Source organism: Mauremys mutica, chromosome 3 (assembly GCF_020497125.1).
Source record: "Mauremys mutica isolate MM-2020 ecotype Southern chromosome 3, ASM2049712v1, whole genome shotgun sequence".
NCBI classification, from domain to species: Eukaryota; Metazoa; Chordata; order Testudines; family Geoemydidae; genus Mauremys; species Mauremys mutica.
The window spans coordinates 209,202,176-209,269,571 of NC_059074.1; the positions used below are offsets into that span (position 1 = coordinate 209,202,176).

General features: G+C 44.6%; 1 protein-coding gene across 11 annotated transcripts; it reads right to left on the minus strand.

The window, feature by feature from the left end:
- Window positions 1-3,946: 3,946 nt before the first annotated feature.
- BCL2L11 (BCL2 like 11) lies at window positions 3,947-51,578 on the minus strand. Of its 11 annotated transcripts, none has more exons than XM_045010796.1 (5): window positions 50,343-50,865; window positions 50,081-50,239; window positions 49,799-49,903; window positions 26,662-26,774; window positions 3,947-9,016 (listed from the first exon to the last, which is right to left on the minus strand). In XM_045010796.1, the coding sequence occupies exons 2-5, from the start codon at window positions 50,223-50,225 to the stop codon at window positions 8,930-8,932; spliced, it is 450 nt and encodes a 149-aa protein (XP_044866731.1). In that variant the 5' UTR covers window positions 50,226-50,239; window positions 50,343-50,865; the 3' UTR covers window positions 3,947-8,929. The 11 variants fall into 11 exon arrangements, with proteins under 11 accessions (XP_044866731.1, XP_044866732.1, XP_044866733.1 ...); XM_045010797.1 differs by having other exon boundaries at window positions 50,093-50,239; window positions 50,343-50,863; XM_045010798.1 differs by having other exon boundaries at window positions 49,814-49,903; window positions 50,093-50,239; window positions 50,343-50,862.
- Window positions 51,579-67,396: the final 15,818 nt, after the last annotated feature.

A 67,396-nucleotide genomic window follows, 5' to 3' on the forward strand; every position in this document is an offset into this window, starting at 1 on the left:
CCCCTGGGTCTAGTCCCCGCTGTGGAAGCCTGCACCTGTTAGCAGCACCTTTTACCAGCAATGGTGCTGTTTCCTGAGTCCTGGGGCTTGAGCCCATGTGATTTTTCACATGCTACCGCCGGCCTCCCCTATGACATTCATCCCATTGCTCATACTTCTAATGTTACTTCTCTTGAGACGTGACAGCAAAGAACTCCCTTCGCCTCCTCCGGGCGAGCTCTGCTGCATCAGACAGGTGATCAGTTTCTCCTCCTACGCACTTCACACTGGACTTTTAACTAAGGGGAGACGGGGGGTGGGGGTTATTAAGTGTCACATTTATCCTTATCAGGATGATTGGCAGCCGAGGGCCTCGGGAGCAGCTCTAGGTATTTCGTATCTTACTAAAGCTTTGTCATCAACCAACCCAGGCTTGGTGCAGCTCAGTGAGTGAGGTGTCTGGGAGCTCGCCAGGACTCTGTGCAGTCGTCCCAGCACAGAAAATGCAGGAAAAGGCCATCAAGCTCCTGAAGCAGCCCCAAGAGATACAGCCCCATCAGCTGGTCAACTGTCCCAGCTAGCGGAAGCCATGACCTCCCTGACACAACTGTTGCCAATCATGTTTTTGAGTCATTTCTCTCTCTCTCTCTCTCACACACGCAGGTACACGTTTCACCTCTGTACTTCTCAGCAGGCCTGCTGCTGGTGGTGGGGACAGCTCTCCAGGGAATTCATTGCAAGAGTCACTCTGCACAGCCATCACATCAGGCTCACGCTGGGGAGCAGCTCTCCTATTCAGCAACACCCAAGACCTGTAGCCCAGACAGGACAGCAATGTCCTTGACGTCTGAGCAGGGCCTCTGCCTGGATCTGTAACCATGGGGGAGAACTTTAGCCAGAGCAGAGCGTGTTCAGTGGGGTGGAGGATGGCAGAATGTAACAGCCCTTGACGTACAGGGGGCCAGGTGAGTCACCAAACCATCAGCCCCAGGGGGGAGGCCCTGACCGGGACCGACATCCACTCAAGCAGCTGAGTCTGGGAACAGGACCTGCCTGGCTCTCTCTGCCTCCTGCCAGAACCAGCTTTCAACCTTCTGCCCCAGACTGAGGGATGTCCCAGGCTGGACAGTGGTTGCGTTTTCCAGCAACAGGTCCGACTCGCTCCCCTGTGCCTTCCCCCCACCCCCCACCGATCCCCAGGACTTCCCCGAGGCTTGCAGGACAGGGGATTCAGGTCTGATGTCCAAGCAGGAGCCTGTTCACCCCACAGCCAGGTTTGTGAGGAGCAAACCTTGAAATAACTAGGGCTCTTGGCAGGTGGCTGATGCTGCTCAGGGCCAGAAAGCACTCTGCCGCCAGGGCCTGCACTGCTCCCCGGGGATACGTTTTCAGCTTTGTGTAGTGCTCTGGCGTACAAGGGCAAACTCTGCTCCTTTGTACCAGGTCTTGCAGCTTCGGTGGCTAGTGCTAGAGCCGTGTTTCTGCCACAGGCGGCCTGGCTCGGCTCGGCTCAGCAGTAAGAGCTTAGGGGGACGTTGCTTTCCCACCACCATACAGCCATTACAACCAATTTTGGCAAACTGTGTGTGGACTATCCCTCCTTGGACCCGCGCTGAGGTGCTGCCTAGGCCATTCAGCTCATAACCCCCTGCCAGCTGTAGTGTCCAGGGACCATTACCTGGCCAGGGAGAGTGAGCTAGCTGCTGCCTCTCCTGCTAGTCCCTTTTGTCTCGGTTTTAGCTTGACTCTTAGATTGATTTCACAGGACCCTGGCCAGTAGCCTCCCTTCCTTTCGCCCTCAGCCAGGCTCAGACACAGCAAGAGCTTGGCATCCCTCAGTTGGTAGAGCCCTGACGCCTGACCTTCATGGCCTGCAGACTGCAGAGAAGGGCAGGCTTGTCCCTCCGGGCTTTGCCAAGTGTCTCAGGCATCGCAGCCTCCGCCTGGCCCAACAGCAAATCGGCTTTTGGCCAGGAAATCTGTTGTGTGGCCCCCCCTGGGGCTCCAGCTGTTCCTCATGTACCATTGGCATGTGGACAGTGGCGCTTCCCATGCCTGAAAGCTGCACAGGTGGGGCTTGAGTACGACAGTCCAAAAATCACCCAGCTAGTGCTCGTGGGTCTGACCCCCACACTGGCAGGGCACCGCTAGCCAAAACCTACTCAGAGCCCGTCACAGAACCAATTGAGTTCCGATCAACGTTCACTTTACATTGTTTTTACTCTCCTCATTCAGCTGATTCTCCCATGACTTCAGTCCCTCATCGCATCTCCCCCGCCCCGGGTCCCTTTGCACAGTCTATGCTGAGGCCCCCCACCCTGTACCTCCTTTACACATTGTCTCTGGCTGACTGCCTCTGTGCAAGCGACTTCCAAACCTACCAGCTCACTCCTGCCCTCGGCCCATCAGTGCCTGCTTGCTGCTCTGTGCTCACAGCCTGAATGACCCCCCACTCAATTCTCATTTTTCATCCACAATCCACCCCAGCCCTTCCTTCCGGATCTGACTTCTTCCTGTCATCCCACATGCTGGCTGTTGCCAACTCCTGTTCTTCCTGTGCACCATCTTCCACATCTACCCCACGATTCCTATTGCTGGAACACTTTGCCATGCGGCATCTTCTCTGCCGCGGGGCTTGCTCCCTTCCTGCCTCTGCATGTTACCTACCTCCATCCTGCCACTTTCTGACACCTGTCCCTGACCACTTCACATTCCCCAGCAAGGCCACGCTCAGCATCATCCTTTCAAGATCTTCCTTCACCCGTATGGCTCAGGACTCGCATCACCCTCATGCCCATCCCTTCAAAGGCTCCCACATAACCACGGTTTCCTTCTCCCACTTTTGGCTTTGGACTTTCGTACCTGAAACCCCTCAGGGCACCTCTGACATTCCTATTCCTCCCTACAATCCACTGCTGAAAACCAAACACTGACTCTTCCTTTGTTGTATAAAATCCTTGTCGTGGTCACTTGCAGTATAAAAAATTCGAGACTCTAGTACTGCCTCTCTGCAAGACGCTGGGACCCACAGTGTTGCAGCCCCATCCTTTCTTCACCTTCGTCCAGCAGACAGGATCTGGAATTACTCCTGGAGCTAAATTCAGGCTTTGGCTTGGTCAGGAGACGCACCTGGGTGGAGCTCTGAGCCCTTGTAGTGCTCAGCAGGGACTTGGGCTGTGTCTATCTTTGCTGTACAGGCCATGCCTACCTAGGCTGCATTTGATCATTTCCCCCCCCGTGTATGAACTTGCAGATTTCCAAGTTGATGCTTAGTCTCATTTTCTGCCCATCTTGCTCATCACAAGAGCCCATTTCTATTAACTGTGTCCTCTATGGCATTCACAACGTCTGTAAAACGAGTGTCATGTACAAACAGTAGTGATGCACTCTAGTCCCTCCCCTAGCTCATTCTGAGCCTACTCCAAACCCCACTGGACTATCCTCCCACCCCCCAACCAGCTATTTAATTCCATGCCAGTCCACGGGCGAGAACGAGGGTGTTTGATACTCCATGTGCGTGGGTGCAAGAGCAACGGCTGAATGCAAACCCACATGACTTTGAGAGAGGCAGCGCCACTCGTTCCTCAGGTGAGGTTCTCGTCCACAGTGACGGTAGCAGTGTGCGTACAGAGAAGCGTGTGGGAATTCAGGATGCACCATGGAAACATTTAACAAAGACATTCCAAGGGTATGGCTGAAATGTAGTATGAAAAGTGTGCTCTTCCAAACTCCATCCCCAATAAGGACATGGAAACTGCTTAAATTACGCAAGGTTAAAATGCCTGGGTAAGTGAGTGGTACTTGCACAGGTCCATGTATTTGCAAGTATCAGCGACAGATAATTAAAGCCCCATCTACAATTCCATACACCTTATCTCAGAAGAGCATAAAATTTTGAATTTGAGCAAAATAATACTCATCACAAATAGATGAAAGTTTTATTTATATAAAATTCATTAACATAAAAGATTGCATCTTAAAAAAAGATCTGTAGCTATGTACAGCAGTATTGCACAAGTAACGTGGCAATTACCCTGTCAAAAATTCATCAGTGCAAACCACAAGTAAGCCAGGGAAATTGCAATAAAAATGCTACATATGCTACATATGCTGGGTCCTATGAAACAAGTTAGTGATTAATCAGTACATGATCAGTGCTATGTTTGTACCTGATAAGGAGCTTTGTTACAGTAATGAGTGGTCTTGAAACCAGGATGCAGAAGTTTACTCTAAAAATCCAAGTAGAAAATAGTTCTATAAATAACTTGCAGGGGCTTCTTCTTTACGAGGTAACAGCCATGTCCTGCACTATGTAAACTGAGGATAAGGTGTTTAATATCCCAAAATAGGGTTATTATTGAGTTACCAGGAAGCACTATCAAGTTATCGAACTGAAATCTACAGCATAATTTTTAATTCTGGCAACTGGCTGAAGCAATGAAGTGAGGCAGCCAGATTCAGTAGGAGCACAGGGAGGGTGAAATCTGAAAGGCAGTGGAGAACGAGAAGGTGGGGGATTGGCACATTGTCTAGGTCTTGAAAAAGTGATTAACTGAGATTACTGCACTTCAGTTTAATAATATGTTTGAATAAGTTGCCCTTGGCCCCTTGGGATGATAATGTTTTGCTTAGACCGATAAAGTTATTTGTAACAAATTAATGCTTTGAGCTACAAAGAGATTCTGGATGTGGCTTTGGTGTTTGGCCGAGTTTGCATCTCCATATCATATTTTACTTCAAATCTCTGCCTCTATCTACGGTGCTGAATCATTGAGTCCAGAAAGTTAAACGTGGCCGAAATGAGGGATTAAATTCTGGATACAATTTTCAAGAGAGACTTTAGGCACACAGAAACCCAAGTCCCCTGGACTTTGTGAGATTTTAACTGAGGTACTTCACAGCCTCTTTTGAAAATGGGACTTAGGAGCCTAAGTCACTTAGGCACTTTTACTCAGTAACTAAACATTATTGATTGCACCGAATTAGAAGACAGTGCTCTAAACTGATCAATCACTAATTCCATATATACCAGTAAAAATTCATTAAAAACTTTACAGGACTTAAATAAGCAGAAAATAAATATACAACATTTCTACAAGTTACAGCATTATGGAACAGTAGAGTGCATTAATTACACAGAAAAAAGAATCTACAGTATTTACCAAGTTCAATTCTAAAAAAGACTTAGAAAAACAGTAATTTACTTTATATGCTGTACAAAACTTTACATGACATGGTAAGAAAAGAAAAAACATTGCACACAGACATTTGGCTCAGATTATAAGAATAATATGATGCCCTAATCTAATAAATACTCAAATATTTACAGTTATTGAAGGAGAAAAAGCATAATACCGTATCATACAAGTTTTGTAGGAAAAATTTGAATCTGGTTTCTCCACAACCAAAGAAAATTCTTCATAAAGCAGTTTTGGCAGGGCAGAGTGTGGATTGTATGGAATTAAAAGAAATCCCTCCACTAACAAAGTATTATAACTGTTTTTAATGTTATGTTGAGATTTAAGAAATAAATTCAATAACCACCCACAAATCTAACCTGGGCAGACAGGTTGCCAAGGCACAAAACCAGTTTTAAATTGTCAAAGACAATGGGATTAGTTTTAGTTATTATTTTAAAATACATACTGTAAAAACATCTGCAGGAAACTTCTTGATAAACAAGAGCGCAGAGAAGTCCAAGTCACATGGTGCCAATATCTTGTTCTTTAATGTTCATATAATTCACAGAATTGTTTTTTAAATCATTTATTACGCTTACAGTAAGCTAGTCTGAAGCCATGGTGTGGTGGCAAACCTGTTGCACTACCATGCTAGAGGTAAATGTACAAAGAGAGCACCCAAGTCTCCAGGCACTGGGCCAGCAGAGCCTTATTAAGAGGTGGGATGGAGAGGGAGAAAATATGTAGTACTGATGCCAACTCTCCCAAGGGCACTAGATTTAAAAGAACTGGAATAAAGTGCTCCACTTGTAGAAGCGTGCGCGCGCGTGTGTGTGTGGGGGGGTGGGGGTGGGGGGGTACTGTAAACAGAAATGTCTTTGGTGCGTTCAGAAAGGTGCATATCGCAATTCCAAATGTCAGAACTGCTCTACTCTGTTCATCATGACAACTAGTGGACAATGTGGCTTTATGAGGAGGTTTCGAGATTCTTGCACCTGATCAACTCTAATGTCGTTCCAGGAAGTGGCTAGGGTCCAATTCTGTTCAAAAGATGACTGCAACGTCTAGTGTTGGAAAATCTGATTTTTGTCTAAGCTATTTAATGGCTGTGTGACTCTGACGTGTGAGGAATGTTCAAAATGGAACAAAAGTAATGGTGTCATAGGCCCCTCCAGTCTTATTCTCACTTCTAGCATCCGGTAGCAGTGAGAACTCTTTACCGAACATACATTTATACCCGCCCAATTCACTACATGCTGGATGTTCGGAATTCTCCACTCCGCTTTACACCTAGTACTTTGGTATGATCCAAAACCATGCTGTTATGGAAGTGACTATCTGCCATCAGCACTACTGAATTTCTGCTTGAAACTCCAGATACAATTTAAGTCACAAATATTGCTCTACAAAAGTAAAAAAAAAAAAAAAAAGACACCCACTGCTTTGATAATTGAGGCCAACTCCTAGGACAAAGGTTTAGCCTACAGAGCCAACATGTGCTTTTGTCCTCCGGATTCACTGCTCACGGGGTGGATTAATGCAACTGGGGAATTGAGCCCTGTTTAGAGGAGCCCTCCCACCTGCCCCAGAGGCACCAGTGGTCAGTGCATAGAGTACATAGTATACAAATTTACTTGTCAAAACTAAAAAAAAAAAAAAAATACAATGGCACTCAGCATACGCGGGTGAACACATTGCAACGTTTTGGAAGAAAAGCTATCATATTTTTCTATGGTGCTGGTGAAACCAGAAATAAAATGCAGCATTTTGAAGTAGACTGTAGCAAATGGAAAACTGAATCATGCAAGCTCTCTGCATCACATACAAAAGGAAGCCAGATTCTGAAGCCAGACTGGGGTAAATTCTGGATTAATACACCACACCATCTGAAGGAACTGTGTGCTCCCAAAGCACCTGTCATGCAGTTTCCCATGGTGTAAAGGTGGACTATAAAAACCAATATTAAAATTCAGTTTAAACCTAGATCTGTGGTTACAGTGCCCATGCAACAGGCTTGGGGGGCATTCAATATACACACTTCAAAATTAAAAATAAAGTTTTTCTTTCTGTGAAGTCCTCTTGGCACTTCTTGAGTCACTGAAGTTGTTACAGAATGCATCATTCTGTTATGTTCTAAAGACCAGAAGTTTACAAGTCATGCAATCCATGGTATTTGTGGTTTCACAGAATGATGCCTTCTGGAATAACTTCAGTGAACCAAGAAGCGGTAAAGGGAGTTCTGTAGAAGGAAGATTAATTAAAGAAAAGGTAAGTTAAAACTTTTCCTGTGCTGGATGCCTCCTGCAACCTAGTTAGCGAGTCACTCCAGTATAGGAATCTTGATTTAACTTAGTTCTGTTTTTGGTTAATCTTTGAACAAATCACAGAATGTCTGATGTACAAATACAGTGAGTGCCCTTATAATCTTTTAAAATAATACAATTTTATGGAAGTTTTGCTAGAACTTTCAAAATGGCCTAACTTTTGCTTCCAATGCATATTTATTCATTCACTTGTGGGATTTTTTGAACCACCACAATCAATTCAAATATTGTACTGTTGCCCTCAAGACAGATGTAACTCAGTCAGCAGTCCACATGTTCAACTGTTAATGTCTGTTAGTTCCTTGCATCTCTCAGAATAGATCTTAAGTACAAAGCCAGCTCTAGCAAAAATCCAACACATTAAAAAACCAGCAATACCAACTGGGTTTATCAACAGTCACAGTAAAATATTAAGTGAAGTTTAAAATAGTTTCTGAAGTTATGCAACCCTCCAACTTTGGACAAGATTGCAGTGTCTCAGGAACGCTTTTACCCCACAAATATTTCATTATTCTATTATCCCCAACCTTCAACATTCTATGTTATATAATACACAAATGTATCCAGACTCATTAGAAATAAAGAACTTTTAGAAAGGCAACTTGGTATGGATTTTGAAGCATAATATTTTCACAGTTAAGCTGCAAAATTCAGGTCAACTTTGAGATTCCTGCTGGTAGGGTGGAAGAGGCGGAAGTTTCAGGGGGAGCGCGCCAGTTGCACTTAGCTGCAGTTTGAAATCAGTCAGCAGGAAGTATGCTGTTTGTGTGACACACATACAGTTGAATTTAGGGGGGCAGTAGAGATTTGCAGGGTAACTGAAGTTTGATGCAAATCCTTCTACCATTCTTCAACTAGCTTCAATTCATGAGTTAGGAATGGAGGGAAAGCGTGAATCTGACCCCTCCTTGCTGGGGGGGTGGAGAGGGGGGGAAGAGACATCTGTACATAGTTATTTTATAACAAACTAAGGCAGCTCTGCAAGTTAGCTGGCTCAGTTAACTCCATTGCAGAATATATCAGAGATCAGTCTACAGGTTTCCAGAAAATGGAGTATGAAAATCATTCAATAATGTTTGATCATTTTCTTTCCAAATCAGTCTTTTAAAAGTTCAAGAAAAGCCAGCGTAAACACCACTCTCACATAAAGTCCTGCTTCACAAAGCTTTTATATATCCATTTCCAAAATCCATCGTGACGTGTTCACAGTGAATTCCCATTTAAAAAACCTCTGTCTTCTGATAGACAAAATGAGACAGTCTATGTTCATATTTTTCACAAACACGGAGTCCTACTGCTCCTCCCAATGTCTCCTATGTCCTTTAGGAAAAGGAGGATTTGTTAATTGCATACACAAGGTATGGAAAGGATACTATTGCTGCTTGTTTTTGCTGGATTCTGGTGACAACTGGACAATCTCAGAATGTCTCTCTCTGTACATATCCATTACTGCAGTCTCCAAATGAGGCGGATGATATAACGTAACAGGCGCAAAACAATTTGGTGGTTTACTGCTGGATTATCCAAGAAACCCTGCAACAGAGAAGATGTTTATTTTTTCGTTCCTGACGTCTCCTTTCCAGAAGACCCTATGACCAGCTTACACCCTAACCGATTGTGATAGAACATTTTGGAATTAACAGAATGATGCTGGATAATACCAACAACAAGAGAATAATTTTTATTTTTTTTTTTTTAAAGAGGAGCAAGCTAGTCATTTGACAGGTCATTGTTTCCTTTGGTAATTCAATACGTTCTTCCCAAACCATTGTAGGGATTTCAAAAGCGAGTTAATCATGGTTTAATAGAGAACTTAAAGAGGATATTGAGGAGTAAACAAGATAATTCGGCATTTTTGTTTTAAAACTGTGGTCAGATATCACTTCCACTTTGCTAAGTGGGATATAGTGAAAGGTTAACTTTGCACCTGCAGTACCTATCACCAGATGAAAGGGGGGACTCCTCACTATTTCAGAAACACAGTAAGAATGCATACATGCATTTAGAACAGTGGCCCCCAAACTGGGGGGCAGAGAGGAACATTTGGGAGGGTGGGGTGCAGCAGGGCCTGGGGCAGCACTGCTCCAGCCCTGGCTCTCGGCCCCCGGCGCTGCTCTGGTGGGGTGCAGACAGATTTCATTAAGGGTAAGGGGAATGCAACATAAAAAGTTGGGGACCACTGATTTTAGAACTATAGCAACGATCACTGTATTTAAACTTGGTACATGTTTAATACACTGACACCGAGTTGATTCTAAGATTGGCTACATATAAAAAAATAGCATGTAATTTATGCAATTTGGTACAGATGAAAACAAAGAAATTGGGTAAAACCAACAACAAGGTATTCACAGAGCATAATTGTGTCATAGTCCAAACTGTTGACTCTGAAAAATGTTTCAGATTCCCAACGGGTAAAATCTGGTAGCTGTAATTTATTTAAGAAAACCAGTGATTTGGTGTAATTCATGCTAAGAAGCTAAATAAAGCTAAGGGCAATCTGTGCCAGAACTAATGAACTAGTGAACCTCCAATTGTTCTCAAGTGACTCCACCTGTGTAAACACTATTTAGCCTATAACACATGTGTAGAGACATCTGAAAAGAACTCTGCTCTTTTCAGCTGAAAGGGGAAAATGTAAAATGGGGGGGGGGGGAGAGATGATAAAAACCTGCACGTTTGTTATACAGTAGAACCTGAGAGTTACAAACAGGAATGGAGGTTGGTTGTAACTCTGAAATGTTTGTAATTCTGAACAAAACATTATGGTTGTTCTTTCAGAAGTTGACATTGACTTAATACAGCTTTGAACCTTAACTATGCAGAAGAAAAATGTTCCTTTTCACCATCTTAATTTAAACGAAACAAGCACAGAAACAGTTTTCTTGTCAATCATTTTTTTTTAAACTTTCCCTTTATGTTTTAGTAGTTTACGTTTAACACAGTACTGTGCGGATTTGTGTGTGTCTCCGTTGCTGCGCCTGATTGCGTACTTCTGGTTCCAAATGAGGTGCGTGGTTGATGGGCCAGTTTGTAATTCTGAGATTCTACTGTATTATGTTTTGACTATATTGAACTATTGGCAAGTTTTAGATGTGGCAAATCAGGAAAGTAAGCAGCTGATGGGACAGGAATGAAATAGCTGGCATGGGACATGAATACAAACACACCGAGCCTGATTTGTTTTTCACTTCTATTACATATGACCACAACTTGGAAGACATTGTTCCAGGGTGACTAAACATATATAAAAATAAAGCACACAAACCAACTCTCTCAATAAAATCAGATTAATTGCTTCATTGTTAGGAACTGAAAACTGTGCTAGTGATTTCCTTAATAATAATAATAATAATATCTGCCCATGAAGCCAAAAATGCTGTGAAATGACACAGGCACTGCCTTTTAAAATGAACACTTCCCCCTCTCTCTGCCTGACAGGCAGGGTAAGTAATTGTTTGGCTGGAAGCCTCCGGCCAGTTACAATCAGCACTGGTTTGAGACAGGTTAACGGTAATTAGTCACACAAGGCAGTCAGCAGCTCCCCAGACAGAGAAGAAACTCCACAGCAGCCGGTGCAGTTTTCTGCAAGCTGCTCCCCTGGCTCTTGAGAACTTGCTTGACAGAATGGAATTGCGATAAGGCCAGGGCATTTCCTCTCTGTATCTCCGTAACAAGATGGGAGGAAATCAGTTCTCTGTATGCAATGCCTGCAGAGACACTTAACCACAGCTTGCGATGATCTTTTACACACAACTGATTTTGCTCCAGTTTCAATATTGACTTGTCATACGTTTACTGAAATAAACTTAAGGTTTTATTTTCATTTGGGGCAATAAATACCAGTGAGTTTTTTAACATCTGCTCAAAAGAAAGAGTAAGTTTCCTAGAGTACAGCCTAGTGAATAGACCTCAATGGAACAGGAAGTTGAATATCTGGACCGTTAACTAGAACTGGCAAATGCCAAACAGGGCTTGTGTGTGTCCGTTATTAACAGAGGATATGTTTGAAGTTTATCTGTAGAGGAAAAACTCTTAGATCTGTGTCCTTCCTTCGTATGATTTATAAAGAAGGCTGTTGGTGAAACCTGCTTAATTCGGAGAGGAAATAAGTTTTGTTCAAACTGTTCAGCTTTGTTCTTCATTTGAGTGAAACAGATTCAACTTTTAGTTAAGTTTTGATACCTAACTATCTAGCTCTCCCCACCCTCAATACCATGTCTCTTAAAGTAAGGGCTGAATAAGCTTTCAATCTACATTTCTACGCCCTCAAAACACGAGCAAGACAAAACCCAATTTTTGTAGTATTTCAAAGGCAAAACAAAACATTTTTTAAAATAAGTCTGTAATGTGTAAAGATGTCATGAAATAAAATTTTTAAAAAGGCACAAATCTATTTTATTTCCTTCTCTTCAGGCCACCCGTAAGGACAAGATTACATAAAGCCACAGGGATCATTTGTGCTGCAACTATGGAGTCTCAGCTATGGGAGAGACCTTAGGCCTCTGTAGACAGGCTGAGGTGATGCATTCAGGTTCATTTGGTTAGTGGTGGCAGAAAACTTTTAGATGTAGGGATCACCCAACACTCCCTGCCAGAGGAATTAATGGTTTTGAAAGCCAGAATGTGGAAAGACTTAAAAAGGAAAATAAAAGCATCAGGAAATGAGGAAGCAGGCACACAGGAGGAAATAGGACCGGGGTGTCTGACAGACAACTTGCTCTTTACTACAGGTTTTTTGTCACCAGGGATAACTGTACCCTTGGCCTCTTCTGCCAACCCCAATGTTAGAAAATAAGTTCCAGCACCAACAGCAGAAACATGAGACACACCCGGAATACAAGTAAATTGTAGCGGACTGCAGAATAATTAAAGTGTATCAAGTAATAAGGCTGAGTAAGATGAAAATATTGTGAATTAAAGAAAGTTATAGTTCAGTCAAGGGAAATGTGTGTAAGCAAAGAAGAAACACCTGCTAGCTATGACCACATCCCCCAGAGAGGAGAAACAGGGGACCCTCTTCTCTTTAACCAGGTTACTTTGGCCAGATGCCAACTACAGAAGCCACTACCAGTGAGCTGTTTTAGGAGAGAACTCGCTCGGATGGCTCTCTCAGTTGGCTAATATTGCTATAGGGTCAGGTTTCGAACATTAAACCCAAATAGGAATGGCCAAAAAGCAGACATTTTACCGAAAGCCTTTATCAGGGTGGGGGAGATCACCGAATGCAGTTTTAATTTGAAATGACATTGGGAGAGGGAGTTCCACAGACTTAAAAGTTAGTTGGGTGCAAAGGAAGGGGGCGGGGGCTGGAGAAGGAAGGGAACCATAGGGGGGTTGGCATGTTCAAGGGAATAAGAATGATGGAGAAGAGGCTGGCAGCAGAGGGACTGTGATGGATGGGGCGAGGAGGTCAGAGGCAGTAACCCAGCAGTGAAAGGGTTCAATCCCACTTACATGCGTATACACTCGATCAGCACAACTAACCAGAATAATAACCCTTAGAAAATGCAGTTTTCCAAGGATTCACTTCCCCACCTTAATCTAACAGACATGAAAGAATTATCCAGGCAAGAGTCTGGAATTTCATTCCACTTATGCCAAAATACCCAAATGAAAACAATCCACAGGAGTTCAATCCAGGGAAGCGGGTGTGTAGGAAACACAGACCTTGACAGCAAGCTGCTCCTTCAAAGACCTGTTGTGAGTTCCCGTTGTTACAACTTTTAGCTATGCATTCTGCTCAGTTTCCAGGTCTGAATGATGAAGTGAACCATCTCCACATCCCCTGTTGGTAACTGCATTCGCAGACACTGCTGAGCTTCTGGCACTCTCTCAGATGCTCTACAAGCAATCAGACCACATGAGCAGCAATACCTAGCCATAGGAACAGTGGCTGCTGTAAGAGGATTCCTAATGAGGGAAGTGACCTGTCACTTTTTAAAGTTATTATGCCAATGCCTTTCATTTCTTGTTCTGTTCTTTAACATGCAGTCATTTGCAACTGGTCAAATCACAATATATTGCTCTCCTAGGCTAAGCAAAGTAACATGCTGGCAAACAGGACATCACGCTGAAGCTGACATCACTGCAGGATTCCCAACCTCCGTTCATGAGCTCATTCAACAGAACGTTTAGGGTGGCAGATATCCAACTATTGGGGGGAGGGGATGGGGGAGAAAAGTTAACATAGATGGAAAAACATCAGGAGCACGGATAGTCGGAAATTTAAGCACAGGCCTGTAGCCAAGAGGAGGCATTGGGAGGGGTTTCCTTTCTACTGGGTCGAGCCATATTAACAGCAATGATCAGGTCATACTGAAGTGACCCTGCTGGCTCATCGCTGGATACTTCCTCCCACCCCAGATGAGATGGTGGAAATGGAACTAGCCAGCAGAGGCCACTGTGTTATCCAGTCCAACGACAGCTAGTGCAGAGCTCCAAATCCCTAGAGACCAGGAAAAGGAAGTACAATCCTGATGTCAGAAGCGATCAGACTTGGGTGGGAAGCCCCAGCTTGTGCAAGAGCAGGAACAGCAGGCTGGAAGCAGTGGCAAGGCCAGACAGCCTGAGAGCTGGGAATGAAAAGCTGAGACACACACAGGGAAGCAGCACGCTGCTGCTGGCTGAGGACACAGAGCAGCAACTTGCAAGTAGAGTCATGGGAGTGGCCAGCGTGGCTGGGCCCCAAGGAGATATGGACAGGAGGGCAGAACTCTGGCTGGGGAATGGTATTTAGTCCTGAGGGCCCAATTACCTTTTATACCCTTCTGCTGGCCTATCCTTAGAGCTTGAGTCTGTTGGGTTGATCTTTTACAGAAACTGTTGACATCACTGTCCTAAACTATTAGCATATTGCTAAGGTTAAAATAATCAGGCTAAATACAGTAAGAAAGGGCAGGGAGAGGGGGCATAAGACTACTTTAAAAAAGTCCAGTCCAGGACATCGTTAAGGGGCTGGCAGGAAATGCATAGACTTGGCAGAGCCATGCTCTATTTTGATCCTATTCTACACTGGATGCTCGCATCTGCTTTTTACGGTCACTGACTTTCCACCTGGCACCCTAAGCTCATGTGACTCAGCTTGTGGGAACCCTTATGTCTTTATATCATGAGCAGTATAGGACCTAACAAAGATGAACAAAAAATATGAGTCAACTATTTCTTTTGAAGCAACTAGGGTTTAATACTATCCTCTTCCCATGGAATTCTGAATTGCTTCGATCGCAAGTCATGATAGAAAAGAGTGAGCGACACACACGGCTGTATTCACCAGATCTCAGCTGTAGTAATAATGTGAATTTTAGCGTAGCCTGCTGGTCTCTTTGCATACGCTGCCTAAGGCAGAACAACTGCATCATTCACAAAAACAAGAGCAGGGCAACAGCAGTGAAGAGACAGACAATGTACTTCAGGAGAGGAGTTATTTGTTCTAAAATGGTCATGCGGAGCCCAAACTATCTTAATAGGCAGGCACAGCCACCTAAAAAAGTGAAGACAACTTATTCTGAACAAAACCAAGCTTCAATCCCTTTCTTTCTCTGTGCTGTACTCTTGTGATAAGATGCACTTTATATTTAGTCAGGAAATTCATGCCTGTACATGCCCTGGAGAATAGCAGAAATTATGCCCTTGACACAAAGATGAGATGTTTTTCTCATGGCTCTATCTAGTCGTATGACATAATGAATAGTCATTAAATGTACATAGTTTCCAACGTAGAGTGCAAGAGGAGACTTTCCCCCTCTTGCCCCGCTGACACTGAAATATACCCGGGTTCTCTAGTCCATCTACTTATCCCCGTGCCACAAGATTAGCACCGTTAGAACGCTGCAGGAAAGGTTGAGAGCCACTTGTCAATCTTGTCTGGCCGAATGCAGCCAGACAAGATTGCCCATTGCAACGGACTGCACAGCAGGATTTGCAGGCCTGCAGCCTGCCTGCTTGCCAGGTCTAGTCTCCTCCCCTTTGTGATAGATGTCCAGCAAATTACACAGTCAGAAGAAATCCTGCACTGAGCCTCTAGCTGAGCAACTTCACGCAGTTCAGCAGCAGATTAGGCAGACAGAAAAAATGGGGTTTGAGACAAAAGAAGAGAAGTGAAGATTTATAATACAGGTATGAGTACATGGGAGAAGACAAACAAGGAAAGACCTTGTCTTGCCAGAAAGAGCACCTCCTGTCAGACAGAGCATTTCACAGGCAGGGATTCACTACAGGATTCCACTGATTAAGGCCCCGGTCTACACTAGATACTTTTGCCTATAGAATAGTGTCAGTTAGGACAGGGATTTTGGGGGTTTTTTGGAGTGCATAACATTTCTGTGCTGGCAAAGCCCTGATGTAGGCGCAGTTATCATAGAAGTGCTTTTGCTAATAAAGCTTATTTTGCCCACCAACCCATTATAAAAGTATTGTTTTGCCTGTATCATCTGCATCTACACTAGCAGGGTTTGCCAGTACCAGTAGACCCGGGTCTCGGCAGCCACCATCCCAATTCTAATCACTCAAATAAGGGAGGTTATTTTCAAGCACCAAAACTGTGCAGAGATGTACAGCTCTTTACCCATTCATTATCAAAGTGTTTGGTCACTACTGATTTAAGGAACCTCTAAAAGTAGGGCCAAAATTTAGTTTTGATATTTTAAGTTTAAAAGACATAAGAACATTCTTCTCCAAGGCTGGAGATGAGAAAGCAGCAGCATTGTGCTTGCAAAGCAGAAAGTGAAACTGACCAGAGTAGTTTCACTCTTCAAGCAGACTGAAGTGCAAACAAGGAACAGCACAAATGGCAAGAATTCTTTCACTTTTAATACTATAATACTTTTAATACTATAAGGCAGGTAGGAATGGTTTTAAAATACAAATTTTCAACTTGGGAAAAGGTGCAACCAGAGCCATCTGATCCATAGGATGGACCAGAACCACCACCCCAGGCCCCGCACTTTGGGACGCGGGGTCCAGGGTGGTCTGAGGGGTTAGCAGGGGAGCCCGGCGCTGGCAGCAGTGAGCGACCCGGCCCTAGCCCGCTCTGCTGGCTCCCGGCATCACTCAGGGGCTTGGGGGAAGGGGTGGAATGGGGTGGGGAGGGCGCAGAGCAGGGAAGGGGCTTGGGGTGGAATGGGGGCAGAAAGAGGCGAGGCGGAGTGAGGGCAGGGCCTGGGGTTGGAGGGGGGGGGGGGGTTTGTCTCAGGCTCTGCACCCCCTAGGGGCTGCCCTGGGTGCAACTCCCAGTTGCCTTACACCAGTGGCTCTCAACCTTTCCTGATTATTGTACCAGGAATCTGATTCATCTTCCCTACCCCCAAGTTACACCTCACTTAAGATCTATTTGCTTATAAAATCAGACATAATACAAGTGTCACTGCACACTATTACTGAAAAATTGCTGACGTTCTCAAATAAATCAATTGGAATATAAATATCGTCCTTACACTTCAGTGTACAGTCTGTCAAGCAGTATCAACAAAGCACTGCCTGTATGGAATTTTAGTTTGTACTGACCTAGCTAAGGCTTTTTATGTAGCTTGTTGTAAAATAGGCAAAAATCTCCAGCTGAGTTGATTCCCCCCCAGGAAGACGTATGACTAACCTCAGGGGTATGCGGACCCCTGGGTGAGAACCACATGCACTCTCTCTCTCTCCTGGAATCACACAAGGCCCCTTCATATTTTTAGCCCCTTGGGGTAGGGACCAGCTTTTTGTTGTGTTTGTACAGCGCTGAACAGTGTGGCTCCAGTCTGTGCCTAGCGCCCCAGGCAATGCAGTAATACAAATTGTTATTTTAATTTCCAGCAGGATAAAAGGTGCCTCTTTAGCACGGAGTACCTGACAGCAATCACCAACACACATATTACCTCCTTTCAGCTGAACCTAACAGAACCTCACCAACAGCCCCCCACAAACCCTATGACAGAACTGCCTACCCCCGCTCCCCACCTCAGTCCCATTCAGGCCCCAGCAGATGGAGAAGCTGCACACAGCACACTGAGGCTATGTCTACACCTGCAGAATTTTTGCGCTGTCAGTTTCACCGGTGATAGGGAACTGGCAAAAGAAAAGCCCTGGTTTGTGTCCTCACTCACTTCCACAGGTGTCAGAGAGTGTTCACATTTGCAGCACTTCCATTGCTGAGCACTGAGGGCAGCTATCCCACAGTGCAGCTCTCTCCATTTGGAGGACAGGTCTTGATCATGGGGTGATCATGGGGCATGCTGGGTCCCTGCACTGCCTCCTGTCCCCAGACACTGATGAGCTCCAGTAGCTCAGCACTGATCCAAGCAGGGGATTGTTTGCTCTGTGGAGCAGCCACTGTCTCCTGGCCAGATAAGTGAGCACTTGCCAAGAAACCAGGAAGAGGAGTTTTAAAGTTCCCAGGGGTTTACAGGGGAGGGGGGGGACGTCTGTTTACCTGGCCAGCAGCTCCACTGCTCTGACACCAGAGTGGTCACCTAGGCCCTGTGGGATATCCTGCGGAGGCTAAAAGTTCTGTAAACAGGAAGAATGTGTCTTCACTTGCACATCACCGCAAAAGGATCAGCGTTAAGAGCTGTACACCTCTTGTGGAGGTGGTTTTCTGTTTGCGGTGCAACTTCTGAATTTCACTGCAGAAAGTCATTGGCCAAGTGTAGACGCTCCCATAGTTTTTGTGCAAAAAAGGGACTTTTTGCGCTTTAAATGGCAAGTGTAGACATGCCCTGAAGGTCAGCACATCCAGACTGTTCTCAGACAGGGATGGGGGGGGATGAGGTTTGGGGAGAGCAAGCTCCAATGAGAACACAAAAAGTGCTTGCCTTTCACTGCAGCACATCACATCAAACTCAAAGAAACACTAGGACTCTGAACACTCACCAGAGGACTAAACCTATTAGCTAGGAGCAAAATACCAAACACATCCCACTTGACCTCACCCAGAGAAGTCCATGGTTTCCCAGCAGTTCTCTGGTGGTCCCCCCACCCCGCCAGCTACGAAGTATAAAAGAATAGCTTGAAACGAAGCTATGGACAGAGGGTAAGGAGGAAACACATGGATGACATGGTACATTTGAAGCTCCAGCCAGGGATAACTGGCATGACATGGAGAGCTGCTCTTTCCTCTCCCCTACATGCCTATCTACTTAGAAGGGGACCTCCTCGCTTCTCTTCCTCCCCCCAACTCTCTCCTCACAGAAGGGGGCACTCACTCTTACTGCCCTTCCCCAACCAAGCAAAGCAAGGCAGTGATCTCACCCACCCATCCATCCCCCAACAGCTTGGGGGGAGGGGGCCCTGCACTTTGCTTCTCCACTGATGGCAATCACAGAGTCAGTGGACAAAAGGGACTGTACACATACAGTCAATGCCAACAGCATTTTGCCTAACAGAAAATGCAAGGAATCAAAAGTGCTGAGCCAGTGCGCATTGCTGCACTCTTACACCTGTCTGACCGAGTGCTATTTTTGCACTGATTGTTCACTCGGTCCCCTCTTTCTAACCTCACGACATAACTTCAGACTTTTTGCACCATTAAGAATGTTTAATATCCCTCAATTTACTTCTCAATTTTATACAAAATAAAAACATTTGATCATCCCTCCAAAACAATTCAATGACAAATTAAACTGCAGTCGAAATCTGTGGTATAGCCATGTCTGGTGGTGGCGTTTTGTTCCCCCCGACCCCGAAGCAACAAAAAAAAGCACATCGATTTTTTTTATTTGAGAGCCAATATTGCAATCAGCCCTGTTCAATGGTTACTGTCAATTTCAGACCCATTTGCTATGGTATTAGAACATATATACAACTTTTAAATCTATAAAACATTCTACGCTGGCTTTCAACTGGCAGTGGAGACTGAGTTGAGCACTTTATGCACAAAATTGCATGTTTAAGTTGTAATTTCCCAGATACTCCTCAAAGAAAACAAAGGGCTTAATGACTCAACCACTGAAAAACAATTACATTTCTTCCTACAGTAACAGAAAAGGCTGCAATATGCAAAACAACAACTGTGGCAATATTTAGGAGGAGATAATCCACTGATGTCAGTACCAGTAAGTTTAGGGAACTATGAGCAGACACATTATTCATATGCTCTGAAAGCCCCCAATTTGATGAGACACAGCACTAAAGTTTATGCAGAGTGCACCACACGCCATCTCCAAGGTTCATAAAGACCACACTTTAAGAATTATAGAAATAAAAACATGAACCAATTTTACTCCTCTCCATTTTAAAATATGACCAAGAAAAATTACTAGCAACTACACTCACACAAACCTGAAGAGCTCTGTGTAGTTTGCAAGCTTGTCCTTTTCATCAGCAAAAGTTGGTTCAATAAGAGATATTACCTCATCCACCTTGTCTCTAAAATCTGAGGACCAGCATGGATACAACACTGCATATACCCACATATCACACAAAAGTTTATACCTAGTGTCTTAAATTTCCTTTAACTTGTATAAAGCATTAAAGTTGGCAACTGTAAGGAACTGACAAGGAGGAAAACAAAACAGAAGTTTTAAAAGAAGTATCTTAAGACAGAAGCAGTATCTAGGCCTTGAAAACAAAAAAGTGCATGAGAATCAACAGCTGCAGAGTGAATATAACTAGACTCTAGTCTCTTCTATGCTCTGAAAACTCCTGTTCAGGGTTGTTAAAATGGGAATTTTGGCCTTGCCTAAAAATTTTGCCTCTAGAAAGGGCTACAATACTTTGGATTCTGGGTTGCTCCTCCTCCATTGCTATAGCAGATGTCTATATCTCTTCAGTTAGCAACCTACCTTTGCTCCCTGCAAGGGAAATTGACTGTTTAGCAATCTCCTAATCACAATCTGAGAACCCCTCAGTTACTTTATCACTGTGGAAGGCAGAGAGGTAGTGGCAGGAGAGGGCTGCCAGCTCACCTGCTCTCCACGCACAGGTAACAGCCCCTAGAAAAGCCGCTTGGGCTGAGAACCAAAATGAAAATGCAGAGGCCAGAGGTTCCTAGTGAAAAATACAGCATTGAGGTTCCAAGGATGGACAACCTATGCAGACTTTACCAAATCAGTTCTGCTAACCTGAAAATTCTGGTCACTAAGGGTCTTTCTACCCGTGGCTGCCCATGTCAGCTCACTGGGGCTTGGGCTATAAAACTGCAGTGTAGACGTCCAGTGCTGGGCTGTAGCCTGGGCTCTGGGACCCCAGACATCTGCACTGCAGTTTTACAGCCTGGTAGCCCAAGCCTGAGTTGGCTGAGAAAGGCCAGCTACAGGAGTTTAACTGCAGTGTAGAGATACCCTAAGGGGCAGAATCCTGCAACATGAGCCCTAGGATCACAGATTGCTAAAACATGCCTTCTCTGCATGCTGAGACTTTTCAGTTTGCGATTCTGTTGACAGGCAAAGGAGATGCACTTCAATCCTACCCCAGATTGAGCAATGTGAGAGGATGGCTGTCCTGTTCAGGGACTGCGCACTATAACGGATGCCTGGGCGACTCACCAGTCTACCTGTACATCTCCTGTAGAGCCTGCTAGCTGCATGGCTGCTAAGTTCTGACATCCTTCTCCACCTCTTCTAAGAGAACCCTCTCCTCTCTGTCTGAAGTTCTCCCCTTTAGTTACAGATCAGGGGCCACCACAGCAGAGTCAGTCAGACACCATGTCCTTGAACTGAAACAAGGCTAGGCTCACTGCTCAGAAGTCAAGGACCTATATGTGGTCCTGTCTGGACCACATTTCCTGGGTTTCTGGATAGGAGAGCTGCTTCCCAGCTTGAGACTGACATCGGTGGTGATGATGATGTGACTCTTGCAAGGGCATATCTTTCAATAAATTCCCTGGACAGCTGCCACCACCAGGAGGACTTCTGAGAAGAACAGACATGAAGCTCTGCTGAGTGGGGGAGAACTGATTCAGGGAAGTTCACAGGAGAGGACAGGAGAACCTCCTGGCCTATGGCAACAGTTCTGTGAGCCAGGTCATGACTTCCATTAACTGGGTCTGCATCTCCCTGAGCCTGATGACAATATCCAAAGGAGCCCCCAGATGAGCATGCTTTTGTCTTGGTTTATCAAGTTTGTCTTGTTGAGATGGAGGAAACACTACTGCTAGAACTGCTAACAAAGCTGACTCACTCATTAAAAGCCCCAAGCTGCCAATTATCCAGGTAAAGAATGGGGAGATTTTGTAATGGATAGCTGCAGGCACCACCATCATGATCTCTGAACAACCTCTCAGTGCTAGTGTTAGGCCAAAGAGAAAAATGGAACACTGAAAATGATGAGGATCTGTTGCAAACTGCAGGAATCCTTGATGAGCACTGAGGAAGTCTCCTAAGGTCAAACAGCAGCTGTGATGGACCAAGTGCTTTCTGTTTTGAGTGAACCTGGATGACCGAAGAATTGAGCCGTTTGCGATCTAACACTAATTGGGCCCCTAGCGACCATGTAGAGCCTATATACTATAGAAAGAAGTAAATTCCTAAAAATGTAGCTGGTATTTTGGAATGAGCTGGATTGTTTGGATCTCCAGTAAGTGCTGCACGAAGCCCTGGTCATGGCTGTCCTTTCATCCTGATGGAAGGAGAAGGTATAAATCTACTAATCAACAGGGAAGGAAGAGAACTCCACAGAGTACCCTGCAGATGACTGGTAACACCTATTTTATCCTCTGTAGTAAAGGCTCCCAAAGGGGAAAAAGAAAAAAGGCAGGAAATTTACTTCTCGTTCTTGGCATAAATGGTCAGAGGTAAAGAGTGGTGTCCCTCAGGGGGCTGTACTGGGACCTGTCCTATTTAACATATTCATAAATGATCTGGAAAAAGGGGTAAACAGTGAGGTGGCAAAATTTGCAGATGATATAAAACTACTCAAGATAGTTAAGTCCCAAGCAGACTGCGAAGAGTTACAAAAGGATCTCTCAAAACTAGGTGACTGGGCAACAAAATGGCTGATGAAATTCGATGTTGATAAATGCAAAGTAATGTACATTGGAAAGCAATCTCAACTATACATATAAAATGATGGGGTCTAAATTAGCTGTTACCACTCAAGAAAAAGATGCTGGAGTCATCGTGGATAATTCTCTGAAAACATCCATTCAATGTGTAGCGGCAGTCAAAAAAGCAAACAGAAGGTTGGGAGTCCTTGAGAAAGGGATATATAATAAGACAAAATATTATATTGCCTTTCTATAAATCCATGGAACGCTCATATCTTGAATACTGCCATTTCATATATTTTGGGAGGGAATGCTTTATCGATTTTTCACTCCTTTTGCCTCAGAATTGGTAATTTTTTCAAACCTTGGATAGAAGCACATCTTAAAACTTGTGATATAATGACCAAACATCTCAATCTCTAAAAGCAGAGTCATCACAGCCATTTCAGTTATCACTTGCAGGTGAATGAGGAAAACAGCAGCAGATAAATTTCAGCGTTAACTAACAGAAGGAATAATTTGAACGGCAAGTACTAACTGTTTATTTAGAATTTAACTAACCAATTTAACTAACCATTCAAGAAAGAGGCCAGAGCATTACTGTGGTCAGCTTAAGAAAAGACACGTGCCCATGGTACAGCAACAGTCAAACGGAGCAAACCGATTGTTTGGATGTATAAATGGGATTAAAAATGAAAATTATATAAATTAATTATATAAATTTCCAGTGCCTATCACAACCTTTTTATTTCAATTCTGATTTTCTCTTGAACAGACTACCAATGGGTATTAAAATGTGCTCAAGTCTATTAAAATCTTGTGACATCACACACATTTGAATACAAACCCCTCTAGGAGAAAAACGTTTGCAACAACCCACACAATATACTACTCTGTTTCTTCAAAATGCAGTTAGCACATGACTGAGAATGGGTCCAGTTGAAATACCACAGGATAATTATACTATCTTTACACAGAGCAATAACACTATCCATTACCCTCTAGAAGCCCTATGGATTAATGTGTTTTATCTTTGGTGTCAGGTGACTTGTCAAACTGTTACCATGTTCAACTTATTACACGAAGAGATTCAGCCAGGGTGGATTTTTGTGTAATAAATTGAACATGGTAACAGTTTGACAAGTTGACAATAATTGCAAATTTAAGTGGGCTTTTTTTTTCAAATTTTTTAAATTTTAAATAAAAAACCATTTTAAAATCAAATTTTAGTATATTTTTTCTTTGAAAACCTATTTCAAATTAAATTTGCAATTATGACAACTTATATCTTAAAACAATTAACAATAAATTGGAACAACATTCAAGCACTACATATTTACCACCAATGTTTTTTTTAAAAACAGTTAACTGGTAGAAATCACTGGCTAAGCAAAGTTTGTTAGTGCTGAACCAACTTTTGTCAGAGACTATTTTCATCATTTCAGTCTACTCTTCTAGTTCAGTTCAATGACTAGTTCAAAGTTGAGAAACCAAATGGAAGTTGAAAAAGCAGGAAAGCTTATTTTCCTCATCAAATCTCTGAATAAAAACCAAGATGCGAGAGGATAAGATCTACTAGTTCTGAAACCTCGAAGGACACAGTAACCAGAAACTATCAGTTCCATTCACTCACCACAGATAATACTTAGTTTAATCAGCTAGTTTCAAATGCAAAACATGTTTTGATGAACGTACTCCCCCCCACCTTACATATGCAGCACATTTATTAGCTGTAACTATTTTAGCAATTTTAGAATGCAGAGTTCCGCACAGTTTTAATTTAATTCCAATTTCCATCCAACTGCAATTTGACACAAATTATGCATAAAAATCTAGTAAATTTTTGAACATAAATGTAAAAATTAATAACCTCAATAAATATATGTTAAACTATACAATTGCTTAAATAAATGCACATAGCTGTAGTATATCTCCAAGGCCAGAAGATAGGATGACAAACAATATAGCATGAATGCATCCTGTGAATGTTCTTGTTCAAGATCTGATTCTAACCACAATCAAAGGAGAGATATTATATAATGTAGCACTATATCCAATGAGATGTAGAAAACCTATAGTGGAAAGAAGTCAACAGTAATGACTTCAAAACACATTCTGCCAGTGCATAAACCTCAAAGAAAAAGAAAAATGAGAGAACCAGACCACACATCACAGAATATCCGTTGTGCCAGTGGGTGGAACTAGGACTCCATTACCTCTTTTATGGTGCTACAGCATGTAAAATTGACTTGGTGAAAAGGAATCTCCCTCCCCCCAAAAGGGATAGGATAATCCAGGTAACAAGAAAGAAAGAGTCTTTTCCATCAGCTTGTTCCATTAACAAAACTAAAAGAAAAACAAATTAAAATACTTAGAAAAAGATTTTTCTTCAGATTATGTTAATGTAACTGTGGTATACGCTGCTAAACTCAGTATCTCACACAAAGTACTAGCAACATCGGGAGAGAAATAAGGGTGTACAGAGAACTAGATGACACAGAAGAGAACAGTGAACAGGGCCCAGCGGGTCAAGAGGCAGCCTGGGAGAAGAACAGGTTGCCCTGAGATTGAGACAGTTGAAAGCCTCCAAAATGAAAGTATGGATTCTCTTTTAAAAAAAAATTTTTTTAAATGAATAATCTTGTGTCACTGACTTACCATTCATGGAAGTCAGTTAAAAATCCAAGCAGTTAACATCTCATCTCTCACTTAATCGATAGGGACCTCGGGCACCGGTGCACCTGTCTCCGCTGTTCTCGGCCTGCGGCACACAGCAGGTTAGTCTGCTGAGGGCAGTAACACTTTGGTCTAATTATGCTTGTTGGGTTTAGCATGGGGGTAACTGGGCAGTGTTAGTGACCCGTGATACACAGGTCAGATTAATAAACTGGTCGTCCCTGCTAGCCTTAAACTTTATGACTATGATCTAGTGACACTTGTGCTTAGTGTAGTTCTCCTCTCAAAAGAGTGAAAAGACAAGATAATGGCTAGAAATTGCATGTATAAACATGCAAGCAGTGTAGAATTAATACTGTAAAGCCAAGTTGATCACTTTGACTTAATTCCTTCTAAAAAATAATTGTTAGCTTAGTTTTAGGGTTGATTTGTAATTTCAATTCTATCTACTTTGCCTCATAGACAAAGGCAGAATTGTACAGCATTACAATTGTATGTGCTATTTTTAAAATGGTACCAGTATATTTTAAGATTGAAAAATAAGATGAGAAAAGTTTGAAACACACTGCAGGAGGGGAGCAGAGTTGTGTGCAGGGAAGCACATGTCTGTAGAGGGTGCCTAGGTCAGAGCAGGGCTGTGCTGGAGTGCCAAGGGAGCAGTGGCGAAAGTCCAAGGACTGCCACCTCAGCACTGAGGTAACCGACTGACCCAGAACTATTCCAGCCCAGTTCCTACATCTCCACTCACCACCCATGTCCCCATACCCTGGCTGTTTGCCCTACAGGCATCCCACATATGGCTGCCCACCCCTCATAAGAGCAGAGGAGGAGCAAGAATGTGCCTGGGGAATGAGGAGCAGCGTTTGGGGCGACCTTGGGGGCAACTGGCTGTGAGGTGGGAGGATATGCAGGAGAAGTAACGAGACATATCTTTATATCTTCATCCATTCAGCATCTAAAAAATCTGTCCAACATCACAACACAAACAAAAAATTGTTGCATTATTTTAAAAATATATAAAGCAACCTCTGTCTGAGAGATTCTCAGCCTATGGGTATGTGCATAGTTTGGAGGTTGTGGGAGCAGTGGTGTTTTAGATAAATAAGTAAAAGAAAAGCAAGAGTCACCAGAGCAAGTTTCTTAAAAGGCCCCGTTTTAATGAGTTTTAACTCAAACTAAATTTGCAGGTTTACCTGAAAAACTAAACGTACCCCTCCCCCCCACACACACAATTTTTACTCGCAGATTATGGCCTTGATCCAGCAAAGCACTTAAACATGTTTGAAAGCATTTTGATGGCTCTGGGTACTTTAAATTAGGGAAAGATAGATACACTGTATACATCACAGAGAAGAGGCTGAATCCCAGTTTTAAGTGAAAAATTCAAAATAACTTTCACTATGGAGTCATGACTAGTGCTTCTGTAAGGTAAGTATTACCCACATATACACAAACGTTTGTGTTATGCACATCTCTGTACATTTGGAAACATGAAACATTTGCAACAAGACGTATTTCCAGCAATTATTATAAACCTTTCCCTTTCAAAGTTTGCATGCAAGGAAACAGAAAATTAAAAAATAAAATAAAATAAAGTTACCCTTCTTGGGCAATAGGAAGCATTAAACTCATCTCCAATACGCCGCAGTTCCTGTGCAATCCATATTTCCGGCTGCATGTCTTCACGTATTGAGGGAGATTCCCACCTGGAAGCTGCATTAGAACAAAAATAAAGAGTACTTTGAAATTTCCAAAAGTTACTTGTTGAAATTAAAGTACAATAGGGGAAAAAAAAATCTATTAAACTTATTCTGTCAAAAGTTTGTGGACTAAATTTTTGTGAATGCAGTTTAACAACAAAAACCCTAAGAGTACAATCACTGGAAGCTGCGTAAGACAGCAAGAGAAAATTATTTACCTGCAAGTCTGCTTCTCTGAAGATACCAGGCAATCAGAGTTCTCACTCTTTGGTCTTAGCTTTCTAGTTTGACACAGGTGGATCTACCGCAGCTCTTATAATTTTGATCTGAAGGGCAGCGGTAGTAAGGTAAAACATGAGCCAGACTCATACTAACCTTGCATGCCACCCACAGAGGTAAAACCACTGCCCTCTAAACATTTCAGTCAGTTCCTTTCGTTGAACAGACAGTGAAGCTCACAAAGTAAGAGTTACAAAGGGATCTCACAAAACTGCGTGATCAGGCAACAAAATGGCAGATGAAATTCAGTGTTGATAAAGGCAGAGTAATGCATAATTCCAGCTATACATACAAATGACTGAGGTCTTTATTAGCTGTTACCACTCAAGAAAGATCTTGGAGTCATTATGGACAGTTCTCTGAAAACATCTGTTCTGTATGCAGTGGCAGTCAAAAACACTAACAGAATGTGAGGAATCATTAGGAAAGGTACTAACATGGAAGATATCATAATACCACTGTATATATAGTGATACTGAGACTGAGGCGTGCAAGCCACAAGATACTCTTTAATGTGTCTCCTGCGGCTCTTTGCAGCACAACATTAAAACACTGTGAGATTTAATTATTAACCCATCTAAGTTATTAACTAATCAGAATGCTTTTACTATGTTATTAACCAACTGTAGTTGATAAAATACTTTCAGTCATTTTGCCATGAGAAAAAAAAACACACACACGCTAAATATTTCCCCTCATACTGTTTAAATATGACTATATAGTACTATAGTAAATAAAACAATGAATTCACATTGCTGTGGCTCTTTTGGGTAATGCTGATTACAAATTTGGCTTCTGAACCACTGAGGTCTGAGTATCACTGGTATAAATCCATGGTACCCCCACATCTTGAATACTGCATGCAGTTCTGGTCACCCCATCTCAAAAAGATACATTAGAAATGAGAAAAGTACAGAGAAGGTAAATAAACATTATTAGGGTTAAGGAGCAGCTACCATCCAAGGAGAGAGTAAAAAGGCTGGGACTGATGAGCTTGGAAAAAGAGACAACTAAGGGGGGGGGGAATGATAAAAGTCTATAAAATCATGAATGGTTTAGAGAAAGTGAATAAGGAAGTATATTTACCCCTTCGCACAAGAACCAGGGGTCACCCAATGAAACAAGCAGCAGGGTTTAAAACAAAGAAGCACTTCTTAAATAAATGCAGTTAACCTGTAGAATTCACTGCCAGGGATGTTGTGAAGGCCAAAAGTATAACGGGGTTCAACAAAGAATTAGGTACGTTCATGGATGATAGGTTCATCAATGGCTATTAGCCAGGATGGGCAGGGATCAACCCGATGTTCTGAGGCTCCTTAAACTTCTGATTGCCAGAAGCTGGGACTGGATGACAGGGGATGGCTCACTGGATAACTGGCATGTTCTGTTCGTTCCCTCTGAAGCATCTGGCACCGAACACTGTCAGAAAACAGGTTATTAGGCTACATAGGCCATTGATCTGACCCAGTATGCAGGGCCAGCTCCAGGCACCAGCTCAGCAAGCAGGTGCTTGGGGCGGCCAAGGGGAAGGGGCAGCACGTCGGGCTCTTCGGTGGCAATTCAGCAGCGGGTCCCTCGGTCCCTGTTGGAGGGAGGGACCTACCGCTGAATTGCCGCCGAAGAAGAAAGTGGCGCGGTGGAGCAGGCACTGATCGCGGCTTTTTTTTTTTCCCCCTCCTCCTTCTTCCCACCGCTTGGGGCAGCAAAAACCCTGGAGCCGGCCCTGCCAGTATGGCCATTTTTACATTCTTGTAGTCTTCCAGCTTCAGGCCGGCCAAGCTATAACGGGAAGTCAGACACTAAAATAAAATTTTTTTAAAAAAAGTAAATAATTGGAGATATACCAATCTCCTAGAACTGGAAGGGACCTCGAAAGGTCATTGAGTCCAGCCCCCTGCCTTCACTAACAGGACCAATTTTTGCCCCAGATCCCTAAGTGGCCCCCTCAAGGACTGAACTCCCAGCCCTGAGTTTAGCAGGCCAATGCTCAAACCACTGAGCTATCCCTCCCCCACACTAGAACAGCACTGCCCACACTGATTGGTGTGAAAAACAGCAAGAAGTTGAGTGGACTTCCTAAGGGCTTTAGTCTGCCCCAAATGAAACTCTGAGCCCCACAGACCTTTTGACACTGAGCACATGGAGAAGGGCCTCATGGGGAGGGGAACAGAAGGCATGACAGAAATGTTGGCAGGACGACAAACTCAATGGAGTGGAACTCTCAGACCACTGTGGGGAGGACTCTTCAATGACTCCACAGCACCACCTTAAACCTGGTGTAAACTGGATTGGTCACGACAGCCTGAAGCTCACTCCTGCTGAGAGCTGAAAGGACTCCCAGCAAGAAAGCAACCTTCCATGCAAGATAATTAAGCTCACAGGAACTGAATGGCTCAAAAGAAACTTTCATCAGCTTTGTCAGGGTGACATCATTCTCCCCTAACACTGGGGGCTGTTTAACATGAGGTTTCAAATGTCAAACACTGCCTCAACCTGACCACAAGGATCTCCTAAGCCTCTAATTGGCTTATTTTGAGAGCCTCACCTCCCATATGACAGCACACTGGTCTCCTTTGAATCAGTTCATGATAGGCTAAAATAGCTGCCAAATGTACGTGGATGGAGCTGGCCTTTACATCAGGAGGCAGGCAAGTAGTCTTTCCACATGCATGGAAGGGGAAAAATAAAAAAACAGGAGCTAACTGGGGCCTGAATGCACCACAAACTTCCTTCATTTGTAATTTCAGGGCCTTCTGACAGATGGTTTCCAAGACACCAGAAGGGCCTGAGCCACCTGCTTAGATATCCCATGCCTGCAGAGCTCTACCCTCAGAAGTGCAGCTGCCAGTTTGGGAGAGAGGTACCCTAGTTGTGAGCAATAATCAGAGGTTCTCCCTTCCTGTAAATCATGCATTACATCATATAACAATGCCACTGTTTTAAGAGAGAAACTGGTTTCCCAAAAACATGGTTGGCAGCAGCCTTTTGTTTTAAAACTCAAAACATAAAAAAATTCCTATTATTCTGAACAGCCCAAATGTTTAAGCAATGAAGAAAAATCTTCAAGTGCTCAAAGTGCACTCTCCTCCTAAATTCTAAAAATGTGGTTCAAATCTGACAAAGGGATGCTGTGAAAAAAGCATCACAGGATTATAATTTTTAGTATTTTAATGATTCCCAATCCAAATGTGCTTTGCTTACAAGGAAAAACAAACATTTTACTTACTGATGAGTCCTGCAAATTGAAATGGAATCTCAAAATCAAGTTGGGTTCTTTCTGGCTCAGCCATTAGATACTAGTAAAAGATAGCACAGGACAAATTTTGTTTCCTGACACCTGTGGCAACCCTGTTTTCTGGGAGCAGAATCAAGGTGTATCAGAGGCAGAATTGGCTCTGCAGTTTGTTAGCTGTTCTGTGGGTGTTGTGTGAGACAAAACAAAACCCAACTCACTCTCCCATAGCTGTATTGTTTCTACAAGCTTATCGGTAGTATGAAGCAGCAAAACAAAGCATCACTAAAGTGATCACAAGGAACTCAATGCACACAGAGTGGCGATCTACTGATTACAGTGCCATTTTCCCCAGTCACTTTGCTGAGTAGAACCACATTTAATTAGTTTCTCTGCCTGATGCAGGACACCTCTGCAACTTTCTCTTTTATTCCATCAAGACAACAGTTTTAGGCTTTTAGGTTTCTTGGTCAAATAGTATTGAAATGTCCAATAATAAAGAAAAATCTCATTTTTGTTAACCTAGAAGTTAAAGTACATTGTAGAGATTTGGGGGAGGGATATTTATTTATATCTGCAAATATATTATTATTGTACAAACTAAAGAACTATTCCTCTTAGTTACAGAATTTTAATGTCTTCCTTTTATCAAGAATTTTAACAGAAAAACTAGATCGGGGGAAGGGCGCATTGGCTGCTAAAAGTGTGCTAATACATAATTTTTACATTTTAAAAATATATATGTAGCTGAAAGCTTCGTTACTCATTTTAAGAAACAGAATTTAAAGTGAACATAAAACCGCAATTCTGAAACACATTAGTGAGAGAAATGATCAGCTTTTAACAGAATTTGGTACATGCCACGTTGGAAAACAGATCTATGCTGATTGTCACAATCTGGGTCAAGACATCCTGGGACAGAGAACAGGTGATCTGAACCCCAAAGAATAAGCAACTGAATTAACTGATTGTATACAATATTATTGTACTATAAAAGTGCATTGAGTAAGATAGTACAAAAAATGGTGAGACACTGGTCATGAATATCACTTAGTGATGTAGTACGGGATGTGTATAAAGAGTTATGTGTGCTGGAAATATGTTCTTAAAATATGTTTGGGAGGCAGAGGCTAGATAAGCCTGCCTTAGACAAAGGACTGAATTTACTTATCGGGGGCAAGCTTTGTAAGCCATACCTAATGAAAGTACATTTACATATGAGGTAACCCAAGCAATCAAGCTGTGGAGGAAACAGCTTGGTGAGCTCACCAGGGAGTCTGAACCCCCAGGTGGTTTTCTTGGCTCCTGATGCAAAGACAAAGGACTCTGGGAAATATAAGGGGAGCAAAAAGACATTCTGGTTATCCATCAGGTAGGGGATAAAGGGAACAGCAATCTTTGAGTCTGTGAACATTGGATCCTCTTTCCTCCTAGAGGGCTGGAGATGCTGGTAGCTTGACGTAAGTGAGAAGCTATTTTAGGCAAAGACTACTTGCTAGAATTAAGTTTTAGAAAGCATGTTTTGTTTTTAATGATTTTCTGTTATCTCTGCTTAGTATCACTTAAATCTATGTTCTTTATTAATAAACTTACTCTTAGTTTTGCTATAAATCATCTCAGTGCTGTGTTTTAATGTAGAGTGTGTAGCCTCAGGGAGCCAGGCTAGTGCGTACACCTAATTTCTGAAAGTGTCCAGTGAGGAGGAGTGGATGCTGCACAGAGAAGTCTCTGGAGAACTCTGGAACCGGAGGTTGCTGGTAAGGTAGACAGACTGGTGTGGCAGGGACCTGACACAGTCTAACCTCCAGCACAGCTCTCCCGTTCTGAGGCAGTGTGTTCTGGGTGCCTTGGTTAGAGTGTCACACTGACATAGGATATATTAACTGGAAATATACACAGGGCTTTGGAGCTGTGCTCCAGCTCCACTCCAGCTCCAGACAAAAACCTGCAGCTCCAGCTCCGGGCTCCGCTCCAAAGCCCTGACTATACGCTCAGACAATAAGCAAGCATGACAACACTTTTTTAACCGAGTATTTCACAAACTTGGCTAAAAAAACTAAAAGGAATCACAAGGGAATATACACAGCTTCCAATCTCAAAATATTCAAAGGATTAGTAAGGCAGTAAAAAACGGGGGAGGGGGACAATCATCTAAGTAACTGTCTGGCTCCGGTCTTGCTGGAAAATTTATTTTTGAGCCAAACTAGTATTTGCTTGCTCAGATATATATTTTGTTTTCATGTTGTAGTAGTGACAGACTAGTACCAATCAACCTTCAGCGTGAAGGTTTTATCAGGCACAATTTTATTCATTTTGTTAGCTGCTGAATTTCATTCAGCAAAGTCCTCATGATATTTGATGGGAGCATTTTGGAACTGTGAGAACAACTCAAAGGAGGATGTGGAGGAGAATAAAAACCAACTTACATGAGCCCAACTGGCCTAGGCAATTGCCTTCCCCAGAAGAAGTTACAACTAAACCAATGTAAAAGCAGCAAAGAATCCTGTGGCACCTTATAGACTAACAGACGTTTTGCAGCATGAGCTTTCGTGGGTGAATACCCACTTCGTTGGATGCAAGAACGAACGAAGTGGGCATTCACCCACGAAAGCTCATGCTGCAAAACGTCTGTTAGTCTATAAGGTGCCACAGGATTCTTTGCTGCTTTTACAGAACCAGACTAACACGGCTACCCCTCTGATACTTAAACCAATGTAGTTTCTCAATGCTAAAGAAAAATCAACTTTTCAGCCCAGTGTTAAAACATGTAGTTCAGATACCCTCATGTAACTAAGTTTTTAACCAACTACGTAACAACCACATTAAAAGAAAGTGGAGTGGGAGAAAGGGGTGGGGGGTTAGGGAAAGAAAAAACAAAAACACTGTTTTAGTTCTAGAACCACTTTAAAAGGGGCATTAATGGAATAGTAAAAAGTTAATGGGAGAAAGAATATACATCCCTCTGTTCCAACGTTCTCCCCTAACGGAGGTGTTATGAGCCTTTATATAGGCTTCAAATGATAAAAGCTCAGCAATTCAAGAAATTAGTATCATGGTTAGGTGGCTGAGAGTGAAATCAATCTGAGGTTTTCAGAAAGGACTTTCTGTGGTGCTGCCAAATCACAAAATCAGAAGTGTCAAGTCATAATTAGCCACGCAAGCAGGCAGAGATAAACTCTCAACATTAATTTAACACTTGCTAGCCACCGAATAACTTTCACCATCATCACACAGGAGCAGTACTAGTCATATCATGACACACTGCAGTACTCTAAATCAGAGTGCATCCATGGGGGGGGGGGGGAGAAAAAGGTAACCTATTCGCCCAAGAAACAAGCATCCCAGCAACACAAAAAACAAACAACCCAGACTCATGAAAATATTGTCCCTAATTACAATATCCAGAAATTGGACATTCATCTGATCACCCACCAACACATACAAGATATTCTATTTTCTGCAAAATGTTTTCTGAAGCTGGTAGTGAGCACTTCTACTCTAAGCACTCATCTACACAGGAGATTTTTCCAGTTACTGGATATAACGCAATCGTGTGGGCACTCCTGCTCCAGGATAAGAGTCGCTTTTTTGACTTAGCAGAAACTGCTTCCAAAGCAATATTAAAAAACCCCAAAGGCAGGCATCATCATACTGGAACAACAGTGTCCGCAGGGGAATTAACTGGTGTAACTACATCATTGAAATTCACACCCTCTCTCATGCTGGTAGAGCTTCCCTGCTTAGACAAGCCCTGAGGCCCATAGCTGCAAAGCTACTGGGTCCCTTACTTCCATGTAAGCACTGGCCCAGGACTTGGATAACAATTCTTGTTTTCCAACAGATCTAATGCCAACAGACAACTTATGGAGACACTTGGAGGAACACTGTTCACACTTTTAGGTCTGTTCATTTTTAGTGCCCGTTTAAAAAAAAAAACGATCAAACTTCATGCACACAAATGCAAACAAGACAATCATTTAAGAACTCATATGCTCCTACTTATTCTGCATGTAAGTGATTCTGGACAGGAAAGATCATTGCTGTGATGAGAAAGGATCAGACCAGAAAATGCCTAGGACTTCAGGTGAGGGAATAAGCAGCAGGAAGCACACCAGTTAGAGAAACAGAAATCTTGTTTATTACCAAGTGTACTTATGCAAAAGACAAAAAAATACATAGTCACCTCTACACCGCTATAACGTGACCTGGTATAACACAGGTTCGCATATAGCGCGGTGGCAGCGGGGCTCTGGTGGCACTTTAAAGGGTCCGGGGCTCTGGCTGCTGCGGGGAGCCCCAGGCCCTTTAAGTCACCGCTGGAGCCCTACCGCCGCTACCCCGGGGCTGCAGCAGCGGGACTCAGCTGGCGATTTAAAGGGCCCAGGCTCCCCACAGCGGCCGGAGCCTGGAGCTCTTTAAAATCCCCGCCGGAGCCCTGCCACCACTACCCCGATATAACGGCGTTTCACCTATAACGCAGTAGGGATTTTTGGCTCCCCACGACTGTGTTATATCAGGGTAGAGATGTATTTCTCAGTTTTCCATAAGGCATCAGCTTCGGTTAGAAAGCACAGATGAAACAATATTAACTGTACCACGTCATATCTGTTTACAGTTTACCCTGCGTTCTCCCCACAATCGACACATGCCGTTTTCAGGCTCTTCTTCCTCAATCTTGGTCTTTTTGTTTTGTTTTTACGTAACACTCAGTTTCACTGCAACAGATACAGGCTATTTTCAACTCAGGGGAAAACTATTAGTTAACAAACTAATGTTTTATAGATATTTATTTTTGCAATTTTTAAATAAGCGCCGAGAGAAGGTTAAGAAGGAACCTTAGCTGAGTAAAGAAACCACGTAGTAGGGTTTTCTTCTAACAGCCCCTTCTTCACCCCCATTAATACAGGCCACTCGTCCAGTGATGCTCAACATGTGGCCCTCACAGCTTTACGTTGTTGTGCTGAACGTGGGAACGTTGGTATTTTTAGGATTCCTATGCATGCCTTTGTTTCCCTCAGGGCTTTGCATTACTATGCACTGAGGGCTACTCGCCACAAGGAAATTACATCCATATAGCTTGAAAAATCAACACCCCTGAGAGACATAGCTACACTGACCTAACCCCAGTGTAGATGGTGCTAGGTCAACAGAAGAATTCTTCCATTGACCTAGCAATCGCCTCTTAGGGAGGTGGATGACCTACGCTGATGGGAGAACCCCCTGTCGGCATGGGTAGCATCTATGCTTAACACACAATAGCAGCGTGTAGACATACCTGGTATGCAGCAGGAAGAGATGAGGTGTTTGACTCACATAGCAGACTGTTAATAACTCGCTTCCAACCAAGCTGAACAAAGTGGACATATCTGAATGGAGGATCCGGAAGAGACAATGGAAACCCCAAAGACCAAGACGTTCACACTTAGCAAACAACAGCCAACAGGAAGATTTCCCTCCACCTCTCTGCAGAGAAGCGGAGCAAGTCCTGAGCTGGAGAACGAAGCGGAAAGGTGTCACGTGATGTGGCTGTGTTAAGAATGGAGCTCTCAGAGGAACAGGGGAGCTCTCACAAGGGACTAAAACAAAGAAAGGGAGACAGAGAGGAATCAAAGATGGTGGCTACAGCAGCGTGGCTCATAGCTAGTCTGACCTCTGGCTTAGCCTTTGCTTCTCGATGCTAGCCTCGGCACGGTCAGGTTCTGTATGCCAGGTGACTAATAAATTATTACCTTGTTTTGAGAAGGCTGAAGTGTTGCTGCAAACACTTACTGCGAGCACTGTGCCCTGAAGGGGCAGAACAAATCTCATGCAGGAGTCTGGATCAGCAGGACAGGCTCCAGGGAGAGAAGGAGGGACAGCTTGTGCCCAAATGTCTAGTTTTGGTGTCAGGGAGGCTATGGGCCTGCCATTGCAGAACTGTGTGGTTCCTTGGGGTCCAGCACAATAAAGGGGTCACTCCTAATGGACTGGTTCCCAGGCACAACCCAGATCTTGTGGATCTGGGACAGTTGTGCTCTTGGTGGGGGACCGTGTTACAAAGAAACTATAACATTTGACTAGAATCGGAAACGTGTCCCTTGAGTCATTCCATTTTTAAGTTTTAAATCAGCTCTCACTCAAACACTATAGAGATGCAGTTAGGGGGAGCACCCCAAATGCCTCCCACCACTTCACCAGGAGCATCCTGAGCGGCTGGTTTCCCTTCTTTGCCATAGGTACTCAACAGCTCACCAGCTGACTGGCTGCTACATCACAAGGGGAAGGAGAAAGTAGCTCTGGCTGCTCTTTTCCTTCCTTTAAGCTGTGAGAATTCTGCTAACAGCTCGGCTGCCTCTGCCTGAGCCTCAGCCTAAGGGAGTGCGCCTAGCAAAGGATGGCTCCCTTACCCCACACAACCATCCAGGGCAGCCCAGAAGAGGAAAAACTAAGAACCAATGGCCAGTTACTAGTTCCCAATTCTCTGCTGCAGCCCAAAGTTTGGCTGCTTTAAGTTATGCCAACTCCATGGTCTACTAAGGGATGTACACCGGCTGTGTACAGGTAGCTAGAGTGCAACGTGCTCCAACCAAGGGAAATGTAGGAACTGACTATACCAGCTTTACAGTCACTGGAGACTTCCCACATATGGAGATAATCCCAGCAGGGGAGCTAGTGGGGGCATGAATAGTGCAGTCGGAGCAGAATAGGGAAGAAAACATGCCACAATGTATTGACTGTGGCTCCTTGACCTTTCTGAAATAATGTGTTTGGCCCTCAGGCTGAAGAGGTTTGACACCACTGCTCTAACGTCTGGGAAATTAAATGAAAGTTACCGAGGAAAGGAGAGAAAAGTTTTGCCATTAACATTTTGGAAAATCTATCAACATTCCCTTTGCCTGATGCAACATGTCATTACAATCCCAAGCAGTCACCTTAATTTAGGACAGTGTTTAAGAACAACTGGTAGAACGGAACACTACAAATAATAAATCTTATGAAACACAGCCAGTGCCTTAAATGCTTAAGCTCTCAGAGTATATTGTCCATTCACATTTATCAGATCCCAGGCAACAAAGCTAAAAAAAAGTACTTCAATCAACTTGCTAACTTAACCCTTTGAAAACTCTCTGCCAGATACATGAATATTTAAAAAAAACTCATCTGCAGTCTTGGTAACATTAGTGTTCCTGCTCTTATCTTTTGTTTGTTTGTTTTTGATCTTGTAGCTGTGTTTGCAAACAGAAATATCAGTATGAAACTAGCCTGCGTTATACATGCAATGTGTAGACTAGGAAGTTCTGTTGAACCTGGAAAATGTGTGCCCTTACTTTTTAACCAAAGTGTATTTATTTCAAATTTAATAAATGAGTCAATCTAAACAGCAAGGGGCATGTACAAATACACAAAACAAAAATAGGAAGCAAGTTTCCATTAAAGGCATTCAAAAACACCTAGATAAAACTCATCCCATCCTCCCATCAGTCCTCCCGCCACTTGTGCGTATGCAGTGAATTCAGAGTTAGCCTGGCCTGTGGCTAATGAAAGCAGAATCTAAAAGGCTTTTTAATCTGTTAATAAGGAGTTACCTATCCTAAGTAAGTCCTGCGTCCCAAACACATTCCCTCCACACAACAGCAGCGTTGGAGTTGTGTTCTTAGCCATGCAGCACTGGAAAAAATTTTGAAGCAAGAGTTGGCAGTTCGGGCTCACCCAAGTGTGCTCAGAGCCATACATTTCACCGACTAAAGGGATAAATAATTCACCCTGCATCTATCTATCCTTCAGATCATTCTCTTCAGAAGCCCAATATGCAACTTGGCTCCAAAGTCGTGGAAAGTGTCAGTGTGGCTGGAGGATAAGTAACCCCATTATCTAATTCCTGAAGTCTCCACTGTAGAAGATAGTTAACAATGAGGTCCTTGCCAGCTGAAGAACTCTGCTAAATAAACAGTCAGCAAAATGGTCTACTCTGGCCTAACTAGTACTTAAGAGCTCTTTTCACATACAAGGCATATAACTTGAGTTCCCCAGGATAGCTATAGGCAAAGAGACAGAGTAGGGAGCCATTTGAGATGCAAGGCCAAATTAATACTGGTCAAAAAAACTGCCAAAAAGTACCTTGTCTTCAGAAGAGGGGAAAAGAAGGTATAAGATGAGTTAACCATTACTGTCTGCAACTCCAAAACCCTCATCTCAAAGGGCAGGTCCATGGTTCTATCTCCCAATGAGAGACTAGAGCAGGGGTAGGCAACCTATGGTACGTGTGCCAAAGATGGAACGCGAGCTGATTTTCAGTGGCACTCACACCGCCTGGGTCCTGGGCACCGGTCTGGGGGGCTTGGTATTTTAATTTAATTTTAAATGAAGCTTCTTATACATTTTAAAAACCTTATTTACTTTACATACAACAATGGTTTAGTTATATATTATAGACTTATAGAAAGAGACCTTCTAAAAACGTTAAAATATATTACTGGCACATGAAACCTTAAATTAGAGTGAATAAATGAAGACTCGGCACAGCACTTCTGAAAGGCTGCCGACCCCTGGACTACAGTGACACAAACAGGAATGTCTCCAAAATGAGAAAGACCTTGCTAGGTCTTTGAACCTGAGACAGCCAAGGATGCCCTACTGGAATGCCTAGGTACCTCTTGGATTTCTCTCTCTCGTGTCTTTGGGAATGCATTAAACCACAGGATACACTGAACTGCAGCTGGACAAATGAGCAAAACCATAGACTGTTCTCTCAAAGGGATGGCGGCATGTGACACTATCCACTCTGCAAAGAGTTCACTGGGAGGAAATGTGAAAAACAGCTACTGCAACAAAAAGGTGCTGATCTAAGTATTACATATTTAATCGTTCATACCTGCAATATTTCACAGGGTACAGGTGCTATTTTCTTGGTTTAAAAGAATAGCGCACAAAGAAACAATTGCCCTTTAAAGTGAAAGGATGATCACTGTGGCTCTATATGTACAGATGATATTAAAGCAAATGCCATGAATTACATGAAAATCTGACACTCTTTAAGAGCTGTCAAATTTTAAGCTATACTACAGAATAGCCCATGACAATTCTACCTCTGGAACTCACAGGAGAGTACTGCAGGCTCAGTTCTAAGGACTGGTGCTGAGTCTTTGGAGAGACCCTCCATGAAGAGACTAAGGGTGAGGAACTGTCCAAGGATCTGCTGAAGAATATGGAGCTCACAAGAGACTGCTCCTATGGAAACAGAGCAGCTTGGTGGAGCTGCGAATCAGTCAACAGACTTATATATGGGGAGTTTCTTCTGGCACCAAGGATTATGACCAACTGGCTGCCTCTATGGTCCTGAATAGCCAGTTTGCCCAATAGCACATTCCAGTTCATGACAACTGAACTGCCCACATATGAGAAAATTCACTTCTAATTTGCTTTCCCTCAGTAAGTTCTTCAGACATCCAAACATACCCACTCTCACACCCACTCACAGACACAGACACCCTATAAAACTAATCAAGCTTCTGCTCCTACAGCTGGGAAGGAAGAAAATCTTGTTCCTAATTTTAAGTAGTTGGGAGGTGCTCCGACACTATGGTAAATGGAGACCATGTAAGTGGACAGATACACAAATCGACCCCACAGCTCCTACAGTTCTGGAACTCAGTTAAGCACTCCACACACTTCAAATTTAAAGTACTAACTGCTTAATAATTTAACATTTAATTGCTATGAAGCTGGAGGAAATCCAATCTAATCAGCCAAAGATTGTTAATTTTTATTTCAAAACCAAAATATGAATTTTAAATGCAAAAAGCAACTTATTGTATGTCTGAATTTTGAGTATTCCACTTTGAAGTTTGCAGTGAATAAAAAAAATTTTAAGTAGGGCATTTTGAATGGCTTGCCAGGCAGAAAGTTTTATCTTACACTTCTGAAAAATCTAAATATATCTACAGACATAAAACGTTTCACAGCAATAACTCATTCCTATGAAACACTAGGTTCTGTGCAGCAAAACTATAAAGGGAACAATAACGGATCTCTAAACAGCACATCTATAATAGACTGTCAGCACAGGTAACAGTGCCATTAGGTAAGGTTACCTCACACTTTCCATTATGGGACCCGGTTTTCAGGTGCTTATAGTTTTGCCAATCTAACTGCTCAGGCTGATTTTTTTTTTTTTAAATAAAGTTTCAGCTAAATGGCTCTGCTGTTTCCAAGAATGAGATTAGGGAAATATATGTTGTTTTGCTCATGTTAAAATAATCCTTACAACTGTTTTGCTGAGAAGCTCTAGCACTTTTACACTCTGTAAGAGGGAATTTAAACTTGGTACGGGGAGAGGCTGCCCTGGTATCAGGGATATTCCTTAGGCTATCCCCATGAAATACAATCCAAATTTGGCCAAAGTTATAAACCTTTGAAAAATCTCATGCGCATATGCCCAGTAGAGACTTGTTAGTTGGCAGCTAAATTCTCCAAAGATTCCACCTGCACTGAGTATGCTCCAACCCCTCACAGCTCCTATATGCCAAACAGACAGCCAAGTGCCATCCTCACAAAGCAACGAAGCATGCTCCATGCCAAGGATGTAAGGGCTGACCAGGACTTTCCTGGCTGCTGGGAGCCACAGAACTAAGATCAGGTAGACCCGCTCTGCAGTGCTCGTAATGCTCCCCTTGCTGGTACCCAAGCAGCAAAGAGGAAGCTGCCTGACAAATGCAAAGGGGTGAGAAAATGGGGGGAGGCTGGGAAAAGACAGGAAGAGGCAGCAGAAGAGAGAAATATGGGCAGGAGTTGGGGAGGGGAGTAGCCCAAAGTCCATGATGGGGTGGAGTGGATGGTGCAGAGGAGAGTAGCCACAGCTTTACAAAAAGGTCAGGGAGAAAACAAGGGTATTTAAAGAAACATGGAGGGCGAGCTAGGGGAGCATGTGGTAGGTGAAATACTAAGAGAGTGAGGTGCAGCGAGCTAGGCCATGTGTGATGGCAAAGGGAAGGTAGGGAATTCAGAAGATGGAGAAGAGGTAGAACTGTGACTAGCTGGAGGCCAGGAGCACACAGCATTCCTCCTCCAGCCCCACAAACCAATAAACCTGACTATTTAGGCTAACTGGACTGCACCTCTGCAACTGTCTCTCTACTGGAAAACATGCCATGAATCATAACATGCTGTAACTATGCTGTTTTGTAATGATTTAGTACACACACACACACACACACACACACACACACAACAGAAGCATTAAGGATGAGACAAATACCCAGATAATCTCTCAATCCTCCCATACATAAATACTTTTCACAACTGTGAACCCTTTGATTTAATTAGGGGAGGAGCAGATGTTTGTTTCATGATACACTGGCCCTTTTTTGCTTTTAAGTTTTCTATCACAACTTCAGTTCTCCGTCATGTTGGCTGCATTATACAAAACTCCCTGCCCCCCCCTTCCAACAACAAACGAAATCTAGAGGTTATGCAAGTGTTACAGTATCTGTTTTTCTTATTTTCACATACAGGTTGCTGCGTCCTCTGCTCTCTAGAGAGAGCAAGCAGAACAGTTTCATTCAGGTGTTATCAAGATTCTAGACCTCTTCTGGTTGGGAGGAAAAGATACCGAATTTGAAATAACATGGGAGAAACTAATTTCAAATGCAATATGCACAACACTCATTTATACAATCCACAGGGTTTTAGAGAACACACTAGAAACCCTGTAACTAATCAAAGATTCCCTTGCTTACACAGTCACTTGTTTTTCAAAAACTAGATACCTTTTCATTTAAAAGATAAGCAGAATGATTAGCCCCTTATATGGACTAATATGACCTGAAAACTGGTTTAAAATACTCACGTGAGCACAAAAACAACTTTATGTAATGTCTTGTACTCTCAGGTCATTTTACCCTGTGTGTTCCCTCACGAAACCCACTAGCCATTCTCTTTCCTTATTCTGGAATAAGACCACAGCCTTCTCCATGCTTCTGATCCTGTACAGAGTTACTTTTCTTCAACCTCAAACGTTCCACTTCCTTTAAGAGCGCCAGCATAGAACCTTTCCCAAATCTTAGTCAAAACCCAGTCCAGTTTATATTACACAAAAGAAAAATGCATTCACAATAAGAGGGGGAAAAAAGTAGCTTAAGCATATGCTTTAATAGGACATGAAAAGTCAGACAGCAAAAACTGGCTCTAAGGTTTAAAGTACAGACAGACAGGATTACCTGTACCACATCCCTGTTGAGAATGGTCTGGTCTCTGATAGCATGTCAAGACTGTAGTATCCTTAAGCATGCCATTTCTTCAAAGAAAGTGCATGCAACCATAGCAAATATAGCCCCAAAACAGTGAACATAACAACCATACTGGGTCAGACCAATGGTCCATCTAGCCCAATAGCCTGTCTGCCGACAGTGGCCAATGCCAGATGCTTCAGAGGGAATGAACCGAACAGCTGGTGACACCATTCATCTGAATGTGTCACTTACAAAAAAAAAAATTAATTTCATATCTGTGAAGTCCAAATAAAACCTGATTTCCCTCCTGTTCCCCCATTACCTAAACACTTCATTAAGTTATATAATCCAAGTATTCCTTTCCCCACCCACTCCAGCCTTCTATCATCCTTCTATCATCCTTTCGTTATCCTGACATAGATAGATAAACTCAAGTATCAGAGGGGGAGCCGTGTTAGTCTGGATCTGTAAAAGCAGCAGAGTCCTGTGGCACCTTATAGACTAACAGACGTATTCACCCACGAAAGCTCATGCTCCAATACCTCTGTTAGTCTATAAGGTGCCACAGGACTCTTTGCTGCTAGATAAACTCATGGCTGTTTCTTCATTATTCACTCTCTGGAATACACAACCTTTTTGCATAAAACCCTTATTAACTGTCCTTGTGCCATGACTTGGTTACAGCTTGTAACCTCACAACCGTTTTCCCTCAGAGTCTTTTGCTTCCTAAAGACCATTATAGATCTCTCATTTCAGGAATACTTTTGAAAGTTTTAAATGAAACATAACGTCTTGGTCTTTGTCTTACAATTTTAAGAGTTCATATTACCCTTCACATTGGACATAATGGCAATACTAATCATCTTAAATTTAAGGTTGCAGACATAACCCTCAGAAAAATTTCTTCCCTGTGACGGGTGGGGAGTTTGAGATCCCCTTTGCATTCCTTGTCAAGCTTCTCCATTACACACATACCCTTTAGATCTCGATTCCTCCCCATAAGCTAAGTTGTACGAGTCACTAAAAATGGATAAAGTCATACTGAGACCACCTGTTAAAGAACAGGAAGGTCTGTCCATTTGGGATAACAGGCTGTCTAATCTCCTTTCCCCATTCACAGCAAATCAAGGTGTGGAATGTTTTAGATTGAAGAAATGTTTGGAAGTATTGTGGGACAATCATAAGAATAGAGTAATGTGGCAGCAAACAGGGATGACTGCTGTATTAATAAACTTCAGCCAGGATACAAGCATGTGTTATACCAACTGCACTCTTGGCAGATGTGTTAAAAAGATTTTTTTCCCCCACAACGCAAGGGGCCTGACCTTGCTGTTATTAGATTTAACTGCAATTTTCAACTGTGCACCACAAACTTTTGTTTCATTGCTTGGGCAGTTGGCTAGGCGTTGTACTCTCTACATGTTGAGCCCCTTCTGGCTGTAACAGGTGGAACAGACCCAGTCTATCACTTGAACGCTGTCAGTCTATTAGAATAACACCAGGTAAAGGAGCCCTGCAGGCGCTCCAGAACTGGCTGCTGGAGAATTTCCCAGTTGCATGAACTGAGGAAAATAGCAATAAATAACTTCCTGAGGACAGCCAGCAAGCTCTGGCATAGGAGGGGTGTTGGGGACAGGAGGGGACATATTAGGGGTGGGAGAAGAGCCTGCACCAACTATGGGGATTTTCAGGTGGCATACGCTACGGAGCAGAACATTAGTAGCCTGTGGTGGGTACACTGAAAATTAGAGCGACTCTCAGATCTGTCCCCCTGAAAGTCATTCCAGCCTCTGCAGCAGCCCAGAGTCTAGGAAGTGTAAAGTTGACCTTAAGCCCACCTCAGCCTCACATTCTGCCTGAGTTGCAAGTTCTGATTCACGGCTCTAAGAGACACCACAGAACCTCACCCTTAAAAATATCTGAAGTAAGCCAATGGCAGGAAAAGCTTACTTTCCTTCAACTCATCTCCAAACTGGGTTGGCCTACAAATTCTTAATTTGTTTAATTGGCCTTGCTGAGGAGCAGCACGTTCTAGTCCAGGGGTCAGCAACCTTTCAGAAGAGGTGTGCTGAGTCTTCATTTATTAAGGTTTCGCGTGCCAGTAATACATTTTAACGTTTTTAGAAAGTCTCTTTCTATAAGTCTTTAATATATAACTAAACTACTGTTGTATGTAAAGTAAATAAGGTTTTTTAAATGTTTAAGCAGCCTAGTTTAGAATTAAATTAAAATGCAGAGCTCCCTGGACCAGTGGCCAGGACCTGGGCAGTGAGAGTGCCACTGAAAATCAGCTCGCGTGCCGTGCCATAGGTTGCCTACCCCTGTTCTAGTGTGATTCCTGTTGTTGTTCTGAGTACTTTTATCTTGGTGGAAGAATTACATGACAAACAGCTTTTATAACATAAGTCCCACATTGAACTATACAGGAAAAAGGCACATCTACCCTTAGAAGGGCCCTTGAAAAATATATAGAAACTTCCAAATAAATTGCTAGGAATTATAACCTTTTCTTTCCTATTCCAGGGATCAATTCCCAACAAGCTGCTGCCACCAACACATACACTATAACTCATTGAAGGACAATAACATTGGTGCTGTACACTGCAGTAACAAATATAATTTTAGGTCACAGTCCTCCATGAGTTATGCACATGCTTCATTTTACTCACAGTGAGTAATCCCATTGACTTCAATGGGACTATTTGTGTGTTCAACATTAAGAACACATGCTTATGTCTTTGCAGGACTGGTGCCTTACAAAGTCTACAGACACTTACATAAACCTGCACTATACAATCAGGACATTTATAACACCAAAAAGATAATTCACACAAACATTTTTACAATTTAGTGTACCCTAAAGGATCCTGGGAACCTCTTTCAAAACCCTTGCTACATACAATATATAAAGTTAGGTAGGTATTCAGCGATGATGAGCAATGAAGGATTAGCTGCCTGGTTCCTTTTACTGCTCAGTCATTCAAACATTGGGGGGGCGGGGGGAAGGCTTGAGTTTGTTTTTAAAAGGAGTGGAAGTGCTATTAAAAAAAAGAAGTACTATTTTCCAGGGCTTTAGAGTGGAGCCCAAAGCAGCTCCAGAACAGTGGAGCTGCAGGTTTTTGGCTGGAGCAGCAGCAGAGCTGGAGCACAGCTCCAAAGCCCTGCTATTTTTAGGCTCTAGCTGGACACCATTAAAACTCACTTTCAACCTTAATTTTTTTTGCTTGTGAATATATACATGTCACAAACTACCCAAGGGGTGACCCATATTGTTATGGCCATTCATTGGACCCTTAACCCGTATTTCATTTCCTCTGTCCTAAAATCTATTTTATAAATATTACAAAAATATGAAGTTACTTTATAAAAGAAATAGTTCATAAAATTTTACATGTATAAAGTATACCTGATTCTGGCCACTGGCATATATTCAGTTCAATTCAAGAACGATGTTGATAATTTGTAGAGGGTTCTGAGAAGAGCCATCAGAATGATTAAAGAATTAGAAAATGTGCCTTATAGGCTATAGACTCAAGGAGCTCAATCTATTTAGCTTAACAAAAAGAAGGTTAAAAGGTGACTTAATCACAGCCTATAAGTAGCTAATAGGGAACAAAAATATTTAACAGTGGCCTCTTCAGTCTAGCAGAGAAAGATACAACATGATCCAATGGTTGGAAGTTCAAGTTACACAAATTCAGACTAGAAATAAGATGTTCGATTTTTAACACTGACTAATTAACCGTTAGAACAATTTAGCGAGGGGTCATGGTGGATTCTACAACTGATTTTTTTTTTTTTTTAAACTCAAGACTGGATGGGTTTCTAAAAGATTTGCTCCAGGAATTATTTTGGGGAAGTTCAATGGCCTGTATTATACAGGATAGATAATCACAACAGTCTCTTCTGGCCTTGGAATCTATTAAACTATTTCCCCCTGGGTGGATAAAAATCAATGATTTGGGGGGTAAATAAAAACCAGCTTTTTTTAAATTTTTGTTATTTAAATTATATTGAGTTTTTCTTTTTAAATGTAAACCTGTTTAAAAATGAAATCTGAACTTAATACAAAATGTGTTAAGGCATAATCCCTTTATAAATTAAATTAAAAATAAATATACTGAACATGAGCCTCTACCAAAAACTTTGAGTTAAAGGCTGCTTTTGTATATCAAAAAAAAAATCATGTGAAAAACTTCCAACTTTTGAGGTCAAGCTTTATAAATATGGCTCGATATAGTAGTAAATAAGCAATATATCATTCACCATTTTCCTATATACTAAAAATTTACAATTAATAAGAATCTGAAAATATTAAGCTAATTGTTTAAATAAATATATATAGTTATAGCGTATGCTCCTAGGAAACAAAACGATGTACCAAATCTAGTGTAAAGGCTCTATTCAGTTGTAAATCAACATGTTTTAATGGCTGTATCAACTAATGAAAGTACACCTTTCTTCTGAAGATAACTGAAGTACAAATGGAAAAGTTGATTAAACTGATGAATTGAAGTGAGGCTTTCTACTTGATTTAAATCATGATTGTAATATCAGGTTGATTTAAATCAATCTACCCCACTTTCACCTGGATTCCACTGTATTAAGTTCATCTCATTTTCAAAGTTTCATAAAAGTCAGGCATTCCAAATGTTAAGGGCTCAATTCTACTGTTCCTATATGAGTAAAATTCCTATTGAGTCCAGTGGGATTGTCGTCTTTACAAGCCCTTATGGCCACATTTCAGAGATTATGATCTCTTCTCTCTACAACAAGTCTCAATACAAACTTTAAAACCAACCAGTAAGTCCTTCCTTGGAAAGCACAGTCCCTGGGGTAGAATAAAATGTCTTTACGACTTCACATTTCTATTCCAGTGGTGTTTGAAAATGTCCAGGGTTCCTATTTAAATTCCCTCAGCAGTTTCTACTCAGTTTCTGACAATTTAATGTTTAGGATGGTGCCCATAGTAACAACGGTATGAGAAAATTTCAGCACAATAATCATTTACAAAGTTTTCAAAGCACATTTTACATGGGTGAAAAAAAAATTACTTCTCTGAAATTACAGACAGGACTTGAGTTTCTTTCTTGAACACAAAGAATGTTGTTCATTGCTAAACTATAGCTTTACATGTGCTATAAGCAATGTTTAAACTCTAGTTCCTTTTGTCTAGTGATACCATGTATGCTCTCTCAGTAAGATTGTGAAACTTGCATTAAGCTGCAATTACTGCAATAATGCCAGAAAGTCTTTCCTAAGGGAATAGTATAGTAAGTACTTTGCAGCTGTAACCACAACTACCGAAATGTTTTGATCATGGAAAGCTTAAGTTGGTGTTTGTTATTCACCAAAAAGCATTATCAACATGAATAATTAAACCATTCCCAGGACTAGATGTTCCCCATTTCCACTGAGATTTGAACACAGAGACTTTAATATTGGTTCCTTAGAAAACTGACTCTTTTTAGCTTACTTTAACCTCTCTACCTTCATCTGTAATATAAGGAAAGTGGGACAGATGTTGCAAGTTGCTTACTACAATTGTCTTTTTTTTCCACCTCTGGAGATGTGGATTCAAACGTTACCTAAAGTCACAAGAATTGTTTTGTAATCTTAAGCTGGTCCTTAAGATATTTAAAAAAAAACCACCAAACCCAACACACTACAGGTAAGATTTTCAAAGCTGTTCAAGACACTTAGTTACAAAACCCCCATTAATTTTGATGGGAAGCAAGGAGCTGAGTCCTCTAGTTGGCTCTGGAGGAAAAAATCTCACTCCCACATGACTTGTCATAAGTAACAGGCAGTCAAGACCAACCCCTACAATGGATTAAGGAGGAGTACCACAGAATCCAAAGTAGTCCTAACAACGAGGAGTCCTTGTGGCACCTTGGAGACTAACAAATTTATTTGGGCATAAGCTTTTGTGGGCTAAAACCCACTTCATCAGATGCATAGAGTGAAAAATACAGTAGCAGGTATATATACACAGTACATTAAACAGCTACCACTCTGAAAGTAGTCCTAGCCACTCTTTCCTAACCAGAAGGTGGACTCTAGAAAGAAACTTTGAAAGATGAGGGGGAAGAGAGATGGTCCTCTGGACTCCTACAAAGGCACAGAAAGCTCTTCAGTTGGGAAAATACACATCTAGTAGTCTTCTCTACACTCCTAACATAGGTAACTCAGACCCTACCACCCACCTTTTACAGACTCCTGTGGCAAACATCAAATTCACTATCTACCAAGGAAATGTTACAGAGTGTCTCAAAAGACTCAGCCAAATGGGACACTATGTTCAGATATCCTATTGATGGGCACTTTCCAGACAGGCATACACAAAGACTCTTTAAGCCACCAGACTCATCCATGTACATTACAACTAAAAACTTTAAATTTTAGTCAAGTATTTCATAATTACTATGCAAGTATACTAACTACGTTGGTCATCTTACATGTGTTCTGGGGAAGAAATGGTGTATTAAACTATTACCTAAGCATGAAGCTGCAAAGAATATCAAAACAACATTTCATAAACATATCTGAAGTCAGAAAACTTAAAATATATTTTCCTATTATTTTTTAAATCTGTACAGATTCCCTGCATCATGTGTGCAAAAAAAAGTGCCAGTTCAGAATAGTAAATTTCAGCCCAAGATGGATATCTACAGACAACTTTAAAACTCCAGAAAATAAGAGACAACAGAAACTGAAGAGAGTTGGTTTGTAAACTTCTTTTCCTCCCAGTATTCTGATTAGCCGGATCTTCAGGAAACAGCTAAGAATTTGTAGTAATGGAAACATCTCTCCAATCTTAGTGCTATATTCCAGTGTTTGCTACCAATATTCTGTTTATTATACTAAGCAATATAGCCTCTACATTTTATCCCCACTCTCCATTGCAACTTCCTTAGTTGGACAGACAAATCTCCATGTTAAGGCACAAGTTATTTCAAATAAAAAGAACTGTCCCCTTATAGACTTTGTATCAGACATAAACAATTCAAAATATTTAAATTTACCAGAACACATTCCATGTGCTGTGAAAATCAAAGGCAGGAGGGATACTTGGACCACTTTCCAATTCATTAGGAAATGTTCACTGGATTTAAATCTTACCCAATCAGTTCATAAAATAAGGCAGTTTTCAATTTTACTTTTGTTGTTTAATAGCTCAGCCCGATGTCACTGTATAACATACAGTATTTTGTTCTTATTGAAAAATGTTAAGACTGAGATGCTGAAAGCAATACAATGTCCAAAGGGGTATTCAGAACCTCTTGACAAACATAAACCATGAGCTAAAAGGTTTCTTACCATGATCTTGCTTACCCATTGCACTTAGATAATGATTAAAGGCTTGACAAGGGGGACTTGGAGTCTGCGTGGACTTGTCGCAACTCATAGGCGCAGGACTCCTGTCTGTGTCGAAAGAGAAATACCCACTGGAGGATCTAGACAGCAGTGAGGATCTTCTTACAAAGATGAAAAGTGGGGATCTGGTAGCAAATGGACTGGGGCTACTGGGTGGTGCAAATGGTCCCTGAGGGCTGCTGGGCGAAGAGCTCCCTGAGGGCTGCTGGGCGAAGTCCCCCTCACCTGAATGATTACCTTGATACTGTGTTTGTATAGAGGTAGGGGCCCCAGGTCTAAGATGCTGAGGTTGACTTGGCCTTTCAATTGACTGAAACTGTCCACCTTCTCTGTTGCACTCTGAATTTAGATCAGAAGGTTGCTTTGCCATTTGGTCTTTTTTTCCTGCAAAGAAAGAAGACGACATTATGAGTAAGCTTTCCAGGGTCTATTATAATACTGTAATATCTAATAAGTTTTGCAATAAATTCTCAATGTCCTTATTTACATTGTTAGAATTCTAGTAGTACTGCAGATGCCTTTCAGCTTACATTCTTCTAGCTTTCTAAGTACTCCCTTCTTTCCCTACACCCCAAACACAATCAAAAAGTGCTATCAGATTTATGGGTAGTTTCCTGTCCACTGTTTCCACCCCTCCTAGGATACCTGCATCAAAAGTATAAACCGTGAAAAGCCTTTGTCCAAACAAAAGGAATTTAGTTTTAAAGTGGAATTTATCAGCCAGGCCATTATGCTTCAAATCTATATGAAGCTTTGATTCAGTTAATTAAAAAAAAAAGCAATAAGCTCCGATTTCCTCAAGTGATTAAATAAAAGGATCGGATACTGTGCTGAAATGCAAGAGTATTTGCAGTGATTGTGCAGAGCCTCCTGGCCATGTTCCCTGTTCCAGCCCCATTGTTCTATCTAATGTGCTGATCACAGCAAGTCTGGAGGAGGTTTGGCAGCAGCAATCAGTTGTAGTACGTGCGTCACAATAGAGTTTGTAGATTGCACAGGGCTGGCTCTCCTTCACCCCCCGCCTCCCTTTTAATGCTAACTCAACAAATCCTCCTTCCTACTACAAACTTCAAGGGAGAGGGGAGTAGTAAAACGTCAGCTTGAAAAACACTGCAACTTCTCCACCCAAACAAAGCAATGTCGCTTTGTGAAAAATACCCCCGGGACAACCACACTAATAGGCGCGCACACACACAGCCCAAACCCACAACTGCAGCCTTTAGTACACAATGTCTACGCGAATCCAGCGCCGCACTTCCTAAAACAACAGACTCCAGACTCATCTGTTTTTTTTGTGTGGTGGGGGGGGGGGGGGAAGAGCTGTACATTATACTGCAAACTCGCCCAGGAAAAACGCTCCGGGACCGCACGACTTCCTGCTGCCGCGCTGGGGCGATCCCGGCCGGTGGCGACAAGCAGGAACCGGCAGGAGCGACGCAGAACCCGACCCGACCCGAAGCCCGGCGGGGCAGCGCAGCAGCCCGGGGCCGCCCCCAGGCTCGGCCCCCGCGGGGGCGCACAGGAAGGGGACCCCCGACCAGCCCAACAAAGGGAGGCGAGGGAGCCGGCGGGCACCGCGGCCACACAAAGGAGCCGCGCGGGCAGCGCCAGAGGCCCCGTCCCGCTTCACTCACCTGTTCGGCGCCCGCCTCCTCGCCAGAGAAACGAAACCGCCCCCCGCGCCCGCTGCCACACGCGCCCTGCCCTGCCCCGCGGGACCCCGGCCGTGCGCCCGCTCGGCCGCGCTCGCACTGCGGACTGCCCGTGCCGCCGGCCGGGGAGGGCGCTCCCGCCCCGCACGCAGCGCCCGCCGCCGCCATGCCGCCAATCCGGGCGCGGCGGGGGCGGGCCGCTCCGCCCCCTCCCCCCGCGTGAGGCCACTGTTTACAAACCGGCAGCCAGGCGCGCACGGGCCCGCCCGGCCCTGCTGCCCGCGCGCCTCTTCCCCTCCGGGGCGGGCCGCGCCGCGCCGCGCCGCCCCCCCTCCCCCCGGGCGAGAGACACCCGCACCGGGCCCCCGCCCAGAGACACCCCCAGACACCCCCTTAGTGCAGCCCCCCCCCGCCCAGAGACACCCGCACCGAGCCCCCGCCCAGAGACACCCCCAGAAACCCCCTTAGTGCAGCCCCCCCGCCCAGAGACACCCGCACCGAGCCCCTCAGTGCAGCCCCCCGCCCAGAGACACCCCCAGAAACCCCCTCAGTGCAGCCCCCCCGCCCAGAGACACCCCCAGAAACCCCCTCAGTGCAGCCCCCCCGCCCAGAGACACCCGCAGCCCCTCAGCGCCCCCCCAGAAACCTCCACAGCGCCGCCCCCCGCCCAGAGACACCCCCAGAAACCCCCGCAGTGCAGCCCCCCCGCCCAGAGACACCCGCACCGAGCCCCTCAGCGCCCCCCCAGAAACCTCCTCAGCGCCGCCCCCCCCCCGCCCAGAGACACCCGCACCGAGTCCCCGCCCAGAGACACCCCTATCAAGCCCCTCAGCGCCGTCCCCCCTGCACAGAGACACCCCCACAACCCCTATGTGCAGAGCCACCCCCAGCGCCCCAACATACGCAGAGCTCCCTGCCCCCCATTGCCCAGCGCCCCCCGCCGGGCCGGGAGAGGACCGTGTCCACACCAGGCGGGGATCGCTCACAGCTCCTGGGGAGGCGAGCCCCGAGAGCCCGCCCGGCCCCGCAGCCCTGCCCAGCCCGCATGGACCATACAGACCAGCGGGACCCGCTGGCGCGGGGAGGCCTGGGACCCGGCCTGCCCCTGCCGCGAGGGGCACACTCGGTCCGCCCCGTGGACAGGTCGAAGCCCTCTGTGTGGACAGCCCAGACCCAGCCATGTGGGCGGGTTAGGCCGGTCCGTGTGCAGGAGTCTGTGCCGGCCGTGCGGACAGGCCAGACCCCGCGGTGTGGACGGGTTACACCGGTCTGTGTGGACAGGACAGACCCCGCGGTGTGGACGGGTTACACCGGTCTGTGGGGACGGGACAGACCCCGCGGTGTGGACGGGTTACATTGCTCAGAGTGGATGGGTCCGTGCCAGCCGTGTGGACAGGCCAGAGCCACACCGGGCCCTGTGGAGGGGTTAGATCGGTCCTGCGGGGGGCTCTGTGCCGGCTGTGCGGATAGTCCCGCCCCGGCCGTGTGGAGTGGTTAGCTCCATACCTGCGGGGGGCTCTGTGCCGGCTGTGAGGCCAGTCCCGCCCCGGCCGTGTGGACAGGCCAGAGCCAGACCCGGCCGCGTGGAGGGGTTAGCTCGGTATCTGCGGGGGGGCTCTGTGCGGACAGTCCCGTCCGGGCCGTGTGGACAGGCCAGAGCCAGACCCGGCCGTGTGGAGCGGTTAGCTCGGTACCTGCGGGGGGCTCTGTGCGGACAGTCCCGTCCGGGCCGTGTGGACAGGCCAGAGCCAGACCCGGCCGTGTGGAGCGGTTAGCTCGGTACCTGCGGGGGGCTCTGTGCGGACACTCCCGCCCCGGCCGTGTGGACAGGTCACACTGGCCAGACTGCGAGCGTGGCAGGAGGGACGCAGTGGTGCCGGAAAGCTCGCCGCAGCGCCCGGAGAGGGCCGGCGAAGCGGGCCGCGCACCCCTCGCTCCCTGGGGGGTCTCTGGTTCCTTGCGCCGGGACAATCCCTTCGCCCTCCGGACGCTAAAGGGCCCGCGGAGAAGGCGCTCCCGTAACGGCCGGCGGCGGCCGGGGAAATGCCCCGGGCGGGACAGAGCGGGGCGGCTGCCCCCTCTCCGTCCTGCCCCGAGCTCGCCGGCGCCGGAGTTTCCCGCAGGAAACCATCGCCGGTGTATCGCGGTGCGAAGGCTGCACCGAGCCGCCGGCGAGCAGCGCGCTCCGCGGAGGTGCCTTTGCCACGGGAAAACCCAGAGTGCGCCGAGCCGGGCCACGGCCGCTGAGTGGGTGTCCGCCACCCTGCCAGAAATCGCTGTGCGCCCGGGACCGCGGGACCCGGAGCCGGGAGAGGGGGCGTGGGAAGGGATCCTCCGCTCGGCTCCCCGGAGTCTGCCGGAGAACAAGCGCAGGGGCCCCGCGAATCCGAACTGCCGAGCGCCGTGGCGAGCTCGGTCTGCAGGGTGCAGCTGGACGGGCTGCGTCCCCTCCCCTGCTGGCTGCACACAGCCCGACCCTGCCGGGCTCCCCCGAGCGCTGCTCCCGGCCCGCCGGAGCCAGCCCCGCTCACCTGCTCGCGGACCAGCGCCGCATGCCTGTGAAATCCCCTCCAGCGCGGGCACAGCTACCCCCGCCGGCGCGCCGGGCTGTGTATCCAGGCACTGCGGAGAGCGCCGACCCGCCACCGCCACCAAGCCCAGCTCCCGCCCCTGGCCAAACCCCGATCGCGACGCGTCTACTTCATCCACTAGCGTGTGTTTGTTCTACATGCACAACAGACAGCCCTGCCCTGTAGCGATCGTGCTGCTAACGTGGGTACATGGCGGGCTCGGAAACCAAGTTTTCTCGACTCCGTGGGACGGAGGGTTCTTGTGCCTCCTCCCACACAAGCTCGTAAGCGGCAGGGGGGCCAATGCGAGCCAGAGGGAAAGAGTAGCCGACAGTCCGACACCGTCTTTCTGCATCCACCCGTCTGCGAGCAGCGAGAGGCGCTCACCTTCTGGACAGGAGAATGGCGTGTGATCACAGGCTAGTGCAGCGCAGCCACTCCCGGGTCCTGGCCTCTCTAGGGTTCCTGAGCTGACCGGGTGTCTGCTCTCGAGTCTAAACTCCAGCTGCCTTTCGTCTTCACGGCGCTTCCCGACAAGGGCTAGGAGCGGGACGGACTCATCTCAGGCACCCATCAGATGCGAGAGACCGAGCTGCGATCTCCTCTGCCGGGCACGGATCCCCTTGCACAAGTCTCACGGGCACTTCGGTCGACAAGGCATCTCCATGGCCAAGAGAAGAGCAAAGGTTCGGACGATTCCGGGCTGTCCTCCACCCGCTCCTGCTGCAGCAAGGCTGAAATGCCCCCCTGCCTCCCGGCTATGGCAGCCGGGGGAAAGCGGTGTCACCTGTAAACAGCTGAACGCGTCCTCACGGCGTTCTCCGCTCCGAGCCCCGTGAGCGTGCGGGGTGCGGCTCTTTTCTAAAACCCGATCTAGCTCCACGGATCTGGTACCTAACTAACCCAAACTCCCAAGCCGGCACAAGAGGCTAGCGAGATGTGTGTTTTCGCTTTGCCCGTGAAATTCTCTTCTTAAATAACGTCACTATTTTAACCCAAAACATTCAGCAATCTATATCTATTTGAGGAAACATCTGGGACGGGGAGAAAGGATGGTAAAGTGCCTAATTTTACCTTCCTTGAATATTTTGCGTAACGCAGTTCTAAAAATATACATTAAAAAAACCTTCAAACACTTTTATAAACAAGCTCCAAAGATATTTCAGTTTAAAGGCAAAGGACGATCAAATCGAAAGCTTGAATACAGACTTCTATCGGCTTTCAGTCGTTACCACAATCCCTTTGTGAGTTAAGTTTGGAGTAAGTCACAATTCACTCAAAAGCTTCACTTTCTAACTAGTCAGAGAGAATAGAGAGAACGGGTTGGTGGTCAGAACATACATTTCAGTACTAGTTTTAAGGTCCTCGTGGTCAGGAATCCAGGGACTCCTATTAACGCTGCCTTCTACCTTGACAATTTCTGCAGAAATTCCCTATTTCACTTCCCAGGGATTCTTAACTTCCCCTATAGAAACCTTAACAAATGCATATTATATATTTGAAAACAATGAAATATTTATGCAGCTTTTTTGTAGCTAGTTTCCCACAATAATGTGCACACTGTGGACTTTAATGACACAATTCTGGAGTTAGTGTTTTATGTAACAGCTCTAATATTAATAAGCTGAAAAAACTTTCATATTGACAGTTTTTATTTAACCATGAAAATCTTAATTTACAATATGATTTGCATGTACAATCATAATGTTATTTTGTGGTAAGCATCTCAGAAGTGCACTTTTGCAGTTGAGGACTGAAGACCACAGCTTCCTTTACAACACAGTCCAGAGAAACGTGTTTCATGCACTATTAGCACGCAGGTAAAGGTAAATCAAAACATTTCACTGGAGAAAAATACATGTAAAATCAAAAAGAATATTCATGTGTCTTATTTTTGATGCTGTATATATTACTTCTTGTAAAGCTAAGTCGTTCAGAGTGGTGAAAGCTCAGATCATTATTAAAATCTCTGTTTATTTCTAGATTTATTGCATTCAACTTTTTAAATGTCAGTCACTTGATAAATTAAATGGATTAAGTGTTCGGTATTATTGCTAACATTAATCTGCTAGGCATAGGGATACAATGGGTATGAGTTACAGATGTTGACTCCTACATGTGGTTGTGTACATTGTGTACATTTTAGAAAAAAATATTTTAATTGCTTTGTCTATTTTCCCATGATTATACTATTCATAATCACAATACATTTTTGGGGAAGAGGGGAGAAAAAGAAGGGAAGGATGGTATTTTGGTTAAAGCCACAAGAATGGCAGTCAGGACAATTGGATGAGATCCTGCCCCATAAAAGTCAGTGACAAAATTCCCATTGACTTCCAAGTATTTCACCCCAAAATTTTATTCTAGGCTCTGCCACACACTTCCTGTGTGACCTTTAGTAAGTCATGTCTCCATAGCATAGTTTGCAGAACAGAGATGACACATACTACTGCCCTGTTAATAAAGAGTTATGCTTTACTTAGGGGCTGTGAGGCTTAATTTATTAATATTCATCAGCGCCTTGTTAGAAAATGCTAAGCTGGAACTTTCCCCGCAGCAAGGTTCAGAAGGACCTAGCCAACCTAGATGAAGGAACAACATGATAGCAGATTACATTCAATATTGATAATGAAAACATGACGTTAAGATGTATAAGGAACAGGGTGAAGAATAATATGGACATTTTTATAATGCCCTTATATGAATCAATGGTATGCCCTCATCTGGAATATTATGTGCAATATTGATCACCCCATATCAAATAGGATATTGCAGAATTAAAGAAGTTCAGAAAAACGCAATAAGAATTTTTATCTGAGAAAGGCAACAAATAAGAGGGAACTTAATAAAAGTATATAAAATAGTGGTTGGTCTAGAGAAGGCAGATCAGGCACTTCTGTTCTCCCTGTGTTGTAATACAGGAACAAGGAGACATGCAATGAAATTAAAAGGTGTCTAATTGATAAAAGGAAATTACTTTTTACATAATGTGTAATTGGACTGCGGAACTCACTGTCACAGGATGTTGTTGAGGCCAGTAATTTAGCAAGATTCAAATCAACTTTATATGGATCAAAAGAGTATCCAGAGTTATAGTTAATGTTAACATATTTTATAAGGGATGAGACCTTCATGGGAGGCAGATTACCCAACTTCTTCCTACCCCTGGGTTTCTTGCACCTTCCTGAAAAACATCTGGTACTGGACACTGTCAGCAACATGATAGTGGACTAGATGGACGCTGGGTCTGATCCAGTCTGGAAGTTCCTATGTGTTTCATCACAAAAGTTGTGCATTACTGAATATTGAGCATTTATGAGCAGCTTCACATTTCAGTAACAACACAGCTATAATGCAATATAACCTAATGAATTCTCTTCAATATCCACTATACCTGTGCTCTCAAACACAGATGTTCCCCTTACATCCACGACACTAGGGTTTTTCCCTCACACATAGCTGTATTGAAACTCCCTTACCTGGTACTGAATAATGTGAGCCTTCGGAAAGCTGCTGAGCTGAGCTGCTCTTCAGCTGTACACCTAGCCCTGGGGCCCAATATGACACCGGCACCTCTGCCCATGTTGCCCCTAGAGCATCAGCATACGTGACTACAGTCCGTTCTGCTGTTACCCTGCAAACAGAGTATGTGCAGTACACGGGGCTATGACTGGGAAGCCCAATGCTCTCTCCACCACGTGGGTATTGTTTTTCTTTCGGATGCCCAGGTTTGCAGTATGGCTTGGTGGTACAGAGCCCTAGGAGTCTGTGTGATCATACTGGTCCTTCCAGCCGTCTTCTCAGCACTTACTGCTGCTTCCCTCTAGCTATTTACCCTCCAGGAGGGAGGGAGCAGGCAAGGCAGGAGGATTCTTCAGGGAAGGGGAAATCCCTTCCCCGCAGGCCTGCTTCTCTGAAGAGACTGTGTCTGGCGATTAGTTTCTTTACCTGCCCCTTTCCCCGGGGAGTTACAGATTCGTTCCCTCTCTTCCCTTTTCCTTATTTCCTGTGTCGTTTCGGTAGAGCTTTGATAGACATTTTTCATTGGTTTTGTTCTTAATCCTGTTTTTTTCTCTATGCTACCCAGTCCTCTCCTCCTCCTCTCCTGCTGTGTGTCCCACGTCATCCCTCTTCGCTTGCTTCCCCAGTTTCTTCCACCTTCTTGCTCTATCTTACCCCCCGGAGTGTCCCTTCTGTCTCGCTCCTTCCTTCCTGTTCCCCCACTTTCCCTCTCCCATTTTCCCTTCCGTCCGTCCCTGCTGGTTTCCCTTCTCCGTCCCCCAGGGGGACTCACATTTGGTGGGGACACCTCACTAGATCCGCTGTGCTGCGTGTGTGCAAAGGGCAGGCCCTCTGCATGAAGAGAAACTGGCAGTTTAAAAGGAGCCTGGGGCCTCTGGCATCAGCCCCGGGGCGCGAGTCATGAGTGGGGGCAGGAGGCTGGCAGTTTGCCCATCCTCGCTATCCCGGGCCTAGAATTGCTGCTGACTGTATTTTGCTACAGGCTGGGTGCCATTATGAGACACCGCCGCACCACACCCATAACCCCATCGCAGGCTGGGAACCACCACGTCACTGATTCTCCCTCAGTGCCGGAGCCCATTTATCGCCCCAGCGGATGCTGCTCCTGTGCACATGCCCACTGTGCCAATCTCTGCAAATGGTCTTGTCTCATGACTGATGGGAATGTGGAGTCATCCAGGGCCAAATTCTGCTCCCAGTTACACTGGTGTAAATATGTTGCTGTTAATCTGGATTTACACCACTGTCACAAAGTGCAAAATTTGACTCATAAGGCCCAATGTCCTTGACCAAGTAACAATGCCATTGAAGTAAAAGGGGAATTGCCTTGAGCAAGGAGTACTAACGCAACACAGCGGCAGCTGTGTTTGAGGGCTGGGTGAGCAATCCCTGTGCAATGCTGCCATGTGGCTGTTAATCAGCTGTCCCACCCGCAAGGTGGTTGCATTTCAGCCATGGGCGAGAAATCCTTGTGCAGCATGATTTTTTCCATAGATCTAAAAGCCAGAGGACATCAGGTTCATCTAGCCTGACCCCCTGTATATCACAGGTCAGAGAATTTCATCCAGTTCCTCTGTAGTGAGCTAATAATGTGTGTTTGACAAAGGCATATCCACTCAGCAGCTGGAAGTGTGTTCCAATGAGGGTAGACAGCACATGCTAGCTCTGATTCAGCGAGTGTGCTAAATGTAGCAGTGTGGCCTTCGCGGCTCAGGCTAGTCACCGGAGTCCAATCCTACCTGACCCCATGGGCACGTACTCAGGCAGCGAGAACGAGCCTCCACCTACGCCACCACGGCCACACTGCTATTTTAGTGTTCTAGCTCACACAGAGCAAGCCACGTGTCCGTCTATCCAGCTGCAGCGTAAACAGACCCTCCCGCAGATCTTCCAGAACGGCAGCCAGTCTTGATCTGAAGAATTCAAGAGATGGAGAATCCACCACTTCCCTGGGTAGTTTGTGCTAGTGGCTAATCACCTTCACTCCTAAAAAAATTAAGCCTTATTTGAAATTGGAATTTGTCTGGCTTCAGCTTCCAGCCATTGGTTCTTGTTCTGCCTGTCTCTGTGTGATGATGGTTCAGGGCTGTTTATAGGTTTGGATTGACAACCGACCTTCATGTCTTGCTTCATTTTTGTTTTATTCTGTTTTCCATGTGCTTTTGGATTCCTACTCTGGGGTGCATCAGAGCATAACACTCTGATAGATTAGAGCGCCCTCAATACCTGGTACTTCCTCTCAGTGAAGGTATTTTACACCATAACCAAGTCACCTCTTGATCCTTTTATACATTAATTAGACGGAGCTCCGTAAATCTCACAGTAGGGCATTTTTCCAGCCCTTCAATCATTTTTGTGGCTCTTCTCCATATCCTCTCCAATTGTTCAATATCCTTTTCTTTTTTGAAGTAAATGTGTGAAGATCTTAGTTCTTCTCCAAGTTTCATTTTATTACCAAGGGAAGCATACACCCTGCGGGGATAATTATACCACAAATAGGTACATAACGATTTTTCATTAAAATATTTGACACTAGTGATTATTAAAATGGAGTGCCTCTGGAATTAAAAATTACTTCAACAAATAATGTTATGAATACCAATCAAATTAAACTGAATATTACATTTATTTCATACCAAGGAACATTTAAAAACAGCAGTAATTGCTGAAAAAATTAAAAATATCAATTCATAGAAGGCAGCATGAAAAGAATATGTAATGTTCAAACTATTTATTTTTTGCCTTAATTTTCTTGAGGAAAGATGCACGGACATGTGCCGAGTGCATGAGAGTGCGAGAGGGAGACAAAACAAACAATAGACGGCCTGGCCGCCACGTTGGCTTTATATTGACTCCAAAGGCTCTGACACATTTCCAGATTTCACAAGTGTATTTTGGCCTTCTACTCATATTAATAGTGAGATTAGGTATTTTAGAAATTAAAAAGCATGTATCAAAACAAGCCAGTTTCCAAGAGACTCAAAGCCATTAGGGTAAATTCACTCCTGATTTACATTTCTTTCATCTGCAAGTTGAGCAAACATTTTCCTCCAGCCCTGATCCTACAAGGTAGTGAGCATCTCCAGAGTAATGAGGCTGAATTCTCTCTACAGAAATCGAGGCTGATTGGTACTTTGCAGGATTGAACCCTTAAAGATCAGAGCCACTGTGTTGCCTCTAAAAGCACTGCCATGACAGTGCTTATGGGTTTAACCGGTGACTCATCCCCTCTCTTCTTGGTTCCCATGAAGTCAGAAGTCCTTTCTGGTGCTAATATTGACAACTGAAAAGAGAAATGGGCATTGAACAATGGAAATGTGACAGCAATGGACTCTAGGTACACTGAGAAAATTCACGCACAGATGCCTATTCTGCATGCTGCTTTGTTTTCATGATCCCCAGGAGAGCTGGGTATTTCTGAGAACAAGCCTCCAAGGTATCAGCTACATAAGCTCTGTTCAATTTGCAGATTCCTCTTCATGTCTCCTGGGACAGTACCACTATGTTCCAGCAAACAACCCTCAGGTCAGCAAGTTTGGAGAGCGAGCCGAGGGATAAAGTCAGGTATTGTCAATGAGGCAACAATAGCAGGCAAACGATTTAACGTAAGAATAAAGGAACGGATGCTTCTTATGCAAAATAGGGAGTGGGAAAAAATGAAAGGTCCCTGGAAATAGCTGACTTCTAGGTCAGTTAGATCAATAGGCGTTTAAAAGAGAGTCATGTAGAATATATATATGTTCCTGTTTCGGGATTTAAGAATGTTTGAGGAAAGTACAATAATATACAACATTGACATTCAAATAAAGATGTTTTAAAATGTTAATTAGTAGAATCATAGAAATGCAAGGCAGGAAGGGATCTTGAGAAGTCATTAAGTCCAGTCCTCGGACCATGTAAACCTAGACCATCCCTGCCAGGTGTTTGTCCAACCTGTTTTTCAAAAACTTCCAATGACGGGGATTCCACAGCCTCCCTTGGAGATCTATCCAAAACAGAGTTTGAAATATCCAACCTAAATCTCCTTTGCTGCGCATTGAGCTCCTTGCTTGTCCCCCTTTCAGTGCACATGTGAACAACCGATCACCATCGGTCAGCACTTTACCATAGTTCAGACTGTTATCACCCCCGTCCACCCCTCAGACATTTTTCTCTAGACTCTCTCCAATTTGTCCACATTGTTCCTAAAGTGTGGTGCTCAGTACTCCAGCTGAGTCTCACCAGTGCTGAGTGGTACAGTTATCTCCTGCATCTTTCATAGGACACTCCTGTTAATACACCCCAGAATGATGCAGCTGCATCCAACCAGGGAATTGTCCAACAGGCTCCTGGTCTGCAGGACATGGGCCGGAACAGGAGCTCCACTCTGACGGCCGTAGGTGCAAGCAGCCTCTCAAACAGGTCCTTCTACTGCGCTCTGCCTTCCCCTGGAGTGATTCCTGCTCCAGGAATTGCACTGCCAGGATCTCCTCATGATTTGCAGCCTCCTTCTGCCTTTCAGCTTGATGTCGACCCTTCCCCTTCTGGTACTGCAGCTGCTGGCTGGCCCTGTCTAGAATGTTCACCATACGGCCATCATGGACACGCTCCCTTTTTGACCACATTGAGACAGTGCGACCCCTGGCTCCCCAGGCTCCTGCTGGTCTGTGGCTGGTCTGCAGAGGTAGATGGGTCCGAAAACAGAAACGAAACAGTACAATATTGTCTCAGTAATTCAGAAAATCTTCACAACATCAGCAGCAGAAGTGCCTTTGGAATCTTAAGGCCAAAAAAAAAAAAGATACTTTATGTAAGTGCACTTCTGTGTATTCAGAGACCAACATTTTAGTTCACAGATGTTGCTTGGCCACCACAGAGAATTAAGCAGTGCATGAAGCCTTCTCACTTGACGGTAAGGTGAAATTCACAAAATTCATGTAACGACGTATCTTTAAAAATTGCAGACCATTTTAGCCTTGGAGGGGGGCAGGAGGAGGGGAGAGGAAACTGGTTCCTCTTGTTTTGGTTTACTACTTATGGGTTCACAGCCTTGTGGGCATTCAGCATTCTGGAGGTTCCTGAATGGCAACGGGATATTCCATTCCAAGCTACCGGAGGCAAGCCAGCCAGGTATGCTAACAAGGTTTTCAAGCTTATAATGACTGAGCAGCTGATGTACAAATGCAGTGAGCTGGTGACCTACAGAGGAGGACCCAGAAAGTACACCCTGCCCCCAAAGGGGGGTACCCATCTGGAGTTCCTACTAGGGGAAAAGTTTGTAGCTATCAGCACCTGAGACTGGGTGAAAAATCATGGGGAAATCAACAGGATGCTGCGCTAGCTTCCACACGGATTACTGCCTCCTTGTAAGCTGCTGAAAGCTGTCTGCATTCATGCAGTTACCCAGATGCAGCTCTGGCTTATGATCCAGCCTGCATAGACTACATCTATCTCTGGACTCTACACGGGAAACCCCCAGACAACGTGGACTCTTACTACTGTATGGCTCATATGGACTCACACATAACAACCCTCTCTTGTGTCTCCCTCCACCCTGCAGGCATACTACTGTAACAAACAACTGCCAAGCACGCCCCCCCCACACCCCAGGCACATTTCTGGACTGCATATAACTTCCTGCTGTATTTTGGACAATAAATGCATCACCCACGCACTACATTTCCTGCCCTGCCCTGGTACAGTTTCCACTTTAAAGGTGGCTCAGTGTGCTCTGGCAGGGCTGAGTTGTGTGATGGAGTGTAGTGTCAGGGAACGCAACGCCAGGCTCTTACAAAGATGTTGTGGGGTGTTAAAAGTAACAGTGTGTTAGTATCTAGTAAAAAAATGAATGATAACTTCTTGTTTAACTGTTATCTGCGCTTCCCGGTCTCCCTTTTGAATTCACATGAGGGTGGGAGACGCCGAGGCATTGGCATGATTTCCGCCATTAGCAGATACGCGCCACTGCCTGCAGCTTGTAATAATAATCGCATTGGGTCACGAGCTGGAAATCCCTCCTAGTCCTATATTAATAACAACATACATGGAGGCAGAAACTTATCCGGCTATGGGGCTAATTCTGCCTCTTCTGCTTCTGGTGGCAGTTGTCTGGCAGGCTACTCCTCCGGGGGTAGGGGGATGTCATCGAACAGCTCCTCCCAGTATGGACTAGGACATGTTCTAGCTGTTCTGGCGCCAAAGTCTCCTCAGGGACCAGCATGAGCACCAGAGTCACTTCACGAGCCCAACCTGGTGCCTGCTGGCTCCCCTTCAGCGCTGTCTTCAATTGTGGGGTCAGAAGATCCAGAGGCACCGACTTTCTAATGTGCCGGGAAGGGGTGCTCCCCCAGGCTCCGCCCCAGACCCTGCTCCCACTCCACCCCTTCCCCAAGGCCCCTCTCCTGCCCTGCCTCTTCCCACCCCATTCCACCCCGTCCCCTGAACACTCTCCACTCTCACTCCTGCCCCCTCCCCCTCCGCCCCAGTGCCTCCTGCATGCCGTGAAACAGCTGATCCATGGCAGGCAGAAGGCACTGAGGGGAGAGGGATGTGCTGATCATGGGGGCTGCTGGTCGGTGCTCAGCAACCATGATTTTTTTCCATAGGTGCTCCAGGGTTGGAGCACCTATGAGAAGGCTGCCACCCAGCTGACCAGGCAGTCATGAACCACTGGGGGCTCAGTGGTTGGCATAATTCCCAGCACCTGGTCAAAGTCCTCGTAAAAAGCTCAGGATGATGGAGGGCTCCAGAGATGCCGTTCTCATCCCTGGCTTTTTGATAGTCCCTCTTGAGCTGCTCCCTGCACTGGTCACTGGTCTGTTGAAACCCCAGGGCTGCCAACTTCGCCCCTATTTCTTGGTAGACATGGTCATTTCTTGCTCGCCTCAACACAGATCTGCCAGGATCTGACTGTGGTCCTGCATCCAGGTTGCAGTGCTCGGTGAAGGACTTCTGCATTAGCTATTACAACCAAGAAGGAGATGGTTCACTTCGTTTCCAATTCAGTGGTCAGAAGAAAATGGAAGGGTTAAACGCCAGCTGTTCTGGAACCAGGAGGGCTACTTCTGTTTCCTTGGAGTCAATTGGCTAGTCTTGGGATAGAAAGGCCAAGCTACAATGGTCCAGGGAATTGTGGGGTAGCATTGGTGGACGCTCAGGACCTGAGCTAGGTCCACAGTGCAGAATGATAGCATTTGGAGCCAAGTCTCAGTGGACTCAGGCTTGGACATACACCCGGGTGGGTCCTAGGGAATGCTTAGTCCTGAGGGCTTACTGACCCGAGTCAAACAGAAGGTGGGTTTGGGCTGGAACCTGAGTCTGAGCCTGGGCTTACTCTGCAACGTAGACAGACCTTCTGAAACCCTGGGCCTGACCCTCTGTTGCCCTGCACCTTGTGCAGTTATTTACCCCACTGCAGCGTGGGTGTCAGATGCTCCCATGCTGATTTGGTATTGTGCTACACCCACTTTGCACTGGTGTGAACAACTGCAGATGGGACAGGGTACTGGAGAATCAGTCCCCTATAGCCAGTCACCCTGGCTAGAGCGAAAGTGCAGAAGGAGCTACTATAAAAAGGAAGTGAGTTTAAGGAGTAATTGAAAAGAAAAGTAGGTCCCAGAATATATAAGTGATTAATCACACTTGTTTGGCATTATACATTACATGGATTTAGTGAACAGTAAATCTTTCGAATTTACAATGCTCGGCAGTGTTTATTTCTACAACTGATTTGTATGAATTTCCACTTAAATAATATACTGCCTTTAGCTTTTTTTAATTTTGAGTCAGACTTTAAAATATGATGCAACCCTCTGTTGCAAGCAATCTCAGAAGCACATTGAATAGATTATAGGCAGTAGTGAAACACAGTCATGTAAATAGGAAGAAAAGATATATAGTGTGGAAGTACTGCATTGGTATTCACTATTAAGAACAAGAAAGGTTAATATCTTGGTAAAAATCAAGTTGCAATCTCATCCATTCATTTTATCTATTGCCTTTCTTAAAAATGGAAATAAATCAGTTATGCTTTAAAGCTTTTGTTCCCCTCAGTCACAATCAAGATGCAAGTTTTCACTAGAACAAAATGGAATGCAAAGAAAGATGTCCAATGTTTAACAAACCTACAAATGTTGAATTCTTATCACCAGTTAACTACTTGCGTTTCAACAGCTAACTGTGGTCTACTGTGCAAATGTTGACTTGTGCATGAAACTTGAGGACAGCATTGGCCTATTCCCCATTTCTTCGTCTGCCATTATATCCAATTCTTACATAAGTAAATAAACATTCTTATAAAAACACAGATGTTAAACACTTTTGTCCATACCAGCAGCCTAATATGGCATATCAGTAAGGCCTGCCTAGCTAGAAAGTCAAAACACTAACTTACAGGTCTTGCTAAGCTGAGGAATTTTATACGTGTAACAAAACCACGAAGTAATACAAGGTGACTCCTACAACAAAGGCTTTGCTTTGGAGGGTGATTTTGCTGGCTGTTAGTTCCTGTGTAGATTACCTGCATTTGCTGCTTAGAAAAGTAAAAGAAGATAATAAAAGTGACTCATTTATAGTGAAGTTTGAAAATCATCTAGGCCCTGATTTAGCAAAGCACTTAAGAACCTGCTTACCGGTCTGGGACTCCAAAGCCCAGTGCGGGGCCGTTCAAACACTGGTGCCCAAGCCAGCTCAGGGGCACAGAGCCTTTATGGAGAATGATGGTTGGAGCAAGCAGCCTACCAGTGACAACTCTTCTGCCCCGACCCATTACAACCAATAGAATTGTAGCATGCAAATGAGCTGTATAGGAAGGCTGATCATCAGTTGAGGTATCTTTGATGGCCGCAGTTAAGAATGACCTGGCTGCTGACCTGGCCTTGCTGATATAATCGTAACAGTTATATACAATTGCTGATAACTTAGGCCTGGTCTACACTACAAAGCTAAATCAACGGAAGCCACTTGGCATCGACCTAGTTATGCATGTGTCTACACTGAATTTTGCCTCCCACCCATTATGCCGACGTAGTAACACCGCCTCCGACGTTGGGCCATGGTTGATGTACAGAGGTTGACACAGGGTGAGTCCAGACACTGCATTACCTAATGTGACCATAACAGTCCTCCAGCAGCTGTCCCACAATGCCTGGAACTGACCGCTCTGGTCTGAATTATGAACTCTACTGCCCAGGGGTCACAGAGACTGGAAGCCCTCTAGCACCTTTAAAGTCCTGCAAATGTTTGAAATGCCTTTTCCAGAGTGTCCAGCCTGGGAAGTGCACCTAGCTGCTCTCCATTGTTGTGTGCAACTGCCCAGCTGGCCATGCTAGCTCCAGGCTCCAGATGTGCTCCAGCTGGAGCAGACAGGAGATATTGCATCTCCTGGGCCTGGAGGGAGGCACAGCTACAGGCCAGCCACAGAGATGTCTACATCTACAAGCAGATTGCCCACGGGATGCCGGAGAAGGGGTACGACAGGGACCAGCAGCAGTGCTGTGTGAAAGCCAAGGAGCTGTGACAGGCATATTAGAAGTCCAGGAAGGCCAACAGTCGATCCAGTGCTGAGCCACAGACCTGCCGCTTTTACCATGAGCTGCATGCCATACTTGGTGGAGACCCCACCAGCTCCCCCCACACCAGTGAGGAGCCCGAGTCACAGGCCCCTGGCGTCAACAGTGAGGATGAGGAGCAGGTGGAGGAGGAAAATGGGGCAGATGTGACTGGGTTGGGGGGAGTCTATGCTATGTTGTGAGCCCGGACTTGTTTGAGACTCCACCACAGTCCACTCAGTCCCGGCCGTCAAGCACAGGCAAGCCCAG

Excerpts from the sequence above, each read along its gene's own strand:
- BCL2L11 (XM_045010790.1), bottom strand. The coding sequence starts at position 50,225 with ATGGCAAAGCAACCTTCTGATCTAAATTCAGAGTGCAACAGAGAAGGT. Across the intron at positions 26,775-49,798 it reads AATGGGTAAGCAAGATCATG|CTTCCAGGTGGGAATCTCCC; the intron begins GTAAGAAACCTT and ends GTTCTAATGCAG. Across the intron at positions 9,017-26,661 it reads CTTCCTATTGCCCAAGAAGG|GGTTTCTTGGATAATCCAGC; the intron begins GTAACTTTATTT and ends TCTCTGTTGCAG.